At 33.9% G+C, this 72,089-nt stretch overlaps 2 protein-coding genes and 2 pseudogenes across 2 annotated transcripts; 2 read left to right on the plus strand and 2 right to left on the minus strand.

Moving 5' to 3' along the window:
* Nucleotides 1-3,470: 3,470 nt before the first annotated feature.
* Nucleotides 3,471-13,811, minus strand: LOC109790202 (eukaryotic translation initiation factor 4G). Its single transcript, XM_020349316.3, has 10 exons — nucleotides 13,213-13,811; nucleotides 11,807-11,943; nucleotides 11,439-11,576; nucleotides 11,203-11,270; nucleotides 11,054-11,110; nucleotides 9,529-10,758; nucleotides 9,138-9,426; nucleotides 6,390-8,814; nucleotides 4,214-4,408; nucleotides 3,471-4,114 (listed from the first exon to the last, which is right to left on the minus strand). The coding sequence occupies exons 1-10, from the start codon at nucleotides 13,371-13,373 to the stop codon at nucleotides 3,784-3,786; spliced, it is 5,031 nt and encodes a 1,676-aa protein (XP_020204905.1). The 5' UTR covers nucleotides 13,374-13,811; the 3' UTR covers nucleotides 3,471-3,783.
* Nucleotides 13,812-23,569: 9,758 nt separating this feature from the next.
* On the minus strand, nucleotides 23,570-24,728 carry LOC145956214 (uncharacterized; annotated as a pseudogene).
* A 3,101-nt stretch (nucleotides 24,729-27,829) lies between these two features.
* On the plus strand, nucleotides 27,830-30,817 carry LOC145956542 (heparanase-like protein 2; annotated as a pseudogene).
* Nucleotides 30,818-33,866: 3,049 nt separating this feature from the next.
* Nucleotides 33,867-35,879, plus strand: LOC145956215 (heparanase-like protein 2). Its single transcript, XM_083071779.1, has 6 exons — nucleotides 33,867-34,029; nucleotides 34,166-34,399; nucleotides 34,507-34,696; nucleotides 34,839-34,964; nucleotides 35,175-35,274; nucleotides 35,550-35,879. The coding sequence occupies exons 1-6, from the start codon at nucleotides 33,867-33,869 to the stop codon at nucleotides 35,877-35,879; spliced, it is 1,143 nt and encodes a 380-aa protein (XP_082927905.1).
* Nucleotides 35,880-72,089: the final 36,210 nt, after the last annotated feature.

Consider the following 72,089-nt stretch of genomic DNA (forward strand, 5'->3'; position numbering starts at 1 on the left):
AACAATAAATCCATTAACATAAGAGTAGAGGATTCACATTCGTATACTTCAAATATAGTCAAATGCAGAATTTATAGAAAACTGAATCTTTTCCAAAACAAAATAACAATAAGGAATTCTAAACTAAATCTAGTTATGCCCCGATGTCACATATCCTATCAGAGCATGCCCAACTGAAGCCTAAGTCTCACCACCAACATCCTCATGCTGATGATCACTTGCAAAACAATTTAAACACAGACAAATAACAAGGGAGTAAGAAACATCTCACTCAGGTTCAAGTACAGAAATAAAGGTTAGATAGCACACACACACACAATAAACATGAGTCACAAGTACAAATCACATGTAAACAATACGCATACACAATCAATATCACTTGCACACTCATTTATCATGTAATGATGTCATGGACTCGACTCATAAATGCATGCATGTGGCGTCATATGGAAGTTGCACATTTTTCATCACTGGTGACCCAAGGTACACCTAGAATAGCTTGTTACATCACTGGTATGCGGCCTAAGCGGCACACCTAGAATAAGTCGTTTCATCACATAGCCTATTACATCACTGGTATGCGGCCTAAGCAACACACCTAGCATAAGTCATTTCATCACATGGCTTGTTACATCACTAGTATGCGGCCTAAGCAGCACACCTGGAATAAGTCATATATGCATATGATGCATGTCTCACATTCACAATTACATTGACTCAACACTTCACATTTCACTTCACATTTCACATCTCATCATATCTCATGTCACATTATGTCAAAATGTCATATCACAGATCATAAAGAAACTTCTTGTCATCATATACATCAAAATAATACATAAATCATACCAAGAACTTATCTAAAACATGAAGCTATCATCAACATTACATATAATGCCTCAAATCATCCATAGATCATATTCCTAATTTTACCTCATAGGGTTTTCCAAAAAGACTCACAGAGCACTCTAATTCATATCAAAACTTATCTGTTTTCAAAATTAATCACATATTTATACATCTTATTCAACGAGGAACACAACAGAAGAATCAGAAATCAAAACAGAAAACGTTCATATTTTGCTTGTTTCTCATTGGGTTCTCTCAAGAACCACATAGCACTCTAATTCATATCAAAACATATTCATTTTCAAAATTAGTCACATACTCATACATCACATCCAACAAGGAGTACAACAGAACAATTAGAAGGCAAAACAGAAAATATTCATATTTTGCCTGTTTTCTCATAGAGTTTCCCGTAAACCCACAGAGCACTCTAATTCACATAAAAATATATTCATTTTCAAAATTAACCACATACTCATGCATCACATCCAATAAGGAACACAACAAAGCAATCAGAAGCCAAAATAGAAATATTCATACTTTGCATGTTCCTAGAAGCATGCATCATCACGCAAGGGATTGGGGGTCAATCCGACTATTCAACAATTATTCCTACATCCCGAGCGAGGTTTCTCACTCCCCCTTACCTGGATGAGCAGAAGAGAATGGTCTTGGTGTGATCTAAGATCGTTCCTGAGTACTCTTAGCTCTTTGTTTCTCTTGTTTTTTTTCCTAACCCTTTAAAACGCAAATGAGGCAGATGGGGTTAACGCTACCTGACTCCTTTCTTAAAATTAATCCATTGGGCTGGGTCAATCCAACTCATTTTCCTTCTCTTCTAACCCACTTCTTTTTTTTCCTCAAATAATTAAATAAAATAAATACATGTATATTATAAAATATTTTTCCTCTATAATAATAATATGTTTCTGACCCAAAATATAATAATATAATTTCAATAGCAAAATATCATATAAAATCAACCTTCTCTTAAAACATATAAATATTTATTTAAAAATGCTAATAAAAATACTTATTTAATACGAAAAAATAATTATCTAAAACAATAATTATTCAAAACGTACAAAATAATATTTCTCTGTAATTATTAAAATAAGTATGACCAAATACCATATAATAATATAATAATAATAATAATAATAATAATAATAATAATAATAATAATCTTTTTAAAAACTGGGGTGTTACACTTGTGATAATAAATTTGTCATTCACCTTACTTTCAATGTCTCTCACCATGAGAGGTCCAAACATATAGATATTGATTATCACTTTATTCGTGAACTTTTTCAAAGAGAACTCTTCACTCTCATTCATGTCAAAATCGAGCATCAAATAGATATTCACAAAGACCCTTCCTGCTTTTGCCTTAGATCGTTTCATCAGCAAGTTGGAAATCATAAATATCTATTCTCCAACTTGAGAGGGGGCATTAGAATTAAATATAATTAGTTATTTCTGTTCAGTTTTTTTAGACATTAGTTTGTTGGTCTTGGAATTTGATATTATATATCCCTTTTCTATGTAAATATTAATTTTCAAATTTTCAACGAATTCCTCTCACTTCTCTCTTCTAATACTTGGTAATTCTGCTTCATAGCATGAGCCAGCAGCAACCCGTGAATATCTAAAGGAGGCTTTTGCAAAATCGATAACCAAAATCTTGGCATTTGGATCAAGTTTAGCATATGATAATCCGCATACTTGTTTCCTTCTCGTAAGGGAATCAAATCCTTAAATAAATCTATTTAAAGTATAACGAGCACACATTTAAATCTCTTTCTAGTTGAAACATATCTAGTTTACAAAATTGAAAATGATGGCATAGATTTAAATTAACTGAATTTTTATCTCGGGTGGCGACTACTGGTACATCCTGCATTCCATAAATTTTGGTCCAAATAAAATGCAAGTTGGAGGCTTGTCGAGCCCGTTAAGGAAGAAAAGTTGATAAGCACAGCGTTTTGATGCCTCCACATTAGAAACGATGAAATTCATGAAAATGGTTTCGAAAAATTGGATTGACATCCTAAACACATTAGTGCGTTTGGTTTCATATTCTGAATGTGATTATTTAGAAGGTAATAGTTGTATCTTTCAAACATACGGTGATTTCTTCTCAATGGATTCCTACTAAGTTTATTAGATAAACTTCTCGAGAATCACCATAAGATGTAGTTTTCAAGGATTTCTATTTCCAAAACAATTATGAAACATGAAAAATTAAATAGAAAAAATTTAAGGTACATTGTCCATATCTAACATGGATATTAATATTCAAGAGAATGATGAAATTATCTTAGAACCCATCTTCAAATAATGATATCGAGCAAGTTTGAGGATCCCGTCTATTCTTTTCGATGTTTTGTGATAGTCAAGAAAATGCATTAAAAATTATACGAGGACCATTTCAAAAAAATCTAATTAGAATGGAGTAAAGTGACAGTTGGGGATAAATATTAAAAGCTGATCGCATTAAACCGACTTCGATCATAACTATTTAATAATTTTTCATTCTCTTAGCCTCATCAAACCAATTAGCAAGTAAAATTATAGAACTTTATTTTCCAAACATTAATGAAATACAAATAAGAACGATATGAATATAATGTTCTGATGCTCATTGAACCTCTTTATATCTATCTACAAAGAAATATGTAAAGGTCATCAAGCAGGCATAATAACTACGCCTAAAATTTCTGATGCTCAATTGAACCTTTTACAATTCCAGTGAAGATGTTGGAAAAACAATATCAAGACAACGAAAATCCCATATATAGAAAAGAAAAAACTCTACCAACCCATCTCACGGAGAAAACCATCCTCTGCAAAGTGAGTACCCCCAAAAAAGCACTAGCCAGATAATTTTTGCCCTCTACACAAAAAAAAACTTACAATGAGCATCACTACCTTCTAAATAAATTTTTCCAACTTCCTTGATGATTTGGAATTAGGTGGCCGGAAAGTTTCCAAACGCAAGTTAGAGTTTGAACGGATCTCTTTCAGAAACGCATCCCCCTTCTCAGATTGAATTGCCTCCAACGTGCTTCCAAGAACATCTGCTGCAAGTCCAACTTCTAAGAGACTGCCTGGCTCCTCTCCACCATCATGTATTAATCCACCAATCTCACTCAAAGTAACTACACTCTCAGTAATGGCTTTGGCAAAAATTCGGCCGAGAAACTCTGGTGCTCTAGGAGCATCATTAACAGCATCCTCCAATGTACTCAGAACAGATTCAAACCTAGGAAATAAAAAAGGAATGAATGAATATCAAGACAAGTGTCTTCAGAATAATTGAATTGTCTCTACTAGTCCACTATATGGTTAAATAAAATCTCACCCTTTGATGATCTGGGATTGACTCAAGGAGCCATCCTGAGATTTCACTAGGTTGACAAGCAGTTTCGCCAAAAGATCTCTCTCTGTGTCCTTTCTCTCAAATGAATCTGTTACCCAGAGAGAAACCATGGAAGGGTGGAAGCTTGGAGAGTTCAAATCTTTGACACACATAGCAAGTTCGTTCTCATCTCTAGCACTAAAAATTGCACAAATTTCAGTCAGGTGATTAAAAATGGCAAGATAACTAGGAAACATTGTGAAGTTAACATAGCTAATAGAATACTATGAGCATAACATTTAAAACTCGATCACAGCAGTCACAAAAAAAATCCTGAATCCCAGAGCCTGATCACTAAAAATACCATTACCCCCATTACATTATTGATGTGTGTTGCACTTTGTTTCCCAGCTTCAAAATTAGAGTTCTGGATATGAATGAATCTATTTAAAAAGATATGAAAAACAATGAACGAATAGATATTAATCTAATCATGAGCTATATTTGCATAAACTGAGGTTACAAAAAACTAGAAATGTAAATTTTTTCCTAAATTAAAACAGTTTACATTTACTTAAATAGATAAGTTAAGGTCTTCTTTCTCTAAATTAAAACAGTTTACATTTACTTAAATAGATAAGTTAAGCACACTGAACGCATACTAATTAGTCAAAGCCTTATAGAGTGCAATGCACAAATACTCTAAAGCATAGCCAATAGTGGATAGTAGCTTGGAGTAGCCACCCCCAAAAACACTGGCAGGATATATATATATACACATGCATCTTATCATTATATTCATTCTATTCAATTATTAAATTTTATTTTTTATGAGTTATATATTTGTCTCTATTATATAATTATATATAATTATGCATTAATATTTTTGTACATTTTTTAAATATTCATAAATATTAAAGTATTTTGTAGTTTTAAAATAGTATAATATATGATTAATAATTATAAATAAAAAAACAGCAGAAAAACCCCTCCCTAGTTGTGGGACTGTCAAGTGGGGAGTGTTTCACAATTTCAGCTGCAGGCAAACACGGAAAACTTGAACATATCTAATTTACAGAGGATTTTACTTAAAGGATTATGTGTAGTAAGGTGTAGGTTCAAGCTTCCTAGAAAGAGTATTATTGGCCATAAGACCTGTAACCAGGAGCATGGTTGTCAAACTCGAGTGTTAACTCATAAAAACTACCGAGTTTACAGAAGCACTCACATCTTTAACTTGGTAGCAAACTCGTTTTCAAGTAAAATCATGAACAAGCTCAAGTAGAATCGGACTCGATCGCGATTTTAGACATGATTCAACGTGTACACCGGTGGCTAAAAAAGGCCCCAAAATGACACCAAAACATGTTTTGTGAGTGGATTCCTTTTCTCCCGCAGAAAAGAGGACTGGGGTTCTCTCCCACAATCTGAACCCAAAATAAGGTAATAAGCCCATATCAAGTGCAATCTGTGTGTGCTTGTGCACGACATGGCTGTGCACTTGTTGGCATCGGGATTCTCGTCAGCATTGGGGTTCTCCGTTCTCGTTGATGTTGGTCTTAGGGTTCTCATCTTCAATGGGGTTCTCCGTTCTCATGGTCGGCTATGTTGAAGGTTGTTGAGGTGTCAGGGTTCCTGTGGTGTCGGGTACCGATTGTTTGCTACAGATTTGTTGAAGCAATTTCCCTTCTTCTCTATACACAAATAGCAAGTTCTAATTTTCTTTCTTTAAAGCTTCATATTTGTTAGATATTTTAGAGTTCTCTTTCTATTAAAGCTTCACGTCCCATTTATTTTATCTCAACCTAGAAATGTACTTATACAATAGTTAATATTTGTTAGATATCATGTTACATATCACAATACAACTGCAGCTGCCTCCACTGTTTTGTATGAATTTATGCATGATTTGGTATAATTTGATCTAATTAAGTAGAAATGTGCACTAAACTTTGCTAATTTATTATTCTAATTTTCTATTTTGCTTTAATATGGAGTTGAAATGTTAGTTATTATATTATTTAAAGGCATTTTAATATTTTTTAAATTAAGTAACCTCTTACAAGTTTACGATTCGAGTTTCAGAGTTGAGTTTACAAAACTCCCCTGAGTTGACGTAATTTCTCAAGTTTGACAACCTTGACCAAGTGTATAAAAGTACGAGAGAGAAAAAAATTACCTGTAGTATTCTCTGATTGCTGACAAGGACATGTCCCTCAGACGCTCTTCTGGCCAAATCTTCTCTGAAGAAACATTCTGAGAGACTACTGAACTTTGCAATTGAGCAGTAGATGATGTTACAACAAGTCTGTCATGATTCCGATCAGCACTCCTCAAGTCTCTGTTTCCATGGTTTATATTACGCTCTGGAGCACTTGATTGATCATAAGCAGATGGACCTGAAGACCTATCATTAACATATGGTGCACGCTCTGGTAAATTACTGTGACCATTAGGACCAACAGTCATTCTATGAGGGTCTCCAGGGACAGGATCAGAAATTGGCGAATTGGAAATTGCTGTTGATCCTCTAGTAGACATTCCCCTAGCAAGACCACCTTGGGGAACCAAGGTTATAGAATCATCTCCCAAGGGTCTTTGTGGCAAAGGAACTGACAAGGTCCTAGCCTCAAAAGATTGTCGTTCCTCAAAACGAGCATCCTGAGAACCGTACCCACGAGCTTGAGTAGGAAGACCACGCATTCCACCCATTTGATTAGGAGATGACAGCATAGATGGTCCTCTTGGACCAAAATCCATCGGATTCCTTCTTGCTGATTGATTGTTGCCAAGACCACGACCTGGCCTACCAGCTTGGGCCTGCTTCTCCTGGGCAGCATCCCTGTGTACCTCTTCAATCTTCTTTGGACCTTCTACTTTCCTCCTTTGCTGCCATTTATTCTTTCTTAAATCAATGGAATCCTTCAACATGAACCTCACCCTAGAAGATAAATTCATATTGTTTGATAATAGTTTCATCCTTTCAAAATATGCATCCATATGTTCCTTGGCTTTGGGATGGTCAATCATCTCCCCGATAGTACTCATTAGCTTGCACAAAGCTTCAATGTCTTCCTCATCTGGATCCTGATACTGACCCAGTAACTTCTTGATACACTCATGCATTATCCTCTCTGTCAACATTTTCTTCTTATACAATTCTCCAATTAATCTGATGTTTCCCAACATGCGTCTTCTTGCCTTTGTTCTTCTTTCTTCTCTTTCCTCAGCAGACTGCTTAACCTCACCCTCATCAGCCTTATTTGCTTCTTCTTGCTCTCTTTCACCCCTCTCAAATTCTTCCTGGCACTTGTTTAATAATAACCTTTTAAAAGTTATCTTTTCATTGTCCTCACTGAAATCAGGCAACTCAGAAGCCAGATGAAAACAGAAGTTAGCATACATTTCACAAAAGGTAGGTTCCATCAGAGCCTTCTCAAATATTTGTGAGATGACACCAGTGAGGGTGACTGCATTGTCAATATTAACTGCTTTCACCTGTTCAAAAAGTCTATCAAAATTCTGAGGAGTCAGTTTGTTCAGGATGGCTTTCAACTGCCTCTGTTTTACCTCTTCCACATCTGATGCTTTACCCACTTCATACTTCTTTTCAGCTTTGTGCATCATCTGTAAAGGAGTTTGGGTAGGAGAAGGAATTAAACCCCTCTGCTGAAAGCCAGGAGAACGCTGCCACCTCTCCCCATCAGGGCTATTTCTTTGCATTCCACCCTGACTTCCCACAGATTGCATTGGCCCAGACAGGATCCCTCCAGCATACTGTAGTGGTGTCTGTGCACGAGGGTTCCTTAAAACACCAAAATTGCCTCCTTGGCCAGATCGAAATCCCCCATTGCCTCCAGTGCCATCCAAGCCTCGTCCAGAACGAAAACCACCAGAAACTTTATTCCATCTGTCATCCTCCATTATAACATCCCCGCGGCGATCCATCCGAGACATCCCACCTTGTCTATCTACAATTCTTCCAGGACCAGGATGTGAATCACGCTCATAACCATGAGAACCACCAATATTGGCACCCATCAAAACTTCAGCGATGTCTGAAGTGATTTCAAAACCTTCAGGAAGATCAGTGCATTGCTCTGCAAATTTTAGAAGGAAATCACGTGAGTACTTCCTTGCTGTACTTCCACTTCCATCACCAACTTGTTGAGATTTGTCATGAACCTCCAGTTTGGGGGTAGACATGTCAGCAGCATCCTCCCAGTCATCAAGTTCAGCTTTACTGTGACCACATTTCTCACTTGCTAAAGAATCTGACTGAGCAGCATCTTTAGGCAACTGCTTCAAACTTTGAGAAGTAGAAGCACTTTCTGTGCTCTCAGAACTTAAGACAGCTTCTTTCTTTTCTTCAGGTCCCTTGTATGCATTATAAAGATCAGATGTCGACCCAGCAGCATCTGCTTTCTGAAGTATCTCTCTTCTTTTCTTCTTCCCTTTAGATGTAGGTTTCCCCTTATTCGGTTCTAAAATCAGTCTATCCTTGGTAACTAACTCACCACCAGAATTCTCTGAGGCATCCTTAACATGCTTTGACGTTGTTTCTGGAAGAACAGCAAAATGCTTTTCTGTTGTGCCAATATTTCCTGAAACACATTTATTAGTAACTTTACTATCATTTCTACTAAAAGATACATCTCAAGAATGAAATACAGTAGTGGAAGATGTGCCTAAATTATCATCTATTGTCACATTCTGCATTACATCTTGCAGTACAATTTTCATCCCGTACTTGCAGTACAATTTTCATCCCGTACTTGCAGTACAATTATTAAGGTTAAGACCTCAATGCTTAGATTTACAGCATCTTTTTTACTTTGTTTAATTTATGTTCCATTAAAGCTAATATTATGTTTGTATCAATCAGGAGATGGTTCATCACTTTTATCATAATGCTTTAGTTGGTTACCTTCAGCTAAATCATTATCAGGCTTATGATTGTACACTCTGTCAGCAGATTGTGCACCATATCCTTCACCTGAAACACAAGCAGAGATCTCCGCAAATCCATTGGTCTTCAACTCAACAGCAGTAGAAATGCTACTAGATATTGAATCAGACAAAGGAAGATCTTCAGTGGTAATTGCCGGAGAGTGGCTTGTTTCAGTTCCAACAGTTTCGGGAACTCCGGTATCAGATATACCACAGTCAACAGCTTGAGATGGAATATTAGCTGCTGTGGGAGATTGTACAGAAACCTGCAGGAAAAGTCAAGTACACACATTATATTGAAGCATGCATACTAAAAAGTACATCAACTATATTCAAGTGTGTGTCTGAAAAATAATTCACTCAGATACCTGATGCTGTGATAATTGACCTTTTTTCCCTGGTTTTTTATCCTTCGAAGAGTTGGACCTACTAAGAGATTCTCTCCCGCCTTCATTATTGGAAACAACTGGGACAGAATCACCAGACAATTTAGACTGTTGTCCAGAGATTTCTGAACAAATTTCAGACGCTTTTTGCTGCACAGAGGAGTTAGCATCACAAAATGATGTTGAACTGGGGGATTCTCCATTTTGAACACCAGAAATACTAGAATTGGACAATGATGAGCCCACAACAGCAGGCATACTGCTTGGCTTAATGGTCACAGACGCAACCCCTGTTGAAGTGCTAGCTTTATTAATAGGCGGGGAACCAACTGGTGATGAATTCATGAAACTTGCAACTTGTGGACCATGGTTCACAGGATAATTAAATATTGGTGGCTGAGAATTAGGAGTTATCATGCTACTTGTTAATGGAAGAGAACCAGGTGGATAATAGAGAGAATTGGTATTATGCGAGCTGGATTTATAATAGTTCACAGGATGAGAAGCAGGAAAAGATTTAATAGGCTGGGATTGAGAAGGTATGGTAGGATGTGACCTAGCAGCACCGGATGACCCACCATCTGGATATGCATCTGTCCTTTTATCAAGCCTCAGCTCTTCATGGGTCTCGGGATGAGTTATCTTTACCGGAGTAGTTTTTCGAGGACCAGCAAATTTTCCTCCTTGCTGCTGGGGGGGATATTGAGGGTTGATGCCAATGCCCATGTTGAAATGATGACCCATTTGCTGATGACCCATTTGAGGAGCAAAACTCATGTTTTGGCCTTGATGCATAATCCCCTGAGGATGCATCGGATGTGGTTGAAGACCTGGAACAAAAACTGGCTGTTGCACTTGTGTAGCATTGCCAATGGGTAAAGGCATTGGTATAGGCATCTGGTGGGGCGCCGTTGACATACCTTGAGATTGAATCTGAGGATTAGCACCACCAAACTGTAAAGGAGCCTGTGATTGGTGATATGGTGTTGACATTGAAATTCCAGTTACAGGAACAACAGAGGGCTTCAGCATCTGGTTTGCTGGGGTCAAAGCTGACACCTGAGGATCCCTTTTGGCCTTAGTCCCCCCTATATGAGTCTCTCCGACATTAGATTGCTCAGTGACACCAGCATCTTTCCTAGGTGGTTGCTGCTGCTTTGGAACAGGAGGAATTGGCACGGAAGGAACAGGCTTATAAGAGTCATGAAGAGCCTGAGAGTTAAGGAATTATACATCAAACAGGAACTTCCATAACTATGAAAAGGAGGCATAAAACAAGTTTAATTAGGAGATACTAATATCTCTAATAATGTAAACTTCAATCAGACACAAAAAGCACAAGGGCATTTCTTTCTCAGATTCCATGTCTAAAATCTACAACAGTTCCTGTTTGTAAGATAGAATCTAAAAAATGCTCTTTACTTTGGAAGGGGTGGACAGTGACAGTAACTCAAGGTATGATGGTACAAACATTAAGGACAAAGGTAAAAAGGAATAAAATGCATACCTGATCACGCTTCTGCTCATCTAAATTAGGAGGAGCCGAACTTGTACGAGCAGGAATCTGCATAGAAGAACATGATCAATTACTCACCATAAAACTCCATGAAATATGTAATGACCATACATTAATCAATGAATATACAAGAAACTTACTGCCATCCCATTAACAAAGCCAGGAACTATGGATCCAAATTGAAAGGGGAATGCCTTAGATGCATCTCCTGTGATAAACTTAAATATTCAGCTTACTCAAATCTCACAACACAAGCTACTAAGAAAAAACATTTTGAAAACCGATATTATTTACTACTGAACCAAGCTACAAGTCAAAAAAATTGTTGTTAATCCACATCCAATGTACACAACAAAAACCTACAGGTCTAACATACCCTTAGCAGGGCTTGTGGGAGGGGCATGATCAGAAATCAAGGGGGGCAGTAGCGAGGTTGGAGCTTTGGAAACAATTCCAGCACTCCTATGTGCAGTTGGCGATTCAGATGACTTTGTAACTGGCCCATCCGATGCTCCTATCATAGCAATAAATGAATTAATAAAAAAAATAAGACAACAATAATTTCCCAAACACTCAATCATCCTAACAACATGTGTATTATTCCATAATTAAGAGTGAAGGATCTTTTTCAGAAATCCTTCAGCAGTCAAATTCTACTGAGCATAATCAGACACTAAAAAACAACTAAGAGAAGAATCACATTTTTTTCAAACAAAATAAATAATTTTTCTTCCTAAAGCTTACCATGTAATTGCGCCTGTACATGGGTACCATTATTAATGGTCCGGGCAGCAGATGCAATATTGGACTCTGTCGAATTCCCTGGGGAGGGGTTTACCCTAGATTGCCCACCTTGTGCATTATTAGACTTCTTGTTAAAACTAGAACAAAAACGTGCATGATCAATAAAACAGTAAGGAAGGAAAAATTCCAAAAAACAAAATCACTACTCATGACGGTGTTGTTAAAAAATAATTTAAACGCAAATCATAAAAACCACAAGAACAAGAATTTGACACCTCTGTAATTTAAAAAACAGAACTGAAAAGATTTTCAATGCTTCAAAATTTATTGTACACTTGTACAAATTTAATTTCCATTCATTACAACACTACACTTTACCTCCTAAAATACATACAAATTCCAAAAATATAAACAAATAAAATCCCAACCTATGCCCTTCAACTCTATTCTACAAACAACAATCAATTATGATTCTTTATAAATACATGTGTACAGGTTTATCAGTGTCATAATTTAATTCTTTTCATTCATTATAACACCACACTTAACACTAAAACACAACTAAATTCCCAAAAAAAAAAACTACAACCTACGCCCTTCAAAGCTATTCTACAAACAACAGTGAATTATAATCATAATATAATTTTTTATACATGCAACATGTGAGGTTTACATGTTTTATCATAATGTCATCCTCAAATTCTTTTCATCCACTATAACACCACACTTCACTCAAAACCGCAACCAATTCCACAATAAAATCCAAATCTGTACTCTTCAACACTATTCTACAAACAATAATCAGTTGTAACTTGTGACACATTTTATCACAATCACAATGTCAGCATTTAATTATTCTCATCCATCACAATACCACACTTTCTACTCTTAAACGCATCCAAATTCCAAACTCAAAAATTACCCAATCTACAGTATCAACATTGTTCCAAAAACATCAATCAAAATTCAATATGCACACATTCACAAATTCAACCAACAAAAAACCCCATAATACACCCTTCAACACTACTCTACAAACAAAAATTAACTACAATGCTGTTATACACACAAGTGTATATAGTTGACCACATTGTCAACATCTAATTATCCATCATAACTAAAACCAATCCAAATTCAAAAAAAAAAAAAAATCCCGATCAACACCCTTCAACACCGCTCTACAATCAACATTAATTATAATTATAATTTTCCATATACACACGTGCATTCATTTTATGACAATGTCAAAATCCAACTCTTCTCATCCATTAATAAACAATATTATCCAAACTCCAAAAACCAAAAGAAAAAAAAACCACAATCCACACACAAACATTATCCCACAAAACATCGATCAAAATTCAATCATAAACCGAAAACACACAAATTCACAAACCCTAACTCACCTCCGGGTAGAGGAGACAGAATTGATCGACGGCGCGGTCCCGCCACCGCCACCGCCGCCACCCTTGCCGTAGTTTCCTCTCTGCTGATTGAAGCTAGAGGATCGCCCGGTTCGTCGGTAAACCGCGTCGTTCTTCTCCGACTTTGATTGATTGAAGGACATATATTCCGACCTTCAGTTCCTCACAAAACACAAAAAAAAAAAAAACCCCAAACAATCGAAAACACGAGAGAAACCAAACCGAATCTCCCTCTCTCAATTCTTCCCGGAAACAGCCACACTCGCAGATCCCCGAAACAATGGCGAACCCTCAGAAACCGAAAACCGAATTCCGCGGCAATGGCGAATGGGAGAAGTTCGTTAGGCGAGAGTGAGGAGAGTGAAGTGCGTGTAATGTTAGGGTTTTGTCACGTAACTGAAGAATGAAGAACGAAGAGAAAGAGAGAAAAAAAAATGAAAAAAAGAGAGAAGGGAGAAGAGAAGAGAGAGTGAAACACTGAAACGAAAACAGTTTAGGACAGAGAAATTTTAGAGAGAGAAAGAGAGAGAGAGAAAGAGGGGTAACAAACTGAGTGAGGAGTGAGGGAAAGGTCAAAAGGAAAAATAGGTTTTTTAGGAGATCAAGATCACACGCACTGTTGGAATGGGTTGCGGTTTTTATGACACCTATTATTCACATTCCCTTTTTTTTCTCTCCTTTTTTCTTTTATTAATCTTATTTATTTATTATTATATTATTATATTTTATTGGCTTTTTCGAATCTTATGTTGTTGTTTTCCTCTGTTTGTGTCCACCTGGTATGTTTGTCACTGTGACACTTGTGTCACCAGCAACAACTATACCTCAATATTTAAACACTATGAGATTTCTTATCATGACTAAGCAAATTGGTTAGGGGTTGATTGTTTTTACGTATCGTCGTGAATAAGGGTCGAATCTTTTGTGGAAAAGGTATTTTTGTTTGTATTTAATGTGGATCGTGTTTTTTAATAAAATTATCTTTGAGAGAGAGGAGATATTTATAAAATGATAAAAATATGTTTTGAAAATGTTTATACTTTAAATTTAAAATATATTTGTTTTTCTATTTCACTTTCTGTTTTGAAAATATGAAATAATGAAATATCTTTGATTTATCTATTTTAAAAAATTTGTATATATATACCGGTATTATCTTTTTATATACACTATATCGATAACTCATGAAATACACAGATAATTTTTTAACTAACTCATCATATTATTAAAATAAGATTAACATAAGAATTTAGAACATATATTACTTCGTGTTTATATAAGATTCAATAATTTAATTTAATAAGATTAAAAAGTAGTTAATTTAATTGATAATAATTTTATTTATATTTTTTTAAAAATTATCTTTATATTTGGAATACCATAGATTTTTACTAATATAAATAATAAGTAACCCGTGCATATGTACGGGTATTTTTTTTACTTGATTACTTGTGAAATATATATTATTTAAATAATTTTACATTAAATTAAAATAAAATAATAAAATAAAAATGTATACAAAGGAAAAAATATAAAATAAATTTTATATTAGAAATAAATAAAATTCATATTTATGATATATTACAATATCACAAAATGAGTCATTCTTTACCTTTAGTCAAAATTATTTAATTGAAGAATACGTAATATCATATAAAATATAATCATCACACTCTATGCAATTAGATAAATGAGTTATAGAAGTCTGATCACAAAATAATTAAAATCATGCTAACACAAATAAAATGTTATTTCTCAATTTACTATTTTAAAAATTAAAATATGAAAATATATTGATAAATATGAAAAATGAAATAATTATACATAATAATTGAACTTCTAAAAAAAATTATTTCTTTTTAGACATGAATTTTGTTACAAATAAAATAAATCACTTACCTAAAATTACATAATAGATAAATAATTTATTTGATATCATTAAAGTATGATTATACATTATGTAATGATTAATGCACAAGTAAAGACCACATAAAGTAATTCAAGAGTTTAAAAATATTTATAAAATTATATAACGTTTAAAACTAAATTTTTTAATAATTTTATTAATTCAAATCGTGAAATAATAAAATAATTCAATTATTTTATAACTATATTGCATTTAAAATAAATTTCATTAATTTTATATGCTTAGTTATACAATTATAGTTCTTATTTAAGCAATGTGGTGATTATTTTTTTAAAAAATTAAATAATTTTGTAAAAATTAAAATATTAAATGATAAAAAAAAATCAATAATTTTATGACTATATTACAAATAAAAATAAAAGAAAGGAATATTTAAGTTCAATAAATTTAGTTCACGTTTTAAGGTTTAGTTTGATTGCATTATTGATAATTTTTCTATAGAATTAATTGATTTTTTTTCATTTTTTTTATAGAATTAATTGATTTGTAGTTGTAAAATTTGAATTAACCTATCATTAATATAGGTCATTCTTGACACTTTTAATACAGTTATAAAATAATTGATATGTAAAATATTATAAAATGAATATAAAAGTATTTATTTAGTTACCATCATATTAACCATAATAGGAAAATACATTAAAAAATGTATATTATTATGCATAAATTTTTAAAGATGATTGATATTTGATTTTGTAGTCACAAAGCTAAACTTTGACTCCTGATTTATCTTTAACATAGTTGTCTTCAAATATTTGAGTATTTGTTGCTTAAGTGATTTTTAGAGTTCATTTATAATATGTTTATTAAGACTCAAAAATAACAATAATTTATTTTTATTTATGGTATCATCTAGTTGGTTTTAATCCCAACTTTTACATGTGACATAATATAGAGAAGTCTAATAACATAAATTTGTTAATTTATTTATGGTCATTGTGAGTATATGATCATGTTATTTGGTGTGATAAATGTCTTTGCTGTTTTCATGGAGTACATGAATAGAATATTTGAACCATGTTTAGATAAGTTTGTTGTTATTTTCATCGATGACATTCTTATCTACTCAAAATCCCTAGAAAGTATAGAGAACATTTGAAGTTAGTGTTAAAGGTATTGAGGGATAAGCAGTTATATTTTAAGTGTTCAAAGTGTAAATTTGGCTAAGTGAAATAAAGTTTTTGGGTCATGTGATTTTTATTAAAGGGGTTTTTGTGAATTGTTAAGGTTGAGACTATGCTACAGTGGGAGTATCCTCAAATTGTTTCTGATATAAGGAGTTTTGTTTTTGTTGACAAGTTATTATAGAATATTCATTAAATAGTAATACCTCTTACTCACTTACAAGGAAATATCAACTTTTTTTGTTTGGACAAATGTTTGTAAGAAAAGTTTTCAAGAGTCGAAGAAGTTTATTACTTCTCTAGTTTTGTTATTGCTTGAACCTAAACAGCCATTTGTGTAATATCCTAAAATTTTGACACAATATTATAATGTTCATAATTTTATTATTATTATCTTATTTTTAAAATAATAATTTAAATTTCTAGTTATTATATTTTAAAATAATAGAGATTAAGTACAATATTTTTATAATATATTAAAATTTTTATTATAATATTTTTAGTAAATTAAAATAGAAATGTATAATATTCAATTATATGTTAAATATTTATAATTTTTTTTGAATAATACTTTAATTATTATAATTGCGTGTGAAACAAATTAGATATATTATAATTTATATAATTATACATAAAAACGTTAGGTCTTAAGTTGCATGTTCGAGTCATGACATGGTCCTAAATTTTTTTTATAATTAATAATAATAATAATAATAAAAAGTAAATTTTATCCAAATTTGATCCAAATCTTAATCTGCGAAGAATCTTGCAGCAGTGGAAAAATTGTTTGCCAGTCTTATCAACATTGTTTACTAGCCTTATCAAACGTACAACTCTGATAAATAGAGTTAGAATGCAACCAAAATGAACATGAAATGCAGCCACATTTACGCAGCCTATAAATAGCAACTCTAACGTGGAGTGAATGGGAATGGGAAAAAGGAAAAGAGAGAGAGAAGAACGTTACGTAAGAGTAAACAGGGAAGAAAAAAAAAAACTGAGAGAAAGGAAGAAGAAAATTTTACTCACTTTTTACATTAAGATAAAGAGGAAGAGACTTTTATCCTTTTAAATTTTTTATATTATTATATTTATTTTTTTATGTTACATTCATGTATATTTATTTAGTGAGGTGTCTCTAATCTCACTTATTTATTTAATCTATGATACTTTTACTTATAAATAATTAATTAGGTGTTTTTAGTTTATGTTATTTAATTATTTTATGATATTTTTAATTGTTATTTAAATAATTAAAATATTAAAATTTATTTAGCTTAATTATTTTATAATAGTTCTAACTATAATATAGTTTTGTTTAATTTTTTCTAAGCTCATCTTGTTATTATTTCTTCATACATTATAAAGATAAATGTTATTCTATGGTCATAAGAATGAAATTTTGAATTAATTTATAGTTGGAAGTTTGACCTTGGGAATTTAAATGAGTAAAGAACTTAAGGTAAAATAACATTTTGTTATTTGATATTATAATACTTATTTATCCTAACTAGTCACTACAAGAATAATTCAAATTTTTATTATATCAAGAAGGACTCATATATTCACTTAATGTTGGTTAAAAATATTATTATGCATTTTGTTTAATTATTGATATTTATTGGATAATTGTTCTCACTCCTTATTTTTCTTTGTTTAAAAATTTTATTAATTATAATATAAAATAGATGGATTTGCCAGAAATACCGAGCCTTTTTTCCTTCAATTATATCAACAGTATTTTTGGGAATGAGTTGGAGTGTGGATGTTGTGACACCCTTACAAAATGTTTTCAAAATAATAACTACAACTCCATATACAAATAAAATCTATGTCCTATAAATCCTCTGCCCCGATGTCACAATATCAGAGCATACCCTCAATTCAACCGTTGGCATTTTAGATGTCACTCATAGCTGGATCTTCCTCACCTAAAACATTCACAATTGCACGGTGAGAAAAGAAAACATCTATATGTAAAGCACACAAGGAAAAACACAACATAATCTTATCATAACTCATCAATTAATGAAGTCTTTACAAACATATCCATACATTCTAATTCTATCAATCATGCATCATATTCACATCACAATTTCACAATCACACCAATCTATCACAAATCTTGCAACTAACACTATGTCAATGGTCACGCCACCTCAAGGTCGTGCCACTCTAGACATAAGTGATACGTATTAATTGCCTCACTCATCCCACTCTATGTCAGAGGCACGCCATCCCTGTAGCATCACTTACCTAGGGTCGTCTCATCCTTGGTCATATGTGTGAGGAATCACAATCACATCACAATCATCTCAAATCTTACTATGTCAAGGTCACGCTACCCTTTTACAGCCTAGGGTCATGCTCACCCTTAACATAACACTATGCCAAGGTCACGCTACCTTTTTAGCAGCCTAGGGTCGTGCTCACCCTTGACATAACACTGTGCCAAGGTCACGTTACCCTTTTTAGCAGCCTAGGGTCGTGCTCACCCCTGGTCATCAGTACGAGGATCCACAATCACATCTCATTCACATTCCACACATCTCATTTCATAACTCAAATTCCATGTTACATACACATAAGTCCACACAATACAATGATTCACATACCCATTAAGCAATTCACCATGAATACACATCTATAACAATAATATAATAATATTTATAAATTAATATAAAACCTAATAAATTCACCAATTTAATACAATGTTAAATTAAATAGTAAAACCCCCAATGTTTTCAAAACCTAACTCACAGACACTTTTCTACAATTTCGTTCTCTCTCCCAGATCATTATTTTCACAAATTAAATATACATTTCTAATCCTCAATCTAATGGGATCATCAATTTCTCAAACAGAAATAATCCAATTTTTCCAAAACCTAACTTACAGAAACTTTTCTATAATTTCATTTTCTCTCCCAAATCATCATTCTTACAAATTAAATATATATTTCTAAGCCTCAATACATGTAAAATCTAATGGGATCATCAATTCCTCAAACAGAAATAATTATTAAATTACTCATAATCTTAAGGGACTCTTCCTCTACCCAATTCCCTCATGTAACTCTACATACAAATAATTCCCTTTTCCCCCGTACCTCGATAAGTAGTAGCTGAAGCTAAAACAGAGATCTCCTTGGTCTCCTCCTCTGAGTGCCCCTCGATCTTCAGAGAGTGTAGAAGGAAAAGAAGAGAATGTAGAAGAAAGAAGTCAAAACTGAAAGAAGTCAGAACTAAAAAGTGATTTTTGAGAGTGCCAAAACGCTCTATTTATAGGCATAAGAAGTCGCCGGAACGGCCCGTTCTGGACTCTGACGACATGTGTAAAATTTCACATCTAGAATGGTATGTTCTCAAACCAGAACGGCCCGTTCTGGGGTTGCATTTAACCCATAATGGCCATAACTGGAATGACCCGTTCCCAACTAGGGTTATAGGCCTTTTTGGTGGTTTGGAACGCCCCGTTCCCATCTAAAATTTGTAGACAATTTTTGTATTTTGGAACGGTCCGTTCCAGTTTGGGAACGACCCGTTTTGGGCTACTAAATCACCCTCGTTTTAGTAGTTTGGAACGAATCGTTCCAATTTGGGAATGGCCCGTTCTAGGCTACTACATAACCCTTATTGGGCTTTGGGCCCTCGTACAATCTGTGAAAATTGGCCTGTTACAGGTGTTGTTGCTAATTTTGTTACCTTTCGCAGTGTAGCATTATCAACTTTTACATTCTCTCCGACCTAAGAAATTCCTATTGTTATTGATGATCCTATAATAGTTACCTTCTATCTACCCCCAGCCAACCATGTTAACCCAATAGTAAATCTATATCAACCTAATATGTAAATATTGCAGTAGAAGTAGAGAATATATAGTATGTAAATATTTTAGAATGATATTTAATGTAATTATAAGCCCACTATATGTGCATAAGTTTACAAAATCCACCTTGTCTTTATATAAAATATAATTCATGTTATAATTGCGTTAATAATTTATAAGAAATACATATTTAATAGTAAACTTAAGAACTATAAAAATAGGTGTTACATTTTAAATGGTATCAGAGTGACGTGTCATGTGTAACATGGGGAAATGTGCTAACCATGTTTCTAGTATGATAAACTAACCTATAAAAGTTTCAAATGGCAGGAAGAAGAAATATAGAATTGATAGAGGCTGTGTAAGCCATTAAGGATATGGTTGCAGCCTTGTTAAGAAATCAAAGACCAGAAGGAATGGGTGAGTCACAAGGATTGGTTGAATTCAAAAGAAATAGACCTTCTCATTTTGGCGGAGGATATAATCCTGAAAAAGGCTGAACTATGGATTAATGAAATAGAAAAGATATTTCGAGCCATGAACTGTCCTGATAACCAAAAAGTGAATTATGCAATGTTTAAGTTAGTAGGAGAAGTAGAATATTGGTAGGATAGTACTAGAAGGTTATTAGAAGGAGGAGGAATAAATATGATATGGGAAGTATTTAGAGCTAAATTTTTTGAAAAATATTTTCCTAATGACGTTAGAAGAGCTAAAGAAATAGAATTTATGCAATTAAAACAAGGGAACATAACAGTAGCAGAATATGCTTCTAAGCTTGAGGAATTGGGGGAAATATTTTGCTTTCTTTTATCATCCTGATGAGAGAATGAAATATATTAAATTTGAGGATGGACTTAAACCAGAATTAAGAAAGGTAGTAGGGATATTAGAGATTTCTGATTTTCCTACATTAATATGTAACAGCCCAATTTTCATAGATTATATGAGGGCCCAAAGCCCAATAAGGGTGATTTAGTAGCCTAGAACGGGCTGTTCCAAAATACTAAAATTGCCTACAAATCTTAGTTGGGAACGGGGCGTTCCCAAATTAGAACGGGTGTTCCAAACCACCAAAAAGGCTTGTAACCGTAGTTGGGAATGAACCGTTCTGGTTTAAGAATCGTTCCAAACATGACCGTTATGGGTTAAAATGCAACCCCAGAACGGGCTGTTATGATTTGAGAATGGGCCATTTTGGATGAGGATTTTACACATGATGAATGAGTCCAAAACGGGCCGTTTCGGATTCGAAACGGGCCATTCCAACCACTCCTGATGCCTATAAATAGCACGCTCTAGCACTCCTAAAAACACACTTTTCAGTTCTGACTTCTTTTCCTTCAACATTCTCTGAAGACCGAGGGGAACCTAGAGGAGGAGACCAACCAAATCCTACTTTAGTTTTAGCTACTACTTATCGAGGTACGGGGAAAAAGGGAGATTTATGTGTAGAGTCATGTGAGGGAATGAGTGGATAAGAGTTCCTGTGAAATTTTTAATAATTTTATAAGTGTTTATGTTTGGAGAATTATTAGTATTATGAGATTCTGTATGTGTTAAGGATTATGAATATATAATTAATTTGTGAAAATGATGATATGAGAGAGAGAACAGAATTGTAGAAAAGTGCCTGTGAGTTAGGTTTTGAGAAAATTGGGGGTTTTACTAATTAAGTTAATATTCTATTAAATTTAATGTTGATTTTGAATGAAATTTAACAACATATTTTGTGTGTCACTATAGTCTATATCCATACTTTTTAATAATATACCAACATATATTGTAGTCATTGTGTGGATACAAGTAATTTTTAGACACATACATATAGTGTCACTATAGGGTGTGTGTCACTGTATGACAATTTTGTTGTAGTGACACCTTATATTTATTGTGCTACAATATAACTTGTAAGAAATATAAGGGCAATTGAGTACTTTGTTAAGTTTCACAGCTTGAACTCCAATACTATATATTTTCTTAAATTGAATTTTTATCTATTTCACTACTAAATATTTTCCTATATCAAATTTGATACTTTGAATTTACAAAACTCATATCTAAAATCTAATTTTCATAATCTAGATTTAACTCCATTTAAACAGAAAGAATTTCAAAGTCAAACGCATAATCCATTTTGGAAAGAATGACTCTTACTTTACGATACCAAACATTTGTGGTTTTTGCATGTCATGTTTGTGGCATCATTGTCGGGGACTATGTCTCTTGACTAGGTGATTATTTTTTTCTCTAATAAGAACTAGGCATTATTTTTTTCTCTTTATTTTTTTTATCTCCAATATTTGACTCCTTTTTCTAACTTCCCGCGTTTTTATCTTGTGAAGGATTCTTCTATTTATTCCCATATCACTCCATCTAAGAGAACACTTCAAAGAAGACCCTAAAGTTGAAAATTTATCCAAAAAATGTCAATAATGCAAAAGCAAAAAGGTCATCAAAGTTCTAAATGTCCAAAAGAACAGTCTAAACACAACAAGATAGTAAACAAAACTTCTAAATAATTAAAAGAGAAATTTAAAAAATAGAATACGTATAACCAGTCATATACTAATATAATAATTAAAAACATTTTTATGTAAAACATAAGGAAATCAAAATAAAAGTAGAGATGGTTTACCACAAACGTGATGATATAATAAAAAAGACGAAATGGAATGTGACAAAAAATGTTGTAGAAATTAAAAACTCAACAAATATATATACAATCTGAAAATATAAAGAGACAACCCATAAATAAATAAAAAATGAATTGTAAGGATGATGTCCTTCATGGGCACAATAAATGTCTTTTTATGAAAACTCATAATCAATTCTAATTTAAAAACTATATACACACTCATTTTAATTTGAAAGTCACATAATATATAAATGACTATTTTTTGTACCTCTTTTCTAATAAATAAAATATCATGACTAGAACGTATCCTAATTATAAAATTGTGTATGTTCTAAATCTAATATGACAATTTGAACATAAAAGATATCTAAAAATAATTATAAATGATTTGAATGAATATATTCCTACACTACAAAAAATTAGTTAATTAGTGGCGGTTTTTTTTCAGCGGTTTTAATAAACCGCCACAAAATGTTTCAATTCTAACGGTTATTTTAACCGCCACAAAATAATTAAATTTTTGGCAATTTTAAACCGCTAGAATATTTAAATATCCAACTCTTGTCACCACGTATACTACTTAATTAAAATATATTTTTATTCTTGTTAAAAGAATAAAAATAAAAAAGAGTTAAAGAATTTAAATTCAAAATAAAAAAAAATCCTACCTAGGGTACGTTCTGCTTCTTCATGCATGCTTCGTTTCTTCTTCTTCTTCTTCCGTTAAACCTTCTGCTTCACTCTCAAATTTCTTCCGGCAAACCTTCAGCTTCACTTCACGCTTAACACAATCGTTCGTGAGCCAATTTGCGATGAAAGCACTTTAGCTGTTTTTCGATCGATTGCTTCCATTTAAGGTGAGTTTTCGATTCATATCCATTTTGATTCCCTATTTTTGCTTTGTATAATATTTCATTATAATTTTTTTTGTTCGAGGCTTTAGGTGGAACCAAATTTGAGGTAAGGGAATACGAATGTTCTTTGTTTATTTTTTAACATTTTGATTTGAAATTACAATGTTATTTGCTTTTTGAAATTACAAGTGAAATTTAAGGGATTTGTCCTATTTGTTGGCACTGGAATTGTTTGATGAGTTGCCAGAGCGAAATTTGACTGTGTGGAACGTGATGCTACGTGGGTTGTGTGAATCGGAATATATCAAAAGCCAAGCTAAATTTATATCCAAACCAAAGCCAAAATTTCAGATCCTTAAGTACAACTTCTCTAACTAGAGAAGCCTAAGGTGTGCCGTATCATTCAACCTTTTTATCTGCCAACCAGTTCTCAGAGAATGCTGTAACACAGTCACTGAAGAGTCTTCTATGCAAAACTTATGTGACATCATAGGACTACATCCAAGAAGGCCTATTTGAGTTTGTCAAAAGGGCATGGGAGTTGTGTTGTGCGAATGCCTGGTTTTCATTTTGATGTGATGATAAATCTAATCTCAATTTTTCATGTAATCCCAGGACAGTTCCATTTAAGAAGTGAATCATCCGGAACTCTTCTTGTCTAAGTGATTTACCAGAAGGTGTAGTGAAATCTGGCTGGAACCTGTCAATTAGGCCCTAAATTTCAGGGGTATATATTTCTGATCGAAGGCAACCTTCCTAATTCCCTTGACTAATCTCTGCAAGAGAATCACAGGATTGAATTTGTTCCTCTGAAAAGCTGATTTCCTGTTCATTGGAACTTTAGAGAGTAAGATTTTAAGCACAAGATTCTGGAATGTATTTTTTTTTCTTCGTATTTGCTTTGATTCAAACATCAAAAACAAGATTGCTTAAGGCACATGAAGTTTAATGGAAAATAATCATTCTACTACAATAGATTTAGGTAAAGGTAAACAAATTTCTGATGTTTCCGTTCATGCCTTCCAACCATTGAATATAGCAACTACATTTTTCTGATCAAGATTATTCAGTGTAGCATCAAAATCATAGTTAGGATTGGAGATTTTACCATTTCCACCTTTTCCATCCTGCTTTGATCAAATGGAGAGCTAACTTCAACTTTTATTCATACAAATCAGCATGTAATATAAGCCAAAAGAAATAGTCACCTACTCAGTATGTTTATAATGCTTTAGGATGTTTACACTACATATGGGTGTTGAATATTGTCTCATTATGAGCTTTGAGTTTTGACATAATTTGGTTTTGCTTGCCTAGCACTACATATGGGTGTTGAATATTGAGTAAATTCTGTAAGCTTGTATGCATTATATTTTGTTTTAATGCTGACTTTTCTTTCAAATGTTTTATCCGGCTAAATATTTTATCGTTTTATGTTTCAAATGTCTTTTCTTTCTTTTTATCTAATTGATCTTGAAAGGTCTACCCATTTAAAATGTTTGATCCAGCCAAAAAATTTTATATTGTTAGTGTTCTGTTTGGTGGTTCAATGGTTCTGATTTTGAAATGATACATTATGCATTCTTCAGGTTCACATATCTTTTCCATTTTCTTTTATTCGTATATTGATTTAATGAACTTTTCTATGGATTTATTAGGTATAAAACTGAAAATGGTCAGAAGCTTGAGCCCGTAGAAGAAGTCACTATTGAGGTAATATTTCCACTTGTCATTCATAGTATGCTTTTCCAAGAGTTTGAACTTCTAACATAATAATGGATCTATTCCAGGTAAATGATGAGCACATTGGCTTGGTAATGGAGGCCTTGTCTCACAGACGAGCTGAGGTTACTGACATGGGTCCTGTCTCAGGAATTGTTGGTAGAACTAGACTGACTTTGACTTGTCCATCAAGGTGAAACTTAGTTATCTTTCTCTCCCTATTGAATTTATCTCTTTGATTTGTTTTCCCATTTTCTCCTAGCACTTGATTGGTACTAATTTTGATATTAGATTATCATAAGTAATATATATATGTGTGTATATATATATATAAATATATATATATATATATATATATATATATATATAATGGAAATTCTATAGATGCATGGTTTTGAAGAAATCACATTCTTAGGTTTTTTGTTTCTTAATCTTATTATCCTTTGCCCTTTTTGGAGGGTGATGATAGGTCTAGCATGCTTATTCTTTGGTAACTAACTGATTTTATAGTAGTATAATATTTATTAGGCATGTTTACGGTTCCTTTTTCTTTCTGGTTCTATTAAATGCTTAAGGATGTCAAAAACATTTAATATTGTATTTTCAAATTTTATGTTCATGATACTGTGACCATATTTCCTGCTTCTTTTTTGTATAAACATTGCTATTATTAGGAGTTTTTCCTCAACCTTGTCAATGAAATAATCTATTGACTGTCAATTATGATGTATAATTGGTTTTCTAAGTGTTTAAGTATATTAAATGGTTTCTTTTAATATCAGATTATTCAGAGTTGTGCATGCTCTAATATTTCTTCATTGTTTTGCATCTGTTAGAAGACACATGAAAGATTCTGGTGGAAACCGGATTGAAAAACCTCCTCAACGTGAACCCATAGTTGCAGAAGGTAATGACTGGGAAAATTTGTAGAAGAAAATGGACTTTTTTTGGCTCTGACTTAAATTGATTAGTATGCTATATGTCATAGTAAAGAGATATATATAAATGGAGAAGATTTTTCTATTAACTAAATGGATTAAGCTGTGCAAGGTAAAGAACAAGTTTCAGTATTGGATCACACTGCTATTTGTTTGTTTTTTTCTTAGCATGAATACTCTGCTATTAATGGGATGAGCCAGAGTTATACGTTTGATATAAATGGATGTATTTCTGAGTTTCTTACTCCTAGATTTTGTTCATCCATGCAGATGGTACAGTGCATAACCTGAATGAATACATCAACATATCTGTTGTTGATGCTATTACCGATGTTACTACCAGTTCAGTGAAGGATGTCATTTTGTGGCAGTTTAAAATCGCCAGAAATGTTTAATTAATTTAGATAAATTTTGTGGCGGTTTTAAACCGTCAGAAACTGTAAAACAAGTATAAATGCATTTTGTGGCAGTTTCTGACATCCGAAACCAGCGTTTACGAAATATGCGCCGCAAACCGTTTTTGGCGACCATGGATCTAGCGGTTGTTAATGACGCTGGTAATGTAATTTGTGGCGGTTTTTAACCACCAGAAAATGCCAAAATAACCCCCACAAATCACACATCTTTTTGTAGTGCTATGTCATAAGCACTTGTTAATATTTGTTTTATTTAAAGTATTAAACAAATTGATGTAAAAAAATTTGCATTGTCAACCAATCGGAAATAATGATAATTAAATGTAACTTTTAGGTTGATTATTATTAAAGTCAATCAACATACCATATATGGCTCTAATGTACGATTGGTGTAAAAGTCAATATTTACACCATCAACGCATAAATTATTTAGTTTTAGAGAAATATGTTGGAAGAGAGAAATGTGAATTTAACTAAAATTCAATGAGATTATAGTTAAACATTTTATACATCGTTATTCAATCACGTATTACTATACACGTATGTATGATAAATTTTTTTGAACTTTATTATAGCAACTATCTTAAAAGTCATATTTGATATATGATTTGTTATTAGGCAAAAAGTTTAATTTTTCAACATAATACTTAAGGGAGATAGTAATTAAAATTAATATCCCTAAATTAGTTGTTTTTTTTTCAAAAGACACAATCAGTTAAGAACGGTAACTAATAGGACTTATCCTAAAGTTTGCCAGTACTTGCATATAAATTAAACCGTTATTGAAAATAACAAAAAAAAAAATTGTTAGCCAGCAATTTTTGCTAATAAAGTCTTATATGCCATATGTTTGACCGAAATTTTACTTCTATTAAGAAAAAGGGTTTCGTGTTAAAGACAAAACTGATATAGGAATATCGTTGCATATAAAAATACAGATAGATTAAAGCACAAAATGATTGAATTTCTAGAAAAGTAATGACTAGATACATGATCCTTAAAACAACTTAAGACAAACAAAAACAGGTAAAACTTGCATAAAATAAGTGATTAGGTCGACTAATATTGGCAAGTAGCAAGAATATAAAAGTTGCATAAAATCTAATGACTTGGTGGGATTTTCCCGTGTTTCTTTTCAATCACTTCTCATAATGGATGTGAAAGTAACTCTATGTTATGTTGTTCTTTTATTATTTTCCTTATCTTCAGCAAAAGATGTGAAAATCGTAGTTAAAGACATCAATTGCTACAACAGATAATAATTTTATTTGTGCGACTTTGGACTGGTGGCCTGCTAATAAGTGCAATTACAATGACTGCCCCTGGGGACAAACAGGCATTTTGAATTTGGTATTTAACATTAGGCACCAATGAACATACGTATTTTCGTCTTACTTAATTTGAATAAAAAAATTTAACTAGTTGTCCCATGTTTTGTTTTGTCAACTTTTGCAGGACTTAAGTAACAAAGTTCTATCAAATGCCATCAAGGGTAAGTTCTATTTTTCTCAGCTCTAATCATATGATTATTTTAAAAAGAAAAAACATGCAAAAAAATATTGTTGGCCCTTTTAGGCTATTTGTTTTTGTATCGATAATTTTCATTGTCCTCGTTCTTTAGTTTAGTCGAGGCAAGATGTGGCATTTTAATGGTCCGATGTGTAACATATATCATATGATCATGGGTAGACAATATCAATTTATGAATTTCACATTTTTTATCATTCCAAACTTTGGCAGCTTTTAATCCCCTGAGGATCAGATTAGGAGGTTCAGTGGAAGATCAAATTGTTTATCAATTTGGGAAGCAAAAGAAATGTCCCCATTTCAAAAAGAAAGAAGGTGGTCTTTTTGGTTTCAGCACAGCATGCCTTCCCAGAATGAGATGGGATGAAGTACATGACTTTTTTAACAAAACTGGGTACTTGTTTAATTACTTACCATTCTTTTCTCAACACAGCGTACTATGATATATGTTACTAGCATGCTACATTCAATTCTCACATGCATCTATGTTTGTTTTGTATATTTATTTTTCAGAGTGAAGTTAATTTTTGGCTTGAATGCTCTCGCTGGAAAGAAAAATTCCATGGAAGACAAGTGGAATTGGGTGGGAAACTGGAATCCAAAAAATGCCATAAGCTCATGAAGTACACAATATCAAAAGGATACAAAATAGATTCATATGAATTGGGTAGCTAAATCAAAGCCTTGATTAATTTATATTCTGCTTTTGATATTTGAATGACGTATACACACACACACACGTAAATTTCTTTTTATTTTCCCCGATCTATCCCATGTGCATTATGATTTATGGTGCTTAATAGGAAATGAGCTATGTGCTGCGGGGATAGAAGCCAGGGTAGACAGTGTTCAATATGCTAAAGACATTACTAGGCTTAGTCGTATAGTTAATCTACTATACCCTGATGTTTCTAGAAGGCCTAAAGTGTTAGGCCCTGGTGGTTTCTATGGTAAGGAGTGGTTTGAAAGCTTCTTACTGAATGTTGGGCCTGGTGTGGTTGATGGAGTGACCCACCACATTTACAACCTTGGTGCTGGTATGTATATATGTGTGTGTGTGTATATATATATATATATATATATATATATATATATATTGTATTTTTGGACAATAGCTATAGCACACATTTCACTAGTTTGCTAGCTCTTAATGATTGGTTTGTTTTAAAGGTGTTGACAAGGATATTATCAACAAGCTTCAAGACCCATATTACTTGAGCCATGTTGCTGAAACTTTCAAAAGTGTTGCTCAAGCAGTCAAGGAATTCATGCCATGGGCAACACCATGGGTTGGGGAAGCTGGAGGAGCCTATAACAGTGGTAGCAAAGATGTGTCTCACACTTTTGTTAATGGGTTTTGGTTAGTCTAATATGCCAATGAATTGAGTTTTTTGCTTCCTTTTCAAAATTTTCAAGTATATATATATATATATATATATGTATATGTATATGTATGTATGTATGTTAAAATATTTTAACTTAATAACTAAGTACTTGGACCAATTAGGCATGACATCAACCTTAAACCACAAGGTTTATTGTAGACAAACTTTGGTTGGAGGAAACTATGGCTTGCTAAACACAACAACCTTCATCCCTAACCCGGATTATTATGGGTAAGTCATGTCATGTGTGTGTGAATGGCACTTGTTACTGATGAATATCCAATTCATTTAGAACTTACCTTAGCAAGGACAATCAATATGCTTTAATTGTTATATTTTTCAAATTAATATTCTACAAAAAATTATGAAACATCCAAATTGATCAAGACTTAGTTATCAATTCACATGTCTTTCTAATGATAACACCTTTCGATTGATTGGAGGGCTTTTGTGGCATCGACTCATGGGAAGCAAAGTCCTTTCAGCTTCTCATGAAGGATCACCATTTTTACGTGCATACGCACATTGTTCCAAGAAAGGGGTAAGCTCATTTATCTCAAAATGTCTTGTTTTTTTTTTCTCTATTTTTTTTATTACTCTTCATAAAAATAAAACTACTCGTATAGACATTAACAACATCATGCTACTGAAACATAAATATCATATCATAAATTGTAACAATTATTTGGGGAAAACTACTTAAATAATGTAAAACTAAGAAGTTTCCATATCGTTTTATGGTCAATGCGTGCCATTTGTTCTTAATCCTTTTTTTCTTTTTCATTAAGCACTTGTTGTTGTTCTCCTTAATTTCAGCCCGATGTCACTATGCTACTTATAAACATGTCCAATTCCACTACTTTCAATGTATCCTTCGTTGATGACATGAATTTGTACCCTGTCTTGGAGACGGTACCAGGAAGAGTACCAATGACTATGAGGGAAGAATACCATCTAACACCCAAGGATGGAAACATTCGAAGTGATGTGGTGTTGTTGAATGGAACTCCACTACAGCTGACAGAATCACTAGACATCCCAGAAATGAAACCACGATTGGTGGATGCTTCTTCTCCTGTCAAAGTAGAGCCTGACTCAATTGTATTTGTTTATACCAAGAGCTTCAATGCACCAACATGTGGATAACAGGCACAAAATATTATTTAGTAAAGTACGAAACAACAATTTGTACATATATAGAGCTTCATTAAGCCAGCACATGCACATAATATCAATCAGCAACAAGACAACAAAACCTTAAAAAGTTATTGTGGCAATTACTTTTAATTCTAATTACTATCTAGGTAATAAATTTTATTGAACAATTTGTAGTTGATTTATTAGAACTATTACTAAATTTATGTATATATAAATATGTGTATATGTGATTATTGTGTTAGATTATTAATTTGAGAGGTTTTATTGTAGGTAGAAAGTTATAGAGAAAAATAATTTAGTTTTGTTATGAAATTCAATCTAAAAAATAAAGTAACATTCGAATGAACATATGAATGGAGTTTCATAAAAATAGTTTGACGAATAAAAATTATTTTGATAAATGTGATCGTAATTGACCAAACATCCAATTTGAGATTGATTATTTGAGTTCTTGTTGAAAAAACTCAATTCTTATAATTTTTTATTTTTTCGTATATACATCCCAAATCACTTAATTTTATTATATTCACGGTTAACTTGAGTTGATTTTAAAACATAAAATAAATGTACTTTTATATATTTTATTATCCGTAAAGGAAAATTATAAAACAAAATAAATTTGAAATAACATATTCATTTTGAAATAAAATTGTGTTCTATTGAGCATCAATTCGATATTTGTGGTCGTGACACTAATTTCTTTCTAAATCAAAGTTTTTAAAAATAAATATATACAAAATTAATTAATGCCTTTTTAAAATTATTTAATGAGTAATACTAAAAAAATTACTTTTTTGTATATGTAATATTTTTAAAATATAATGAGCAATACTTATAATTGTTGTCATTGTTAACAAATATTTTTTAAGACATAATTTTTTAGATTCAATTTGAGATTAGATAAGTTATAAGATAGCAATTGAATTAATTTTCAAAGAATATTTTTTTAAGTTACTTAATAATTAAAGTTTAACTATCGTATGGACTCGTTTTAGGCATGAGTAATCCTTGAATGAATTTTCTATTATATGTTTTTTTAATGGTACAAAAAATTACAACAACGACAATGAGCATCAAGATAAGTTCTCTCCAACCGCAAATTGAACATCACAATTTTTCTCTCAAGATAATCAACATAAGTGGCTCATCACATGAGTAATGAGTACCCTTATGAATCAACTTTATAACCATGGTATCAGACTTTTCCCAACCCAACAACCAACATCCTCTACTTTTCTGTTTTCACCACCACAATAGTTTGGTCAGTATTTCAATTAAATAATGTATTCAAAATACTATTATAGAAAATAATATATTAATTAGATATTTTTTAAATGTATTTATGCAATAAATGAGTTAATTTTCTTTGGTAGACAAATAATGTATTAATTAGATGTAAATTTATTCATTAATAAGAGTACATAAAATATAACTAATTGTTCTTACTTTCCAATATAGCTAAAAATTTTAAATTATGATGTTTATATTCTTGAAATCTATAAAATTTTAAATAAGAATTAAATTAAGATAGAGAAATATCTAACGTAAAAGATTGCACGTATTAATTCATTAAAACTTCTGATGAATTTTTTTAAATTAATCATCTTGCAAAAAATAGGAAACAAAATTAAGTGGATGAAAGAAGCATAACCCTTCAATAATGCAAACAAAGCAAGAACAAAGAACACCTGATTTTGGCATACTAGTTCATCTGAACCATTGAGATAGTTTGTAATTCTTGATCATGTTCGACTATCTTTTCAAAGATACAAGTATTCTTTAACAAGCCACTTCTAGTTCAATCCAAAGCTTGCTTTGATATTCCGCTTCAAGCAAACTACTCAAGTATTCTTTGAAAAACAAAGTCTTTCCAAGCTTCAATCACCAAGTATTATTTAAATAATAAAGTCCAAGCATACCAAGAAGACATGGGCTAGGCTTGAAGGAAAAAGGCCCAAACTCATGATTGAGCTTTGGGTTATCTTTTAGTCCATTTCTTATTCCTTGTATTTTCTTGTTCTTTTTTATTTTGACCTTGTGTTTTGGGCCAAGTAGTGTAGAAATTTAATTCCTTATATTTTCTTCTATGGGTGTAATTAGTAGTTTAAGGGGGTGCAACTAGTACGTAGAAGATATAGCTAAAAGGATTTGTATTTAGGCCAACAGAGGTGGTACCTATTCCTATAGTCACATGCCCAACACTTTAGTCACACATTTCACACTTGTCACGTGGCAAGCTCTTATAGGCTATTCTAGATCTGTGTCACATGGTAGCACATGACACATGGCACATGGATCCTAGATCCATGAGAGTTGGGGCCTAATATTTGAAATCAAATTCAATTTTGGGGTGCACCATCTTAGCTTGGTTGGTAACCTTAGTTCATTTCTAACCATGGTTTGCTTATCTTGCTTTGTAAGCTAGGTTAGTCTATATATACGAGAAACCTTGTAATCCTATGTCACTTTTAATCATTGTTAGCAAAATCATTATTGATTCTCTCTTCAAAAGTCTTGGGTTCACTCTATGAGAGTGTGACTCCTTAAGTTCTTTCATCAAGGAACTTTTCCTTGTGGAAAGAACATCATCTCTTGTTTTATCATTTACTTGAAGGTTGCACCACTTCTCCACTATCCAGTCTTCCATTCAAAGTTTTATTTTCAAGTTTTGTTTCCATGGATGAAGATTGAAGGATGTAGGATGCAAGTGGAACAAGACGCCTACCATTTCTCACAAGTTTCCATCATTAGGTTAAAAGATGTTTTTGTTTCCCGTTGCTTAGTCGTTATGCTATATAGTAAGTGTTGTGACTTGTTGGCTCATTACACTTCGTATCTAGAGATAGAATGGAGAACACACTACAAGAAATGTTACATGTAGCGACATATAAAAAGTGTCACTATAGGTACAATATATGTAGGTATATGTTTATTTGACATATAGATTACACACAACTTTAGTATTGATTTTGAATGAAATTTAACAACGTATTTTTTGTGTCACTATAGTCTATACTCATACTTTTTAATAATATACCAACATATATTGTAGTCATTGTGTGGATAAAAGTAATTTTTAGTGACATATATAGTGTCACTATAGGGTGTGTGTCACTGTATGAGAATTTTGTTGTTAATTTTTGGCTTGAATGCTCTCGCTGGAAAGAAAAATTCTGTGGAAGACAAGTTGAATTGGGTGGGAAACTGGAATCCAAAAAATGCCATAAGTCTCATGAAGTACACAATATCAAAAGGATACAAAATAGATTCATATGAATTGGGTAGCTAAATCAAAGCCTTGATTAATTTATATTCTGCTTTTGATATTTGAATGACGTATACACACACACACACGTAAATTGCTTTTTATTTTCCCCGATCTATCCCATGTGCATTATGATTTATGGTGCTTAATAGGAAATGAGCTATGTGCTGCGGGGATAGGAGCCAGGGTAGACATTGTTCAATATGCTAAAGACATTACTAGGCTTAGACGTATAGTTAATCTACTATACCCTGATGTTTCTAGAAGGCCTAAAGTGTTAGGCCCTGGTGGTTTCTATGGTAAGGAGTGGTTTGAAAGCTTCTTACTGAATGTTGGGCCTGGTGTGGTTGATGGAGTGACCCACCACATTTACAACCTTGGTGCTGGTATGTATATATGTGTGTATATATATATATATATTGTACTTTTGGACAATAGCTATAGCATACATTTCACTAGTTTGCTAGCTCTTAATGATTGGTTTGTTTTAAAGGCGTTGACAAGGATATTATCAACAAGCTTCAAGACCCATATTACTTGAGCCAAGTTGCTGAAACTTTCAAAAGTGTTGCTCAAGCAGTCAAGGAATTCACGCCATGGGCAGCACCATGGGTTGGGGAAGCTGGAGGAGCCTATAACAGTGGTAGCAAAGATGTGTCTCACACTTTTGTTAATGGGTTTTGGTTAGTCTAATATGCCAATGAATTGAGTTTTTTGCTTCCTTTTCAAAATTTTCAAGTATATATATATATATATATGTGTGTGTGTGTGTGTGTATATGTATATGTATGTATGTATGTTAAAATATTTTAACTTAATAATTAGGTACTTGGACCAATTAGGCATGACATCAACCTTAAACCACAAGGTTTATTGTAGACAAACTTTGGTTGGAGGAAACTATGGCTTGCTAAACACAACAACCTTCATCCCTAACCCGGATTATTATGGGTAAGTCATGTCATGTGTGTGTGAAAGGAACTTTTTACTGATGAATATCCAATTCATTTAGAACTTACCTTAGCAAGGACAATCAATATGCTTTAATTGTTATATTTTTCAAATTAATATTCTACAAAAAATTATGAAACATCCAAATTGATCAAGACTTAGTTATCAATTCACATGTCTTTCTAATGATAACACCTTTCGATTGATTAGAGCGCTTTTGTGGCATCGACTCATGGGAAGCAAAGTCCTTTCAGTTTCTCATGAAGGATCACCATTTTTACATGCATACGCACATTGTTCCAAGAAAGGGGTAAGCTCATTTATCTCAAAATGTCTTGTTTTTTTTTTCTCTATTTTTTTTATTACTCTTCATAAAAATAAAACTACTCGTATAGACATTAACAACATCATGCTACTGAAACATAAATATCATATCATAAATTGTAACAATTATTTGGGGAAAACTACTTAAATAATGTAAAACTAAGAAGTTTCCATATCGTTTTATGGTCAATGCGTGCCATTTGTTCTTAATCCTTTTTTTCTTTTTCATTAAGCACTTGTTGTTGTTCTCCTTAATTTCAGCCCGGTGTCACTATGCTACTTATAAACATGTCCAATTCCACTACTTTCAATGTATCCTTCGTTGATGACATGAATTTGTACCCTGTCTTGGAGACGGTACCAGGAAGAGTACCAATGACTATGAGGGAAGAATACCATCTAACACCCAAGGATGGAAACATTCGAAGTGATGTGGTGTTGTTGAATGGAACTCCACTACAGCTGACAGAATCACTAGACATCCCAGAAATGAAACCACGATTGGTGGATGCTTCTTCTCCTGTCAAAGTAGAGCCTGACTCAATTGTATTTGTTTATACCAAGAGCTTCAATGCACCAACATGTGGATAACAGGCACAAAATATTATTTAGTAAAGTACGAAACAACAATTTGTACATATATAGAGCTTCATTAAGCCAGCACATGCACATAATATCAATTAGCAACAAGACAACAAAACCTTAAAAAGTTATTGTGGACAATTACTTTTAATTCTAATTACTATCTAGGTAATAAATTTTATTGAACAATTTGTAGTTGATTTATTAGAACGATTACTCAATTTATGTATATATAAATATGTGTATATGTGATTATTGTGTTAGATTATTAATTTGAGAGGTTTTATTATAGGTAGAAAGTTATAGAGAAAATTAATTTAGTTTTGTTATGAAATTCAATCTAAAAAATAAAGTAACATTCAAATGAACATATGAATGGAGTTTCATAAAAATAGTTTGACGAATAAAAATTATTTTGATAAATGTGATCGTAATTGACCAAACATCCAATTTGAGATTGATTATTTGAGTTCTTGTTGTAAAAACTCAATTCTTATAATTTTTTATTTTTTCGTATATACATCCCAAATCACTTAATTTTATTATATTCACGGTTAACTTGAGTTGATTTTAAAACATAAAATAAATGTACTTTTATATATTTTATTATCCGTAAAGGAAAATTATAAAAAAAATAAATTTAAAATAACATTCATTTTGAAATAAAATTGTGTTCTATTGAGCATCAATTTGATATTAGTGGTCGTGACACTAATTTCTTTCTAAATCAAAGTTTTTAAAAAGAAATATATACAAAATTAATTAATGCCCTTTTAAAATTATTTAATGAGTAATACTAAAAAAATTACTTTTTTGTATATGTAATATTTTTAAAATATAATGAGCAATACTTATAATTGTTGTCATTGTTAACAAATATTTTTTAAGACATAATTTTTTAGATTCAATTTGAGATTAGATAAGTTGTAAGATAGCAATTGAATTAATTTTCAAAGAATATTTTTTTATGTTACTTAATAATTAAAGTTTAACTATTGTATGGACTCGTTTTAGGCATGAGTAATCCATGAATGAATTTTCTATTATATGTTTTCCTTAATGGTACAAAAAATTACAACAACGACAATGAGCATCAAATTTAAGTCCTCATGGAATTACTTCCACCCTTATCGCTCATATAAGTTCTCTCCAACCGCAAATTGAACATCACAATTTTTTTTTTCATGATAATCAACATAAGTGGCTCACATGAGTAATGAGTACCCTTATGAATCAACTTTAAAACCAAGGTATCAGACTTTTCCCAACCCAACAACCAACATCCTCTACTTTTCTGTTTTCACCACCACAATAGTTTGGTGAGTATTTCAATTAAATAAAGTATTCAAAATACTACTATAGAAAATAATATATTAATTAGATATTTTTTAAATGTATTTATGAAATAAATGAGTTAATTTTCTTTGGTAGATAAATAATGTATTAATTAGATGTAAATTTATTCATTAATAAGAGTGCATAAAATATAACTAATTGTTCTTACTTTCCAATATAGCTAAAAATTTTAAATTATGATGTTTATATTCTTGAACTCTATAAAATTTTAAATAAGGATTAAATTAAGATAGAGAAATATCTAAAGTAAAAGATTGCACGTATTAATTCATTAAAACTTTTAATGAAATTTTTAAATTAATCATCTTGCAAAAAATAGGAAACAAAATTATGTGGATGAAAGAAGCATAACCCTTCAATAATGCAAACAAAGCAAGAACAAAGAACACATGATTTTTGCATACTAGTTCATCTGAACCACTGAGATTGTTTGTAATTCTTGATCATGTTCGACTATCTTTTCAAAGATACAAGTATTCTTTAACAAGCCACTTCTAGTTCAATCCAAAGCTTGCTTTGATATTCCGCTTCAAGCAAACTACTCAAGTATTCTTTGAAAAATATAGTCTTTCCAAGCATCAATCACCGAGTATTATTTAAATAATAAAGTCCAAGCATACCAAGAAGACATGGGCTAGGCTTGAAGGAAAAAGGCCCAAACTCATGATTGAGCTTTGGGTTATCTTTTAGTCCATTTCTTATTCCTTGTATTTTCTTGTTCTTTTTTATTTTGACCTCGTGTTTTGGGCCAAGAAGTGTAGAAATTTAATTCCTTATATTTTCTTCTATGGGTGTAATTAGTAGTTTAAGGGGGTGCAACTAGTACGTAGAAGATATAGCTAAAATGATTTGTATTTAGGCCAACAGAGGTGGTACCTATTCCTATAGTCACATGCCCAACACATTAGTCACACCTTTAACATTTGCCACGTGGCAAGCTCTTATAGGCTATTCTAGATCTGTGTCACATGGTAGCACATGACACATGGCACATGGATCCTAGATCCATGAGAGTTGGGGCCTAATATTTGAAATCAAATTCAATTTTGGGGTGCACCATCTTAGCTTGGTTGGTAACCTTGGTTCATTTCTAACCATGGTTTGCTTATCTTGCTCTGTAACCTAGGTTAGTCTATATATACGAGAAACCTTGTAATCCTATGTCACTTTTAATCATTGTTAGCAAAATCATTATTGATTCTCACTTCAAAAGTCTTGGGTTCACTCTATGAGAGTGTGACTCCTTAAGTTCTTTCATCAAGGAACTTTTCCTTGTGGAAAGAACATCATCTCTTGGTTTATCATTTGCTTGAACGTTGCACCACTTCTCCACTATCCAGTCTTCCATTCAAAGTTTTATTTTCAAGTTTTGTTGGCATGGATGAAGATTGAAGGATGTAGGATGCAAGTGGAACAAGACGCGTACCATTTCTCACAAGTTTCCATCATTAGGTTAAAAGATGTTTTTGTTTCCCGTTGCTTAGTCGTTATGCTATATAGTAAGTGTTGTGACTTGTTGGCTCATTACACTTCTTATCTAGAGATAGAATGGAGAACACACTACAAGAAATGTTACATGTAGCGACATATAAAAAGTGTCACTATAGGTACAATATATGTAGGTATATGTTTATTTGACATAGACACGCAACTTTAGTGTTGATTTTGAATGAAATTTAACAACATATTTTGTGTGTCACTATAGTCTATACACATACTTTTTAATAATATACCAACATATATTGTAGTCATTGTGTGGATAAAAGTAATTTTTAGTGACATATATAGTGTCACTATAAGGTGTGTGTCACTGTATGAGAATTTTGTTGTAATGAAACCTTATACTTATTCTGCTACAATATAACTTTTAAGAAATATAAGGGTAATTGAGTACTTTGTTTAGTTCCTGTAACACCCTAATTTTTATTCTTTAATTGAGGGTAACTTAGTAATTTTTAGGGGTGATTTAGTAGCCCATAATGGGCCGTTCCTAAATTGGAACCGGCCGTTCCAAACTACTGAAAAAACCTATTTTTGGTAGCCTAGAACAGACCTTTCTAAACCACCAAACTGGCCTATAACCCTAGATTGGAACGGGGCGTTCCAAAGATGAGAACGACCGTTCCAGGGATGAGAACGGACCGTTCCAAATATGGCCGTTATGGGTTTAATTGCAATCCCAGAATGGGCCATTCTGGTTTGAGAACGGGCCGTTCTGGATGTGAATTTTATTCATGACGTGAGATTTCAGAACGGGCCATTCCTGATTTGAAACAGGCCGTTCCATGAAACTTGATGCCTATAAATTGAGTGCTCTAGCACTCCTAAAATCATATTTTTTAGTTCTGACTTCTTTTAGTTCTGACTTCTTTCTTCTACATTCTCTTCTTTCCCTTCTACACTCTCTGAAGAACGAGAGGCACTTAGAGGAGGAGACCAAGGAAATCTCTATTTTAGTTTCAACTACTGCTTATCGAGGTACGAGGGAAAAGAAGATTTCTTATATGTAGAGTTACATATGGGAATTGGGTAGAGGAAGAGTCCCTTAGGATTATGAGTAATTTTATAATTAGTTCTGTTTGGAGAATTATTGGTCTTATGTGATTCTCTATGTATTTAGGACTACGAATATATGATTCATTTGTAAAAATGATGCTCTGGGAGAGAGAACGAAATTGTAGTAAAGTGCCTGTAAGTTAGGTTTTGGAAAAATTGGATTATTTCTGTTTGAGGAGTTAATGATCCCATTAGATACTGTATGTGTTGAGGATTAGAAATATATATTTAATTTGTAAGAATGATGATCTGGGAGAGAGAACGAAATTGTAGAAAAGTTCCTGTGAGTTAGGTTTTGGAACAATTGGGGGTTTTACTGTTTATGTTAAGATTATATTAAATGTGTAATTCCATTGATTATTATATTAATTGATAACATGATGTTGCGAATGGTATGTTATGACTTAACTGCCCAATTAATTATGATGTGAGTATGTGAACATGAGATGAGATGTTGTGTGGAGTGTGAATGTGATGTGATTGTGGTTCTTCACACTTATGACCAGGGGTGAGCACGACCCTGGATTGTTACATGGGTATCGTGACCTTGGATAACATGTCAGGGGTGAACACGACCCCAGGTTAGGGGTAACGTGACCTTGGCACAGTGTTATATCAGGGGTGAGCACGGCTCTTGATTGTTACGTGGGTATCGTGACCTTGGATAACATGTCAGGGATGAACACGACCCTGGGCTAGATATGCTACAGGGGAAACGTGACCTTGGCATAGTGTTATATCAGGGGTGAGCACGGCCTTGGATTGTTACGTGGGTATCGTGACCTTGGATAACATGTCGGGGGTGAGCACGACCCTGGGCTAGATATGCTACAGGGGAAACGTGACCTTGGCACAATGTTATATCAGGGGTGAGCACAGCCTTGGATTGTTAAATGGGTAACGTGACCTTGGCATAGTGTGAAGTGCAAGATTTGTGATGATTGGTGTGATTACGAATTATGACGTGATGATGATGCATGATTGATCGAGTTATGATATGTTGAAATGTTTATGAATATTTTATTAAGTATAGAGTTATAATGAGACGATATGTTGCGTTTTCCTTATGTGCTTTATATATAGATGCTTTCTTTTCTCACCGTACAATTTGTGGATGTTTTAGGTGAGGAAGATCTGGCTTTGAGTGGCATCTAGGATGCCAACAGTTGAATTGTAGGTGTGCTATGATATTGTGACATCGGGGCAGAAAATTCTAGGATATGAAATTTTTATATGGATTTGGAGTTGTATTTATTATTTATAAAAATAATTTGTAAACTCTTATGTTTTATTTTCCAATGTTCATTTTTCAATCATTTTGGATATTGAAGAACATTTGTGAAGGTTTTTATGTGAACTCTTTTACCAACTATGAAAGTTTATTTTCCATAATTTAATTACATTATTACGATATATGTGTTGTAACAGCCCAATTTTCACTGGGCCAAGAGCCCAATTAAGGTGGTTTAGGAGGCCAGAACGGGCCGTTCCAAAATTGGAACGGGCCGTTCCGAATTACTAAATAGACCTACTTTTGGTAGCCCGGAACGGGCCGTTTCAAAATTGGAACGGGCCGTTCCAAAATACAAAAATTGTCTACAAATTTTAGATGGGAACGGGGCGTTCCCAAATTGGAACGGGGCGTTCCCAAATTGAGAACGGGTCGTTCCAGAGTTGAGAATGGGCCTTTACAAAATAAGACCGTTGTGAGTATTAAATGCACCCCAGAACGGGCCGTTCTGGTTTGAGAACGGGCCGTTCTGGATGTGATTTTTAGTCGTGATTTAAGGGTCCAGAACGGGCCGTTCCGAATTTGGAACGGGCCGTTTTGGCGAAGCCTGATGCCTATAAATAGAGCACTCTACCACTCCCAAAAAGCACACCTCTCATTTTCTGAGTTCTTTTCTTCTTTTCTCTCTTCACTTCTTCTGCACTCTCTGAAGACCGAGGGGAACCCAGCGGAGGAGATCAACCAGATCCTTAGTTTCAGCCACTGTTTATCCAGGTACGGGAGAAAAGGAGATTATTTATATGTAGAGTTACATGAGGGAATTGGGTAGAGGAAGAGTCCTTAGGATTATGAGTAATTTTATAATTATTTTTATTTGGAGAATTATTGATTTTATATGATTCTGTATGTGTTAAGGATTATGAATATATGATTAGTTTGTACAAATGATGATCTGGGAGAGAGAACGATATTATAGAAAAGTGCCTGTAAGTTTGGTTTTGGAAAAATTGGATTATTTCTGTTTGAGGAATTAATGATACCATTAGATTCTGTATGAGTTGAGGATTAGAAACATATATTTAATTTGTAAGAATGATGATTTGGGAGAGAGAACGAAATCGTAGAAAAGTGCCTGTGAGTTAGGTTTTGGAAAAATTGGGGGTTTTATTGTTTGGGTTATGATTATATTAAATTGGCGATTTAATCTAGTTTTATATTAATTTATAAATATTATTATTACATGATTTGGTAAAATTGATGATAAATATTATTATTACATGATTTGGTAAAATTGATTATCTAGATGAGGATGAGGATTCATGGTGAATTCCTTGAGGGGTATGTGAACCGCTATTTTGTGTGGATTGTGTGTGTATTGTGGAATTGAGATGTGGATGTGGATGTGGATGTATTGTGGAATTAAGATGTGGATGTATTGTGGAATTGAGATGTGGATGTGGATGTGAATGTGATTGTGGTTCCTCAGACTTGTGACTAGGGGTGGCACGACCTTAGACACGAGATGCTACAGGCGTGACCTTGGCATAGTATGGGATGGGTGATTCCTCATGTTTATGTCGGGGGTGGCACGACCTCGAGCAAGAGATGTTGCAGGCGTGACCTTGACACAGTGTAGGATGTGTGATTTCTCATGCTTATGTCGGGGGTGGCAGGACCTTGGGCAAGAGATGCTACAGGCGTGACCTTGGCATAGGGTGGGATGTGTGAGGCAATTAATGCTTATGTCGGGGGTGGCACGACCTCGAGCAAGAGATGCTACAGGCGTGACCTTGGCATAAGGTTAATCGCAAGATTTGTGATGGATTGATCTGATTGTGAATTGTGATGCGAATATGTTTCATGATTGATAGAATTAGGATAGATAGAAATATTTGTAAATACTTTAATAAGTAACGAGTTATGATGAGACGATATTGTAGATTTTTATTGTGTGCTTTTCATATAGATGTTTTCTTTTCTCACCGTATAATTTGTGGATGTTTTAGGTGAGGAAGATCCGGCTATGAGTGGCATCTAGAATGCCAACAGTTGAGTTTTGGGTATGCTCTGATATTGTGACATCGGGGCAGAGGACTTCTAGGACATGGAATTTATTTATAAATGGAGTTGAAGTTATTATTTTGAAAACATTTTATAACCTATTATGTTTTATTTTCCAAGTTTCATTTTCAAATTATTTTGGATATCGAAGAATGTTTCTAAAGGTTTTTATGTGAACCCTTTTACCAACTTTGAAAGTTTATTTTTCTTAATTTAATTACATTATTACAATGTATGTGTTGGGGTAGTAAGGGTGTCACATTTAGTGGCATCAGAGCAGGTCGATCCAATCGGCCGTGAGTTATGAGTCTACTATACTTGTTTGGTAGATGAGTGATGCAATGAATTGATTGTTGAACTTATTGATATGCTAGTATGACGATTGATTAAGTTTGTTGTTTATTTTTAATTAGAGTATAATTGTTAACTTTTTTGGGGATCAGAAAAGTAATGGCAGGAGGTAGGAACGATCGTGCAATCGCTGATGCTCTACAAGCGATGGCTCAGGCTCTTGGTAATTTGAACCAACGACCAGATATAGATTGGTTGGAGAGATTCCAGCGAAATAATCCACCTAGCTTCCGTGGGGGTCATAATCCTGATGGAGCTGCTGACTGGATATTTGAGAATGAAAAGATATTCCAAGCTATGGGATGTCCTCTGGTGCAGAAGGTGACTTTGGCTGCCTTCATGCTTTCTGGAGAGGCTGACATCTGGTGGCAAGGTGCTTTGCAAAGAATGATAGCTGTAGGTACCTAAGTGAACTGGGAGAATTTCAAGTGACTATTCTTGGAGAAATACTTTCTTCGAGATGTGAGACATAAGAAACATGTGGAATTCCTTGAGTTGAAGCAAGGAAAGGATTCTGTGGCTGAGTATGTGACTAAGTTTGAAGACTTGGTTAAATTTTGTCCTATGTATGATGGTGTGGGCAATGAGGAGGACAAATGTGTGAAGTTTGTGAGTGGTCTTCGCCCTGAGATAAAACAAGTTTTCAATTATCAAGGGATCACTCAATATCATGAACTAGTGAACAAGTGCCGAGTCTATGATGAGGACAATCGTGCTAGAGTAACTCATTATAAGAGAGGAGGACCCATGAGGAATCATAATAAGTTTGGGTCATCTAGTAAAGGTAAACCTTACACCAAGTCTGTTGGGGATTCAAGTTCTAAAGTGAATAACCAAGGTCCAGTGCAACAAAGGAGTCAAGCTTCAATGGCTAGTCAAACTTCTAAAGGGGGAAGTGTGGGTTCTGTTCCACACAACAACTGCTTCAAATGTGGAGAGCCAGGTCATAGGGCATATGAGTGTCAGGCATCAAAAGTAATAACATGTTTTAATTGTCAAGAGAAAGGACACAAAGCTCGTGAATGCCCTAAGAACAAGAAAGGAACAACGGAAGTTGGAGGGAGTGCTAGCAAACCTAGGGCGATGGGAAGGGTGTTTGCCTTGAGTGGTGCTGAAGCTACTCAATCAAAAGACTTAATCCAGGGTATGTGTTTCATTGATGGAACTCCTAAAATTGTCTTGTATGACTCTGGTGTGACTCACTCTTTCATATCGCATGCGTGTGTGTCCAAATTAAAATTTCCTGTTTTTGCTTTGTCTTTTGAATTAATAGTAGAGACACCAACTAGTGGTTCAGTTCCTACTTCTGATATTTGTTTAAAGTGTCCTTTGATTATTGATGGTGGAGATTCCATGGTTGACTTTATTTGTTTGCCTCTAAGTCAGCTAGATGTCATTCTGGGTTTGGACTGGTTATCTTCCAATCATGTCCTTTTGAATTGTGCTGATAAATCTATTATTTTTGGTGAGCCTGGTTAAAAAGTGAGTAAGGATTATTTGACTGCCAACCAAGTTATGGTATCTTTGCAAGAGGATGCCCAAGTGTACATGTTGTTAGCTTCTTTGAATTTTGAGAGTAATGTTTTGGTGAATGAACTGCCTGTTGTGTGTGACATTTTGGATGTCTGCTTTGATGATATGTCTAGCTTACCACCTAGAAGAGAAGTAGAATTTTCTATAGACTTAGTACCAGGAATAAGACCTATTTCTATTGCACCTTACAGGATGTCACCCATAGAGTTAGTGGAGCTTAAGAAAAAAATAGAAGACTTGTTGGAGAAGGGGTTTGTGAGGCCTAATGTATCACCTTGGGGAGCACCCATACTATTAGTTAAGAAGAAGGAAGGTATCATGAGATTGTGTGTAGATTATTGCCAATTGAACAAGGTGACCATTAAGAATAAATATCCATTGCCTAGGATAAATGATCTTACGGACCAGTTGGTGGGTGCTTGTGTAATTAGTAAAATTGACCTTAGTAAGACTTTTGTGGTTTATTGTGACGCTTCTAAGATGGGTTTGGGTGGAGTGTTAATGCAAGAAGGAAATGTCATATCTTATGCGTCTAGGCAATTGAAAATACATGAGAAGAATTACCCCACCCATGATCTTGAATTAGCAGTTGTGGTATTCATACTTAAGATTTGGAGACATTATTTGTATGGTTCAAAATTTGAGGTGTTTAGTGATCATAAGAATTTTAGGTATTTATTTGACCAAAAGGAATTAAATATGAGGCAAAGGAGATGGTTAGAGTTCCTTAAGGACTATGATTTTGATCTTAGTTATCATCCGGGAAAAGCCAATGTGGTGGCTGATGCTTTAAGTAGTAAATCTTTGCATCTATCCTCCCTTATGATTAGAGAGATGAATCTTTTTGGCTCAAATTAGATATTTAAGTTTGGCTTATAAGGTTACCCTTAGTAGTGTGAGACTAAGTATGACTTGAGTAACGAATGAATTGTTGAAGGAAATTGGAGAAGCATAATTAGTTGATTCATTTTGGTGACAAGATATGAGGTTATAGGATAAGGTGATGGATAAGGGTTTGACTTGGGTGTAGAGGGAGTGGTGAAATTAGAGATTTGATATGTATACCTAGCGAACTTACGCTTAGGTGCTTGATCTTTAGAGATGATCATAGAAGTAAAACCAATATTGTGGCAGATGCCTCATGATGACCTCTGATATATCATTTTTTTATGATTTAAGGGTTGAAATTGATTGAAGAATTTAGAGACTTATGCTTGGTCTGTGAGATTATCCTTAGGAGCACTGAATTGATTATGTTGAAAGTGACTAGTGAATTAATGGATGAGATTAGAAAAGCCTAGGAGTCAAATCCTTTCTTAGGGAACCAAGTGGAGAAGATTGGTATAAGTATAGATAACCATTTCTGAGTAGAAATCGACGTTATTTTGAGGTGCAAGAACAAATTTGGGTGCTCAGTAACCTTGAATTAGGAAAGATGATTTTAGAGGAAGGACATAAGAGTACTCTTAACATTCATTTAGGAGCTACTAAGAGGTATCAGGACCTAAGGAAGATGTAACAGAGTGGTGCAGCGGAAGCATGGTGGCCTAAGATAAATAGAGGAGTAGAGGAATTTGTATACTCGTGTTTAGTATGCTAGAAGTCTTTAGGAATTTTTGTAGCACTTAGACGTCCCATTTTGGAAGTGAGATGGTGAGTGGATAGACCTTAGTTGTAGGTTTGTCTGAGATGCTTAACAATTTGATTCTATTTGGGTTGTAGTGTGATGGAGATGGTAAGGAGGAGTGATGAATGTTCTTCTCCTTAGCTCTCCTTATGCACGGATCTTCTTCAAGGAGATGGAAACCACAAAGATGAACACTAGATGGAGGAAGAATCTCAGATATAGAAGAGGCTTAAGCCTTGGATGGAAGCATCCAAGCTTAAGGTGCAAGGGAAAGCTCACTTCAAAGAGGAGGAAAACCTAGTAGGGTTCCTAAGGTGAAGCTTTCTCTCATGGTGACTCTTGAACGAAATTTGGCTGAATAAGCTCTCAAATTTCATTATTCTCAAAAGTGAATACATAGAGTGGAAGAATCACTTAAGTAGGGTTCCAAGTGTGCAACTTTGGGCGCCTAACTCCAAGGCTACATGTGGCGCCCAAAATTTGAATTCAAACTTGAAATTTGAATTCAAATTTTGGCTCCCATGTGCTAGTCCGAAAATTTAGGTGCCTAGATGCATTTAGGTTTGATTTGAGAGTTATTTAGGGTTAATTTGAGTGGCACATGTTCAGCCACCCATGGTGCTAAACATGTGACTCAAATGTAACTTAAATGACTTCCAAATTAAACCTAGTTTAACCTATTTTACCTATTTAAGTAATTCTTGTATATTCCTAATCTAATGACCTAAATACAATGGTCAAACAAATACAATGGAAAGGAAAAATTACAAGAATGAAAATGAGCCCAATATTGGGTACCAAAAGCCCAAAGGCCCATGAAGCCCAAAACTAGGCCCAACAAGCCTAAAACCTAAAATGCTACTCTATGTGGTCCAAAATACAAGACCAAAATATATGATACCTATACTAACATGATGTATACAAAACATATGAAAATATCTATAACAAAATATGGCCCATGAAAAGTTCAACTTGGGCCTTCCCAGGCCCATCAGGCCCATTGGGCCCTGACTGGCCCAAAGCTTCATGTCTAGCCAACTCCTCTTGGCTCCTTCAATATGTCACCTCTTGCCTTCCTTGGCATGATTCCATCATAGTGAATAGACTCACTAAGTTTACTTGCCTTACCCTTGTTGATAATAGACATTCCTTGGTGAAATTGATAGAGTTGTACATCTATAAGGTAGTCAGGTTGCATGGGAATTAGAAAGCAAGATGCGAGGAGTCTAACCATTGCAAAAATTTCGGGGACAAAATTTCATAAAGGAGGGGAGAATTGTAATAGCCCAATTTTCACTGGGCTAAGAGCCCAATTAAGGTGGTTTAGTAGGCCGAAACGGGCTGTTCCAGAATTGGAACGGGCCGTTCCAAATTACAAAAATTGTCTACAAATTTAGATGGGAACGGGGCGTTCCCAAATTGGAACAGGGCGTTCCCAAATTGGAACAGGGCGTTCCCAAATTGAGAACTGGCCGTTCCAGAGTTGAGAATGGGCCGTTCCAAAATATGACCGTTGTGAGTATTAAATGCACCACAGAACGGGCCGTTCTGGATGTGATTTTTAGTCGTGAGTTAAGGGTCTAGAACGGGCTGTTCTGGATTTGGAACGAGCCGTTCTAGCAAAGCCTGATGCCTATAAATAGAGCACTCTGCCACTCCCAAAAAGCACACCTTTCATTTTCTGAGTTCTTTTCTTCTTTTTTGTCTTCTCTTCTTCTGCACTCTCTGAAGACCGAGGGGAACCCAGCGGAGGAGATCAACCAGATCCTTAGTTTCAGCCACTGTTTATCCAGGTACGGGGGAAAAGGAGATTATTTATATGTAGAGTTACATGAGGGAATTGGGTAGAGGAAGAGTCCTTAGGATTATGAGTAATTTTATAATTATTTTTGTTTGGAGAATTATTGATTTTATATGATTCTATACGTGTTAAGGATTATGAATATATGATTAGTTTGTACAAATGATGATCTGGGAGAGAGAACGAAATTATAGAAAAGTCCTTGTAAGTTAGGTTTTGGAAAAATTGGATTATTTCTGTTTGAGGAATTAATGATACCATTAGATTCTGTATGGGTTGAGGATTAGAAATATATATTTAATTTATAAGAATGATGATCTGGGAGAGAAAATGAAATCGTAGAAAAGTGCCTGTGAGTTAGGTTTTGGAAAAGTTGGGGGTTTTATTGTTTGGGTTAAGATTATATTAAATTGGCGATTTAATCTAGTTTTATATTAATTTATAAATATTATTATTACATGATTTGGTAAAATTGATGATAAATATTATTATTACATGATTTGGTAAAATTGATGATCTAGATGAGGATGAGGATTCATGGTGAATTCCTTGAGGGGTATGTGAACCGCTATTTTGTGTGGATTGTGTCTGTATTGTGGAATTGAGATGTGGATGTGGATGTATTGTGGAATTGAGATGTGGATGTATTGTGGAATTGAGATGTGGATGTGGATGTGGATGTGGATGCGAATGTGATTGTGGTTCCTCACACTTGTGACCAGGGGTGGCACAACCTTAGACACGAGATGCTACAGGCGTGACCTTGGCATAGTATGGGATGGGTGATTCCTCAGGCATATGTCGGGGGTGGCACGACCTCGAGCAAGAGATGTTGCAGGCGTGACCTTGGCACAGTGTAGGATGTGTGATTTCTCATGCTTATGTCGGGGGTGGCACGACCTTGTGCAAGAGATGCTACAGGCGTGACCTTGGCATAGGGTGGGATGTGTGAGGCAATTAATGCTTATGTCGGGGGTGGCACGACCTCGAGCAAGAGAAGCTACAGGCGTGACCTTGGAATAGGGTTAATCGCAAAATTTGTGATGGATTGATGTGATTGTGAATTGTGATGTGAATATGTTGCGTGATTGATAGAATTAGGATAGATAGAATTGCTTGTAAATACTTTAATAAGTAACGAGTTATGATGAGACGATATTGTGGATTTTTATTGTGTGTTTTTCATATAGATGTTTTCTTTTCTCACCGTATAATTTGTGGATGTTTTAGGTGAGGAAGATCCGGCTATGAGTGACATCTAGAATCTCAACAGTTGAGTTATGGGTATGCTCTGATATTGTGACATCGGGGTAGAGGACTTCTAGGACATGGAATTTATTTATAAATGGAGTTGAACTTATTATTTTGAAAACATTTTATAACCTCTTATGTTTTATTTTCCAAGTTTCTTTTTCAAAATATTTTGGATATCGAAGAATGTTTCTAAAGGTTTTTATGTGAACCCTTTTACCAACTTTGAAAGTTTATTGTTCTTAATTTAATTACATTATTACAATGTATGTGTTGGGGTAGTAAGGGTGTCACATGTGTTGGGGTAGTAAGGGTGTCACAGTTTCACAGCTTGAACTCTAATACGAGATATTTCCTTAAATTGAATTTTTATATGTTTCACTACTTAATATTTTCCTATATCAAATGTTATACTTTGAATTTACAAAACTCATATCTAAAATCTAATTTTCATAATCTAGATTTAACTCCATTTAAACATAAAGAATTTCAAAGTCAAACGCATAATCCGTTTTGGAAAGAATGACTCTTACGTTACGATACCAAACACTTGTGGTTTTTGCATGTCATGTTTGTGGCATCATTGTCAGGGACTATGACTCTTTATTTTTTTTATCTCCAATATTTGACTCTTTTTTCTAACTTCCCGCATTTTTATCTTGTGAAGGATTCTTCTATTTATTCCCATATCACTCCATCTAAGAGAACACTTCAAAGAAGACCCTAAAGTTGAAAATTTATCCAAAAAAATGTCAATAATGCAAAAGCAAAAAAGTCATCAAAGTTCTAAATGTCCAATAGAACAGTCTAAACACAACAAGATAGTGAACAAAACATCTAAATAATTAAAAGAGAAATTTAAAAAATAGAATACATATAACCACTCATACACTAATATAATAATTAAAAATATTTTTATGTAAAACATAAGGAAATCCAAATAAAAGTAGAGATGGTTTACCACAAATGTGATGATAATAAAAAAGAAGAAATGGAATGTGACAAAAAATGTTGTAGAAATTAAAAACTCAACAAATATATATACAATCTAAAAATATAGAGAAACAACCCATAAATAAATAAATAAATAAATTGTAAGGATGATGTCCTTCATCGGCACAATAAATGTCTTTTTATGAAAACTCATAATCAATTCTAATTTAAAAACTATATACACACTAATTTTAATTTGAAAATCACATAATATAAATAACTTAAATATCATGACTAGAACGTATCCTAATTATAAAATTGTGTATGTTCTAATTCTAATATGACAATTTGAACATAAAAGATATCTAAAAATAATTATAAATGATTTGAATGAATATATTCCTATGTCATAAGTATTTTGTATTTGTTGTTTATTATTTTGTTTTCCAATATCTCGAGCACTTGTTAGTATTTGTTTTATTTAAAGTATTAAACAAATTGATGTAAAAAATTTGCATTGCCAACCAATCGAAAATAATGATAATTTAAATGTAACTTTTAGGTTGATTATTATTAAAGTCATTCAACATGCCATGTATGATTCTAATGTAGGATTGGTGTAAAAGTCAATATTTACACTATCAATGCATAAATTATTTTGTTTTACAGAAATATGTTGGAAGAGAGAAATGTAAATTTAACTAAAGTGCAATGAGATTATAGTTAAACATTTTATACATCGTTTGTGACACCCTCTACCCCAACATACATATATAGTAATTGTATAAAATAAATAAAATAAAATACAATTCTTCAACATAAGACGATCAACCAACAACATAAGGGTAAAGAGTTCACATTCATAAACTTAATCCAAATAACATGTAGAGAAATTACAAGGAAATGAAACTGAGTTTTTTTTCAAAATGATTTAATAAAAATAACATTCCAATCTAATCCTATTTAAGCCCTGATGTCACATGTCCTATCAGAGCAAATCCCAACATAGAAGCCTAAGCTTCATCACCAACATCCTCAGCCTCATGCTGATAATAACCTGTATGACAGTTAGAGAAAATAACACAAGAGAAAAGGGAGTGAGAAACATCTCACTCTGACTCACAGTGTAGAAATATATGCCAAATAGCCAAACACAAACAAAAACAAGTATAACATAGATAAATTAATAATAACATCACACTCATCCAAGACATAAACCATCACTTTATCATATAACATTAAGAATGCATATGCATGGACATGGACTACATATTATCATGCATGTGGTGCTAGTAAAACATCACATGGCATATTGCCGCTAGCAATATACGAAGAGTAGTCTAGGAGTACATCCGGGTCACACCCTTTGCACACTCTCACTAGAAGGATATACTACCAGAGTCTCGTCGGGATAGCTAAGCCGCGCAAGATACATCCCATGCACACAATGGGCGAGACTGGGACTTCCAAACCGAGCTATCCCCAAGGACTAATCCCCAAAGCTTTTACACTAGGGGGCCTTCTCTGGCGGTGTATTCCATATCGTACCCTTAAAACACTTATGCAAATGATGCATGTCAATCACGACTCTATGCATTCTCATATCACATTATCATTTCCCATGGTCATTTCACATCATCACATTTCGTCATCACATTTCATTATCACATTTCATATTATCTCATCATATTTCACAAAGTCTCCACAAAGCACTTTAATTTATATCAAAACTCGTTTATTTATAAAATTAAATACATATTTACATTATACATCACACAAGGAACGTAACAGAACATTCAAAAAGCAAAACAGAAAACATTTATATTTTGCCTGTTTTCTCATAGGGTTACCCGTAGAAACCCACAGAGCACTCTAAATCATATCAAAACATATTTATTCTCAAAATTATTCACATACTTACACATTACATTCAACAAGGAATACAATAGAGCAATCAGATAGCAAAACAGAAAATATTCATATTTTGTCTGTTTCTCATAGGGTTTCCCATAAGAACCCATAGAGATCTCAACTCAAACAATTAATTGCATATAAGAAAAATAATAAGCAAAACAGATACTGTAACAGCCCATTTTTCGTGGGCTGCCAAAGGCCCAATTCGTGGCCCAGAACGGGCCGTTTCAATTTTGAAACGGGCCGTTCTGGAATAGTGAGTATGGCCAAAATTGTAGAAGCAGAACGGGCCGTTCTGATGGGAGAACGGGGCGTTTTGGAAGCAGAACGGGCCGTTTTGTTGGGTTTGAGAACAGGCTGTTCTGGTTTGGGAACGGGCCGTTCCAGTTGAAAAATTTACGTAGGTTTGAAGGGCCCAGAATGGGCCGTTCCGATTTTGGAACGGGCCGTAGTGGTAGGTGGGCGAAAAATCCTATAAATAGGCCTCAAATCCTCTCATTTCTACACACCTCTCATTCTCACTCTCTCTTCTCTTCTGTTCTCTCTTTTGTTCCTCTTCTTCTCTCTGAAGACCAAGAGGAACTCAGAGGATGAGGTTCTACTCCAGTTTTAGTTCCGATCCTTGTTTAAGGAAAAAGAGGAGGAGGTTCTGCCCGAGTTCCTATTTATCCAGGTACGGGGGAAAAGGAGATTATTTATATGTAGAGTTACATGAGGGAATTGGGTAGAGGAAGAGCCCTTAGGGTTATGAATAATTTTATAATTATTTCTGTTTGGAGGATTAATTATCTTATGTGATTCTATATATATTTAGGATTACGAATATATGTTTAACTTGTGAAAATGATGCTCTGGGAGAGAGAACGAAATTATAGAAAAGTGCCTGTAAGTTGGGTTGTGAAAAATTGGATGATTTCTGTTTGAGAAATTGAGGATCCCATTAGATTCTGTATGTGTTGAGGATTATAGATATGCTAATAATTTATTAAATAATGATGATCTGAGAGGGAGAACGAAATTGTAGAAAAGTGCTTGTGAGTTAGGTTTTGGAACAATTGAGGATTTTACTGTTTATGTTAAAATTATATTAAATTGATAATTCCAATGTTTATTATATTAGTTTATGAATGTTATTCTTATATTATTTTATAAGAATTGATGATCGAGATGTGAATTGCTTGAGGATGTGTAAACCCTTATTTTGTTAGACTTATCTGTTGAGTATGTGATATGGAATTGTGTATGTGATATGGAATCGTGATATGAGATGAGATGTTGTATGGACATGATTAAAAATGTGATTGCGATGTGTTTCCTCACACTAATGACTAGGGATGGCACGACCCCTGGGTAAGTGGTGCTACAGGGAGGGCGTGACCCTAGCATGGTGTGGGATGAGTAAGACAGTTAACACACACCACTTATGTCGATTATGGCAGCCCTGGCATAGTGTTAATTGCAAGAGACTATGTGGATTGTAATGTGATTGTGGTTCCTCACACTAAAGGATCGAGGATGATACGAACCCTGGTAGTGGATGCTTTAGGGACGAGCGTACTCCTGGATGATCAGGGATGATACGAACCCTGGGTAGTTGATGATTCAGGGACGAGCGTACTCCTGGATGATCAGGGATGATACGAACCCTGGGTAGGTGATGCTTCAGGGACGAGCGTACTCCTTAATGACTAGGGATGGCACGGCCCCTAGGTAAGTGATGCTACAGGGAGGGCGTGACCCTGGTTTGGTGTGGGAGGCAATTAACCCGTATCACTTGTGTCAGATGTGGCGAGGTCTTAGCATAGTGTTAATTATGAGATTGGTGTGAATTATGGATGTGGAAATGATATTTGTTAAATGTAAAATTGGTGTGAATTATGGATGTGGAAATGATATTGTTAATTATAAGATTGACATGAATTATGAATATGGAAATGATGTTGTAAATTGTATAATTGGTGTGGATTATGATGGATTGAGATATGCATGTGAAATGAGATATGTTAAATGTGAATTGAGATGTGAAGATGACGAATGATTGATATATATATATATATATATATATATATATATATATATATATATATATTTTATTAAATAATGAATTATGATGAGATTATATTGTGATGTGGTTGTATGTACTTTGCATATAGATATTTTCTTTTCTCACCGTATAAACTGTGGATATTTTAGGTGAAGAAGATCCGGCTACGAGTGGCATCTAGAATGCCAACAGTTAAATTATGGGAATGCTCTGATAGTGTGACATCGGGGCAGAGGATTTCTAGGACAGAATATTTATATGGATTTGGTATTGTAATAAATGATTTTATAATTGTAAACTCTTACATTTCACCTTTCAAGTTTTATTTTTTAGTCATTCTCTTATATCGAAGAAAGAACAGATTTGAAGTTTTATGTGAACCCTTTTACGAACCCTTTGAAAGTTTATTCTTCTTAATTAAATTATATTATATATGTGTTGGGGTAGTAAGGGTGTCACATTTAGTGGTATCAGAGCAGGTCGATCCAATCGGCCGTGAGTTATGAGTCTACTATGCTTGTTTGGTAGATGAGTAATGTGATGATTTGACTGTAACTTATTGATGTGCTAATGTGATGATTGATTTTGTTTATTTATTTGTGTGCATTGTGTTCTTAGGATTTATCTGGAAGACATGATATAGCTTAGTTGATGATTACTCATTGGTTTTGATACTTCTTACTTATGTAAGAAGTAGTGGTTAAATAGTATCGCTCGTGTTGCGAACATATGTGCCAGTAATAGTGAACGAAGCCTTGTGCTAGCCAACTAGAACTTTAGATGTGAGTGATACATTGATTTGTCGAGTGTACTAAGAGTTTGCGATTGGTGAAGTTTCTGACATCTATAGTTGTAGCGGTTGAATCTAAGGTGATTGTCTCCTTGGTGAGAGATTGAAATGTTGGTAATTCCCTTGAGTGTTGGTGTTGGCATGTTTACCGTTTATGGTTTAGGTAGCATGTGAGTTTTATTTTCTAAGTCTGTTGTGCTATATATGTGAGTTGTTTTGGTTTAGGATTGTAGTGGGAAACTTGAATATGAAGTTGAGGTGTGAGTTTGGAAGGGTTGATGTATTTTTGTGGCCTTAGATATATTGATATACTATTGCTGTTTGGTGTAGAGGATATTTTGGCTGCAGTTTTGTTGTGCCATTATGACTACCATATTGACAGATTTAGATTTTATGGTCTTCACAAAAGTTATAGCCTTGGACGTTATCTTTCCAATGGAACTGGAATTAGGTAAAACGAAGGTCTAGAACTCCAGTTATAGCTACTTTAGTGATCAAAGGTCTAGTTGTAAGCGCCGAATATATTTGCTGAGGTTTTTGAAATTTTTAGCTAAGAAGATGATCTTTTTGGAATCTTATGTCTTCATAAGAGTTATAGCTTATTTTCTTAGCTTTCTTTTGAGATAGGTTTGAGATCATTTGGATGAGTATAACTCTTTTTGTGTCATTTTCTTTGACAGTTGTTGAAGGTAGGTATATGCTATAATGATGTTTTTGAGTTGTTAGGCATAGCAAGGATAAAAAAAAAAAATAATAGATTTGGATATGATGTTTTGAGGTTTTGTCATTGAGAGATTGTTTAAGATGATATGATGCTATGTGGTAAAGTTGGTTCATGTACATGCTATATGGAGTAAATGGTGATTGATTCGTACATGCTTAGGAATGGTATATATGAAGGTTTAAAGTAGGTATTCTAATATGATTTGATGTGCATGTATGTTGATATGAGGATAGATGACCTTATGGATCAATTAACAAGTATTTGTGTGTTTAGTAAGATTGACCTTAGGGTGTGATATCATCATATTGGAGATGAGGATGAAGATGTATCCAAGACAGCTATACGCTAATTTACCTAAGTATGATTTTTGATTGTATGAAGTGAGTTTTCTAGGTCCTGTAATTTCTGGCAGAGGTATGCCGTAGATCTATCTGATATAGAAGTTGTGCTTAAGTGAGAGATACTTGAGTCTATTAATGAGGGTAGGAGTTTCTTGGGTTAGCTCATTACTATTAGAGATTTATTGAGTAAATTTCTAAGATAGCATTACTTTTGACTAGGTCGTCTAGGAAGAGTGTTGTCCTTGTGGGGGATAGTAAGTGCGAGAGTAGTTTTCAAACTTTTAAGGAAAGATCGACTAGTGCACTAGTGTTAGCATTGGTTGATCTTAGTAAACTTTTTGTGGTATAGGTTGATGCTTCTAAGATAGGTTGGGACAGAGTGTTGATGCAAGAAGGAACAATAGTAGCTTATGCTTCTAGGAAATTGAGAATTCATGAGAGGAATTACCTTACCCATAACCTTGAGTTAGCAATTTTGTCATTTATACTAAGATTTGGAGACACTACCTATATGATTCTAAGCTTGAGGTATTTAGTGATCATAAGAACCTTAAATATCTTTTGACCAAAGGAGTTGAATATGAGATAAAAGAGATAGTTGAGATTTCTTAAGGAATAAGATTTTGATCTTATTTGTTATCCAGGCAAAGCCATTTTGGTGACCGATGCTTTGAGTATGAGACCTTTATATTTGTCTTCCCTTATGATTAGAGAGATGAATCTTTTTGGGCTCAAATTAGAGATTTAAGTTTGGCTTATAAGGTTACCCTTAGTAGTGTGAGACTAAGTATGACTTGAGTAACGAATGGGTTGTTGAAGGAAATTGGAGAAGCATTATTAGTTGATTCATTTTGGTGACAAGATATGATGCTATAGGATAAGGTGATGGATAAGAGTTTAACTTGGGTGTAGATGGAGTAGTGAAATTAGAGATCTGATATGTATACCTAGTAAACTTACGCTTAGGTGCTTGATCTTTAGAGATGAACATAGAAGTAAAACCAATATTGTGGCAGATGCCTTGATTATGATGACCTCTGATATATTATTTTTGATGATTTAAGGGTTGGATTTGATTGAAGAATTTAGAGACTTATGCTTGGTGTGTGAGATTATCCTTAGGATCATTGAATTGATTATGTTGAAAGTGACTAGTGAATTAATAAATGAGATTAGAGAAGCCTAGGAGTCAGATCCTTTCTTAGGGAACCAAGTGGAGAAAATTGGTAGAAGTATAGATAACCATTTCTGAGTAGAAATCGACATTGTTTTGAGGTGCAAGAACAAACTTGGGTGCTTAGTAACCTTGAATTAAGAAAAATGATCTTAGAGGAAGGACATAAGAGTATTCTTAACATTCGTTTAGGAGTTACTGAGATGTGTCGGGACCTTAGAAGGATGTATCAGAGTGGTGCAATAGAAGCATGGTGGCCTAAGATAAAGAGAGGAGTAGAGGAATTTGTATACTCGTGTTTAGTATGCTTGAAGTCTTTAGGAATTTTTGTAGCACTTACACGCTCCATTTTGGAAGTGAGATGGTGAGTGGATAGACCTTAGTGGTAGGTTTGTCTAAGACGCTTAAGAGATTGATTTTATTTGTGTTTCAGTGGATAGACTCGCCAAGTTTATATGTCTTACCCTTAGAAATCCTTTGATAAAATTGATAGAGTTGTATATCAGTAAGGTAGCGAGGTTGCATAAGGATTAGAAAGTAAGAAGAGAGAAGTCTACTATTACAAAAATTTCGGGGATGAAATTTCTTAAAGGAGGGGAGTATTGTAACAGCCCATTTTTCGTGGGCCAAAGGCCCAATTCGTGGCCCAGAACGGGCCGTTTCAATTTTGAAACGGGCCGTTCTGGAATAGTGAGTATGGCCAAAATTGTAGAAGCAGAACGGGCCGTTCTGATGGGAGAACGGGTCGTTCTGGTTTGGAGAACGGGGCGTTCTGGAAGCAGAACGGGCCGTTCTGTTGGGTTTGAGAACGGGCCGTTCTGGTTTGGGAACGGGCCGTTCCAGTTGAAAAATTTACGTAGGTTTGAAGGGCCCAGAACGGGCCGTTCCGATTTTGGGACGGGCCGTACTGGTAGGTGGGCGAAAAATCCTATAAATAGGTCTCAAATCCTCTCATTTCTACACACCTCTCATTCTCACTCTCTCTTCTCTTCTGTTCTCTCTTTTGTTCCTCTTCTTCTCTCTGAAGACCAAGAGGAACTCAGAGGATGAGGTTCTACTCCAGTTTTAGTTCCGATCCTTGTTTAAGGAAAAAGAGGAGGAGGTTCTGCCCGAGTTCCTATTTATCCAGGTACGGGGGAAAAGGAGATTATTTATATGTAGAGTTACATGAGGGAATTGGGTAGAGGAAGAGCCCTTAGGGTTATGAATAATTTTATAATTATTTCTGTTTGGAGGATTAATTATCTTATGTGATTCTATATATATTTAGGATTACGAATATATGTTTAACTTGTGAAAATGATGCTCTGGGAGAGAGAACGAAATTATAGAAAAGTGCCTGTAAGTTGGGTTGTGAAAAATTGGATGATTTCTGTTTGAGAAATTGAGGATCCCATTAGATTCTGTATGTGTTGAGGATTATAGATATGCTAATAATTTATTAAATAATGATGATCTGAGAGGGAGAACGAAATTGTAGAAAAGTGCTTGTGAGTTAGGTTTTGGAACAATTGAGGATTTTACTGTTTATGTTAAAATTATATTAAATTGATAATTCCAATGTTTATTATATTAGTTTATGAATGTTATTCTTATATTATTTTATAAGAATTGATGATCGAGATGTGAATTGCTTGAGGATGTGTAAACCCTTATTTTGTTAGACTTATCTGTTGAGTATGTGATATGGAATTGTGTATGTGATATGGAATCGTGATATGAGATGAGATGTTGTATGGACATGATTAAAAATGTGATTGCGATGTGTTTCCTCACACTAATGACTAGGGATGGCACGACCCCTGGGTAAGTGGTGCTACAGGGAGGGCGTGACCCTAGCATGGTGTGGGATGAGTAAGACAATTAACACACACCACTTATGTCGATTATGGCAGCCCTGGCATAGTGTTAATTGCAAGAGACTATGTGGATTGTAATGTGATTGTGGTTCCTCAAACTAAAGGATCGAGGATGATACGAACCCTGGTAGTGGATGCTTCAGGGACGAGCGTACTCCTGGATGATCAGGGATGATACGAACCCTGGGTAGTTGATGATTCAGGGATGAGCGTACTCCTGGATGATCAGGGATGATACGAACCCTGGGTAGGTGATGCTTCAGGGACGAGCGTACTCCTTAATGACTAGGGATGGCACGGCCCCTGGGTAAGTGATGCTACAGGGAGGGCGTGACCCTAGTTTGGTGTGGGAGGCAATTAACCCGTATCACTTGTGTCAGATGTGGCGAGGTCTTGGCATAGTGTTAATTGTGAGATTGGTGTGAATTATGGATGTGGAAATGATATTTGTTAAATGTAAAATTGGTGTGAATTATGGATGTGGAAATGATATTGTTAATTGTAAGATTGACATGAATTATGAATATGGAAATGATGTTGTAAATTGTATAATTGGCGTGGATTATGATGGATTGAGATATGCATGTGAAATGAGATATGTTAAATGTGAATTGAGATGTGAAGATGATGAATGATTGATATATATATATATATATATATATATATATATATATATATATATATATTATTAAATAATGAATTATGATGAGATTATATTGTGATGTGTTTGTATGTACTTTGCATATAGATATTTTATTTTCTCACCGTATAAACTGTGGATATTTTAGGTGAAGAAGATCCGACTACGAGTGGCATCTAGAATGCCAATAGTTAAATTATGGGAATGCTCTGATAGTGTGACATCGGGGCAGAGGATTTCTAGGACAGAATATTTATATGGATTTGGTATTGTAATAAATGATTTTAAAATTGTAAACTCTTAAATTTCACCTTTCAAGTTATTTTTCAGTCATTCTCTTATATCGAAGAAAGAACAGATTTGAAGTTTTATGTGAACCCTTTTACGAATCCTTTGAAAGTTTATTCTTCTTAATTAAATTATATTATATATGTGTTGGGTAGTAAGGGTGTCACAGATACAATTGGGAGAAATCCTTCATACATGAGCATATAAAAATACAACAAACACAGGATTGGGGGCCAATCCCACTACACAGCATACAATCCCACACCCAGAGCGAGGTTTCTCACTCCCCCCTTACCTGGATGAGCAGAAGACGGATGGTATTGGTGTGATCTAAGATCATTCCTGAGTACTCTTCCTTAGAGGTCTTTGTTTCTCCTCTCTTTTTTTCCCTAACCCCTCAGAATGCAAATGAGGCAGATAGGGTTAACACTACCTGATTCCTTTCTTAAAATTAATCTATTGGGCTGGGTCAACCCAACCCATTTTCCTTCTCTTTTAACCCACTTCTCTTTCTCCTCAAAATAATTAAATAAAATAAATACATGTATATTATAAAATATTTTTCCTCTATAATAGTAATATATTTCTGACCCAAAATATAATAATAAATTTCAATAACAAAATATCATATAAAATCAACCTTCTCTTAAAACATAAATATTTATTTAAAAATACTAATAAAAATACTTATTTAATACGTACAAAATAATTGTCCAAAATAATAATTATTTAAAACGTACAAAATAATATTTCTATATAATTATTAAAATAATTATGATCAAATACCATATAATAATAATAATAACAATAACCTTTTTGAAAACTGGGGTGTTACAATACTTCCCCCCTTTTAAGAAATTCGTCCTCGAATTTCTGAAATGAAGAGGTTCGACTATGACTCCTTCATTAAACTAAGATTCTTCCTAAACTTCCTAGGCAAACCCACAACAAAGTCTAGACGCATTATCTCACTTCCAAACAGGGACATCTAAAGGTTACAAAAGTCCTAAAAGGCTTCTGATGTTCTATCTTAGACTTATGCCATACTAAACATGAGTACACAAGCTTCCTCTACTCCTCTCTTCACCTTAGGCCACCATGCTTCTACTGCGTCACTCTGATACATCTTAGTAGCTCCTAAATGGATGTTAAGAGTACTCTTATGTCCTCCCTCTAAGATCATTTTCCTAAATTCAAGATTACTAGGCCATAGATCTATCATTGAACCCCAAAACACCATCAACTTCCACTCGTAAAGGGCTATCTATACCCCTACCAATCCTCTCCACTTGGTTCACTAAGAAAGGATCTAACTCCTAGGCTTCTCTAATCTCGTCTATTAATTCATTAGTCACTTTCAACATAATTGATTCAATGCTCCTAAAGGTAATCTCACACACCAAGCTTAAGTCTCTAAACTCTTCAATCAAATCCAACTCTTAAATCATCAAAGATGATAGATGAAAGATCATCCTACTCAAGGTATCTTCTAGAATAATAGCTTTATTTCTACGACCCTCTCCAAAGATCAAGTGCCTAAGCGTAAGTTCACTAGGTACACAGAATCGGTCTCCAAGTCTTACCACTTCATCTATACCCAAGGCAACTCTTCTCTCCATTACCTTGTCCTATAGCTTCATATCTTGTCACCAAATTGAATCAACTAATTATGCTTCTCCAATTTCCTTCAACAATCCACTCGTTACTCGAGTCATACCTAGTCTCACACTACTAAGGGTAACCTCATAAGCCAAACTTAAATCCTTAGACTAAGCCAAAAGATCCATCTCTCTAACCATAAGGAAAGGAAAATATAAAGGTTTCCTACTCAAAGCATCGATCACCACATTGGCTTTACCTAGATAACAACTAAAATTAAAATCCTAGTCCTTAAGAAATTCCAACTATATCCTTTGGTCAAAAGATATTTAAGGCTCTAACGATCACTAAATACCTCAAGTTTAGAATCATATATGTAGTGTCTCCAAATCTTAGTGTAAATATCATAACTACTAACTCAAGGTCATGGGTAAGGTAATTCCTCTCATGAATTCTTAATTTCCTAGAAGCATAAGCTACTACCATTCCTTCTTGCATCAACACTCTGCCCAAACTCATCCTAGAAGCACCACTATATACCACAAAAGACGTACTAAATCTAGTAGTATTAACATTAATCAATCTTTCCTTAAGAGTTTGGAAACTACTCTCACACTTACTATCCCACATAAAGACAACACCCTCCCTAGTTGACCTAGTCAAAAGTAATGTTATCTTAGAAATTTCCTCAATAACTCTCCTATAATAATAAGCTTATCTAAGAAAACTCTTAACCTCACTAATTGGCTTAGATATCTCTCCACTTAAACATAACTTCTACATGAGACAGATCCATGTTTACCTCAACTGGAATTTACAAGAACTAGAAAACTTATCTCATACAATCAAAAAAATAAAATAAATAAATAAATCAATCAATAAATAAAATAAAATAAGATAAAATAAAATAAAATAGTAATACTTAGATAACTTAACATAGAACCGTCTTAGATATATCTCCACCCTCAACTACAATATGATCATATCACACCCTAAGATCAATCTCACTAACCACACGACATTCACCAATTGATCCCTAAGGTCATCTATCCACATATTAACATACATGCATATTAAATCATATTAGAATACCTACTTTAAACCTTCAAATATACCATCCATAAGCATGTACATGAACAACCTTTACCACATAGCATCATACAGCCTTAAACAACCTCTCAATCCACATGAAAACACCCCAAAACATCTTAACAAAATCAATTTTTATCCTTGCATTGCCTAACGATTCAAAAATATCATGACACCATACATATCCTTTCAACAATGATCAAAGAAAATGATACCTAGAGATTTATACTCATCCAAATGATCTCAAACCTATCTCAAAAGAAAGCTAAGAGAATAAGCTACAACTCTTACGAAGACATAAGATTCTAAAAAGATCATGTTCTTAGCTAAAAATTTCAAAAACCACAGTAGATATATTCAGCGCTTACAGCTAGACCTTTGATCACCAAAGTAGCTATAACTGGAGTTCTAGACCTCCGTTTTACCTAATTCCAGTTCCATTGGAAAGATAACGTCCAAGGCTACAACCTTTGTGAAGACCATAAAATCTAAATCTGTCAATACGGTACTCATACTGGCACAACAAAACTGCAGCGAAAATATCCTCTACACCAAACAGCATTAGTGTATCAATATATCTAAGGCCACAAAAAACCTCAACCCTTCCAAACTCACACCTCAACTTCATATCAAAGTTTCCCACTAAAAATCTAAACCAAACAACTCACATATTCAGTACAAAAGACTTAGAAAATAAAATTCACATACTACCTAAACCATAAAAGGTCAACATACAACCATCAAACTCTAGAAATCATCAACACATCAATCTCTCCTTAAGAATACCAAAACTCCAATTCTCAACATACATCATCCTTGGATTCAATCGCTACAACTATAGCTTTCAAAAATTCCACCAATCGTAAACTCTTAATACACTAAAAAAAAATTAATGTTTTAACCAAAGCTAAGGCCTCAATAGTTCCTAAAATATTAGCACAATATCTCGTCTATCACTACTCGCACATATGATTGCAACACAAGGATATCACTCAACCACTACTTCTTACGTAAGCAAGAAGTATCAAACAAATAAGAAATTATAAGAATGAAGAAAAGTGGTCATAATGGTATTAGCTAACACTATCATGACTATCATTCTTCTAATTACAAAATAACTTAACAATATCAAACTCAACAATATCAACACAAGAAGAACATCATCATCATCAAAGCAAAAAATCATCATAGTACACAACAAACAAGACACAGTCAGAGCACACAACAGAGTCGTGATAAGCACATAACACACACGGTCGATTGGATCGACCTGCTCTGATACCACTTAATGTGACACCCTCTACCCCAACATACATATATAGTAATTGTATAAAATAAATAAAATAAAATACAATTCTTCAACATAAGACGATCAAATCTCCAAAAACATAAGGGTAAAGAGTTCACATTCATAAACTTAATCCAAATAACATGTAGAGAAATTACAAGGAAATGAAACTGAGTTTTTTTCAAAATGATTTAATAAAAATAACATTCCAATCTAATCCTATTTAAGCCCCGATGTCACATGTCCTATCAGAGAAAATCCCAACATAGAAGCCTAAGCTTCATCACCAACATCCTCAGCCTCATGCTGATAATAACCTGTATGACAGTTAGAGAAAATAACACAAGAGAAAAGGGAGTGAGAAACATCTCACTCTGACTCACAGTGTAGAAATATATGCCAAATAGCCAAACACAAACAAAAACAAGTATAACATAGATAAATTAATAATAACATCACACTCATCCAAGACATAAACCATCACTTTATCATATAACATTAAGAATGCATATGCATGGACACGGACTACATATTATCATGCATGTGGCGCTAGTAAAACATCACATGGCATATTGCTGTTAGCAATACACGAAGAGTAGTCTAGGAGTACATGCCGGGTCACACCCTTTGCGCACTCTCACTAGAAGGATATACTACCAGAGTCTCGTCGGGATAGCTAAGCCGCGCAAGATACATCCCATCCACACAATGGGCGAGACTGAAACTTCCAAACTGAGCTATCCCCAAGGACTAATCCCCAAAGCTTTTACACTAGGGGGCCTTCTCTGGCGGTGTATTCCATATCGTACCCTTAAAACACTTATGCAAATGATGCATGTCAATCACGACTCTATGCATTCTCATATCACATTATCATTTCCCATGGTCATTTCACATCCTCACATTTCGTCATCACATTTCATTATCACATTTCATATTATCTCATCATATTCACAAAGTCTCCACAGAGCACTTTAATTTATATCAAAACTTGTTTATTTATAAAATTAAATACATATTTACATTATACATCACACAAGGAACGTAACAGAACATTCAAAAAGAAAAACAGAAAAGATTTATATTTTGCCTGTTTTCTCATAGGGTTTCCCGTAGAAACCCACAGAGCACTCTAAATCACATCAAAACATATTTATTCTCAAAATTAATCACATACTTACACATTACATTCAACAAGGAATACAATAGAGCAATCAGATAGCAAAACAAAAAATATTCACATTTTACCTGTTTCTTATAGGGTTTCCCATAAGAACCCATAGAGATCTCAAATCATACAATTAATTGCATATAAGAAAAATAATAAGCAAAACAGATACAATTGGGAGAAATCCTTCATACATGAGTGATGGCAAAAACTAGGAGAAGTGATAGGTGTTCTTCTCCTCGGATTCACCAATGCTTGGACCTCTTCAATGGAGCTTGAAATCCGAATGTAAGACACTTGAAGGAGTGAAGATTTTCGTACTTAGGGTTCCTAGACTATGGATGGAAGCATCCAAGCTTAAGGAACAAAGGAAAGCTCACTTCAAAAGGTAGGAAACCTAGCTAGGGTTCATAAAAAGTGATGGCTCTCTCTTGGTGACTTTTGGAAGAAACTTGGCAGAATATTTGCTCTCAAATTTCATATATCAAAAGTGAATACAATGAGTGAAGGAGGAAGCTTAAATGGATCCGGAATTAGGGACACTTGGCGCCAATGTGGAGGCTTCACATGTGGCGCCAAATTTTGAATTCAAATTTTGAATTTGAATTCAAAACTTAACTCACATGTGCAAGTCCGGTTCACATTGATGCTAGGTGTATTTAGGTTTGATTTAGTGTGCATTTAGGGTTGAATTTGAGTCACACATGTTCAGCCAAGGTGGCACCATCCATGTGACTCAAAATGCAACTTAAATGCATGCTAAATTAAACCTAGTTTTGAATTTTGAATTCAAAACTTAACTCACATGTGCAAGTCCAGTTCACATTGATGCTAGGTGTATTTAGGTTTGATTTAGTGTGCATTTAGGGTTGAATTTGAGTCACACATGTTCAGCCAAGGTGGCACCATCCATGTGACTCAAAATGCAACTTAAATGCATGCTAAATTAAACCTAGTTTTTCCTAATTCACTTAAACTAATAATCCTCCTTAAATCCTAATCTAATGACCTAAATACAATGGTCAATCAAATACAATGAATAGGAAAAATTACAAGAATGAAAATGAGCCCAATATTGGGTACCAAAAGCCCAAAGGCCCATGAAGCCCAAAACTAAGCCCAATAAGCCTATGGCCCAAAAATGCTACTCTATGTGGTCCAAAATACAAGACCAAAATATGTTAAACCTATACTAATATAATATGTACAAAATATAAGAAAAATGGATTTATTAAGAGATGGCCCATGTGAAGCTCAAATTGGGCCTTCCAGGCCCATCGGGCCCATTGGGCCTTGACTGGCCCAAACCTTCATGTCTAACCAATTCCTCTTGGCTCCTTCAATGTGTCACCCCTTGCCTTCCTAGGCATGATTCCATAATCCCCTCCCTCTTGAAAAGGATTTGTCCTCAAATCACGAGGATCCATGGGAGAAAAATCATCACCTACATGCACAACAAACCATGTATAAGAGGTGACATGTTCATGAAAAGAAAATGGAATGTGGATCCTAAGAGGAGTCCTTCTATCTAGCCTAAGAAAGAAAAATAAACTATCAAAATTAGACTCCCTAAAAGTAAAAGTAGGATTCTCTTCTAAATATAACCTAGAATGAAATCCTAAAAATGTAATGACACTATGGTTAAGACAATGAAAAGAGTGATTCTTAAAAACTACAACATCTTTCCTAAAGTACCCTAAATGGTAACCTAGGGTTTTCCTAAAATATAAAGAAACAAATACTAGAAAACGTCCTAAACAATTTTGAATCATATTGTTTGGTAGATAAAATGTCTTGGAAAATCTTGAAAACTCATATAAATTATTTTTGTCTTGTAGGGAAGGGTGCAAAATTAAGTTTAAATAAAGATGAACTTCCCATAAGATCAAAAATAGAATATGAAATATGACAACATGTATCTATCAAACAATATTTTCCAAAATTTGGGTGCATTATTAGAACAACTAAGGTAGAAGGAGTCCTAAAGAGAGGAAGGCTATCTTCCTTGGGCACCTCCAAGGAAGTAGCACAAGAAGTAGATCTAAGTGTAGTCCACTCCTTCTTCACTACATCTTGAAGTTGAGATTCATTTTTCTTTAAAATATTTTGTTTTAGAATCTCCACTTCATGACTAGTGGTAGCATAAGGGTAAGAGTTTAGGTCTTGATGTATGAAGAGAGTATTTTGCAAATGGTTTATAGAACAACTCTCTTCACTCACAAGTCCTTTAGAGGAGATATTTTCCTCCTTATTCTTCCCTAAGAGAAATGCCTTTTTTCTTTCTTTTGCTCTTGTTTTTCTAAATTTTTCTTTTGCTAAAAGTTTTTCTTGCTTTTGTTTAAGAATTTGAATTTCTTCCTCTAAAATTGCAATTCGTGCTTTTCTTTCAAGTTTTTCTTTTTCTCTTGTTAACACTTCTTGCTTTGTCCAAAGTGTTAGTGATTTAAGCTCTTGAGTAGGATGTGAAAAACTTTTTGGGGAGCTTAAGTCCCTACCACTTGAGGAATGTTTTCTCATAATTAAACAAAAAGAGTTTTCCAAAATAAGTTTTCAAAAATTCCTAAAGAAAAGTTGGCTAAAGATTACTAGCTAAATGTGGTTCTAAACAACACTAAGCCTTTGGAACTTAGAGATTGTTTCCCTTAAACGTCCACAAGCAAGCATATAGCAAACTTGACAATTAAACACATTGAATTTAAAAGTTTAAAAACAAGAGAAAATGTTAAGCAAACTAGTTAAGTTTCAAGAATTTTTAAAATGCAATGCAAAAAGAAAATATTTTTGGTCTTTTCTAGGAACAAAAATAACACTTGGAAGTCTAAGTGTACAAATTGCACTATCAAGGGAGGTGAGCTACTAAGAGCCACTTAATAACCAAGCCTTTTCAAGTGGAAATCACTAAACTCCTTTGTGATATTTTCAATTCCACAAAAATTTTCACAAAGATTTTGTATGCTTTTCACAATTTGTTTGTTTTTGAAACTAGTTAAACGTGAGAAAATAAAACTACACAATTCTAGACGTTTCAAGGCAGCAAAATAAAACAATTAAGGACAAGAAACTTAAAGGAAACAAGATAAGCAACTAGTCGGATATCCTAAGTGGAAGCTTGAAACATATGAAATTTCCAAGCCACTTCCACTAGTACTACACGTGAGTAGCTACCAAAGGAGTTAGATATACCTGACCATCTTCTTAATACTCCCTCCAAGCTTTACAAATTGGTTTAAAAATACAAGAGAGATTTCAAAATTTAAACTAGCCTAGAAAGCAATAAATGGCGGTTTTGGTGACCAATTACTGACGGATTTGTTGTTGAACTTTTCTAACACTTATTTAAGTGTTTAATCCGCCACTAATCCTTCAAATGAGATGCCTGGACCTGCACAATAAACACAACAAAAGAGATTAATGGTGGTTGCCTCACAAGGTGAAAGAAATGATCACTCAAGTGAAGGAAGTTTAGGAGAAGCTAGGTCACTAAATTAGGTCAAATTTTGTGATATTAGTGTCCAAACTTTTCCTACTCTTTGTTGAGAAATGCTTGATCCTTAAGCAAGGATTTGAGGCCACTTCCAGCACAGGGAATTTAAGGAAAGAAAACAAGACAAGCAACAAAAGCACAATTTGAAAAGCTTATACCAAAGTAAAGAGTAATATGTATAAGACAAGACTCAAAGAGGTTCAACAAGTAAAACTGAAAATTAAGACTCCAAATAAAGCTATAACACAGTTAGGAAGGTTCCTAGATAGTTACTAGAGTAGATGAACAATACAAAAAAAATTTGAAAGCAATTGGATAAGTATAGAACAAGTAGTAGTCAAAACAAGCCAAGGAATCAAGTATTTTTTTGTCAATGTACACCTCTCGGCTTTTTCAATTTAAATTGCTTTATCTATTTTTTTTTAATTCTTTCTTTTTCTATATTCAAATTAAGATTCCAGAGAAGGTATTTGCCTTTTGTTTCAAATTTTTTTATGATTCCAAGCTATAGAAACCGAGACTACAAGTTAACCAAAAATTCAAGTGAAAATGATGAAACTAGTGCACTAGTCTTTAGGTTTTGTGTTTGGATTCCTTTTGTACTCTTTTCTTTTGAACTTTTGAAACTTAGGCTCTGTTTTCATCTCTGCTTTCAGCCTCTTAATTCTTTTTTTTTTTTTTTATATAAAATTTGAATCCACAAAGTTAGTGCACTAGAAGTAGGATTAAGCACTTGATATTTTAGGTAACACAAATTTTCTTAAGATTTTTTTTAATGGAAAGTAATTTGAAAACTTAAGTACATAATGGAAACCTAACTCTAAAGAAATTTGCTAGAACTAGTAGAAAATTATGAACACAATAAGGCAAAAGAAAAATCACATATAGGTAGGCACAATGAACACAAACCGAGAGCAACAAATGATGAACAATGCACTCAAAAACAAAATTAGGTCAACATGCTATTCAAGGAATTCTTAAACATATAAGGACTAAACAAACATTCTAAGACAAAACATGGATTCAAAACCAAAATCTAATGCAATGCATGGAGTCCAATCACGGACACATACTAGAATGGAGAGACTCAAAGAAATTCAAAAAAAGCACAAGCTAATAGGTCCTAAACATGTTGATTGTGGAAGAAAATTCAAAAACAATCAACTAATGGATCTATGGAACAAAATGTGATTCAAATTGTATAGATCCGAAAAGAAACTCAATCAAGACAATTAGAACACAAATAACACACTAGAACACAAGAAGAAACGGACTCAAAAAGTGAAACAACTTATCTCCTTGAAGACCTTGCTCTTGATACCAAAGATGATGGCAAAAACTAGGAGAAGTGATAGGTGTTCTTCTCCTCGGATTCACCAATGCTTGGACCTCTTCAATGGAGCTTGAAATCCGAATGTAAGACACTTGAAGGAGTGAAGATTTTCGTACTTAGGGTTCCTAGACTATGGATGGAAGCATCCAAGCTTAAGGAACAAAGGAAAGCTCACTTCAAAAGGTAGGAAACCTAGCTAGGGTTCATAAAAAGTGATGGCTCTCTCTTGGTGACTTTTGGAAGAAACTTGGCAGAATATTTGCTCTCAAATTTCATATATCAAAAGTGAATACAATGAGTGAAGGAGGAAGCTTAAATGGATCCGGAATTAGGGACACTTGGCGCCAATGTGGAGGCTTCACATGTGGCGCCAAATTTTGAATTCAAATTTTGAATTTGAATTCAAAACTTAACTCACATGTGCAAGTCCGGTTCACATTGATGCTAGGTGTATTTAGGTTTGATTTAGTGTGCATTTAGGGTTGAATTTGAGTCACACATGTTCAGCCAAGGTGGCACCATCCATGTGACTCAAAATGCAACTTAAATGCATGCTAAATTAAACCTAGTTTTGAATTTTGAATTCAAAACTTAACTCACATGTGCAAGTCCAGTTCACATTGATGCTAGGTGTATTTAGGTTTGATTTAGTGTGCATTTAGGGTTGAATTTGAGTCACACATGTTCAGCCAAGGTGGCACCATCCATGTGACTCAAAATGCAACTTAAATGCATGCTAAATTAAACCTAGTTTTTCCTAATTCACTTAAACTAATAATCCTCCTTAAATCCTAATCTAATGACCTAAATACAATGGTCAATCAAATACAATGAATAGGAAAAATTACAAGAATGAAAATGAGCCCAATATTGGGTACCAAAAGCCCAAAGGCCCATGAAGCCCAAAACTAAGCCCAATAAGCCTATGGCCCAAAAATGCTACTCTACGTGGTCCAAAATACAAGACCAAAATATGTGAAACCTATACTAATATAATATGTACAAAATATAAGAAAAATGGATTTATTAAGAGATGGCCCATGTGAAGCTCAAATTGGGCCTTTCAGGCCCATCGGGCCCATTGGGCCTTGACTGGCCCAAACCTTCATGTCTAACCAATTCCTCTTGGCTCCTTCAATGTGTCACCCCTTGCCTTCCTAGGCATGATTCCATCAATGAGCATACAAAAATACAACAAACACAGGATTGAGGGCCAATCCCACTACCCAGCATACAATCGCACACCCAGAACGAGGTTTCTCACTCCCCCCTTACCTGGATGAGCAGAAGACGGATGGTCTTGGTGTGATCTAAGATCGTTCTTGAGTACTCTTCCTTAGAGCTCTTCGTTTCTCCTCTCTTTTTTTCCCTAACCCCTCAGAATGCAAATGAGGCAGATAGGGTTAACACTACCTGATTCCTTTCTTAAAATTAATCTATTGGGCTGGGTCAACCCAACCCATTTTCCTTCCCTTCTAAACCACTTCTCTTTCTCCTCAAAATAATTAAATAAAATAAATACATGTATATTATAAAATATTTTTCCTCTATAATAATAATATATTTCTGACCCAAAATATAATAATAAATTTCAATAACAAAATATCATATAAAATCAACCTTCTCTTAAAACATAAATATTTATTTAAAAATACTTATTTAATACGTACAAAATAATTGTCCAAAATAATAATTATTTAAAACGTACAAAATAATATTTCTATATAATAATTAAAATAATTATGATCAAATACCATATAATAATAATAATAACAACAACCTTT

This window comes from Cajanus cajan, chromosome 3 (genome assembly GCF_000230855.2).
Source record: "Cajanus cajan strain Asha chromosome 3, NIPB_CcT2T_4, whole genome shotgun sequence".
NCBI lineage: Eukaryota > Viridiplantae > Streptophyta > Magnoliopsida > Fabales > Fabaceae > Cajanus > Cajanus cajan.

Excerpts from the sequence above, each read along its gene's own strand:
- LOC145956215 (XM_083071779.1), top strand. The coding sequence starts at position 33,867 with ATGAGAATTTTGTTGTTAATTTTTGGCTTGAATGCTCTCGCTGGAAAG. Across the intron at positions 34,697-34,838 it reads ACTTTTGTTAATGGGTTTTG|GTACTTGGACCAATTAGGCA; the intron begins GTTAGTCTAATA and ends CTTAATAATTAG. Across the intron at positions 34,965-35,174 it reads CCTAACCCGGATTATTATGG|AGCGCTTTTGTGGCATCGAC; the intron begins GTAAGTCATGTC and ends TCGATTGATTAG.
- LOC109790202 (XM_020349316.3), bottom strand. The coding sequence starts at position 13,373 with ATGTCCTTCAATCAATCAAAGTCGGAGAAGAACGACGCGGTTTACCGA. Across the intron at positions 11,577-11,806 it reads TGTACAGGCGCAATTACATG|GAGCATCGGATGGGCCAGTT; the intron begins GTAAGCTTTAGG and ends TTGCTATGATAG. Across the intron at positions 9,427-9,528 it reads GTCAATTATCACAGCATCAG|GTTTCTGTACAATCTCCCAC; the intron begins GTATCTGAGTGA and ends CTTTTCCTGCAG.